Raw genomic sequence first — 72,089 nt, 5'->3', positions numbered from 1 at the left:
TTGGTGCTAGTGGTCTCTTTCCCTGACACCAGATTCCGAACAACCATACGCAGCACCTCATTATAGCTGTCACTATGACTTACTATAGATCAGATGGCATCTAATTTAAAAACTTCGATCACAATGTTGACTACTTACCTTATGTGTTAAGTACCTGCTATAGTCAAATCGCACTAATTAAACTGGACACATTGGCATTACTAAATAACATTTTTTTTAGCAACTGGTTTGTTTTGAGGAAACAGTCCTTTTACTTTAGTGTTCGAAATAAAAATTTGCAAATTTTGCTCTGAGAGACCAGCCTAACAGATGCCATTACTGGTGTTTTATTCTCTGATCAGAAGTATGGTATTTGCATTCCTACATATCAGTAGAGTTTGTCTGCTACGTAGATAATTTTCAGTGCCAGTTGCATGTGTTTTAAGGCAAGATGCTAAGGGCTGATATGTTGCATTAGTTTCTCCTATCCATCAATCCATTATGACAAGAATGAAATGCCAGGATTCCATGCTCTCCTGTCATTCTGATAGTTTCTGCCGTTCCTATCCTCGACACTGTCTGACCTATGAGTCGTGTCTCCATTCACAATGTTGCTCTCATTACCCAGTTCCTGTAACAAGTGCTGAAATGACGCTCCCCAGTTTCATATGGCACATCCAAATACCTATTTCGTCTCAGCATTTCCTGATAGCACGCCACTGGATCTCTTATGCCACCTTCGTTACAATTTGGCATCATCAATATGCTTTGCGTAACCTGGTCCTGCTTACTTTTCGACCACAATTCATTTAAATAGCTACTACAGTCTTTAATAACTTCCTGCATTTTCGCTTTAGTCTCGTCCCTCAAATGGTTACACTCAGTCTTCATTTTGAGGAGCAGTCCCCACGATGAAGGTAATGAATCTTGAAATTGAGACAGCCTTGGACTATACCCAGTTGGGTTTGCCACCTGTTTTATCCGACACAACCGTTCTTCTAACTCTCTGAGTTCGTCTTCCTCTTTCTGCCTATTTTCGTTCTTTGAATTTATCTCACTCTCCCTCTGCAATCTACCTGGTGGTGTGTCACCTTCGCTACTGCATGCTAATTGCAACTGTGCTAGTTCTTCCCTATGTTTCTTACTTATTTCTAATTGCACCTCTTTAAGTTGTAATAGTGATTGTATCTCCCCCTGGTTGGCATAAACCTCTCGCTGTGTACTGTCAGAGCCTGTCTCGTCTCTTATACTGATCTTTCCTACATCTGCACTAATCGTATTCATTCTGACCACTACCTCTTTGATTCACTCATCTGGCAACACGTCCCTACGTTCTGTAATATCACTCTCTATTGCAATTATTCGTACCTCCAAATTATTGGCTTTTTCTTTCACGGCGTCACATACTTGCTTCAAAACACCCAGATTCTTCTCCCCCTCATGTAACCGATTATTAACTGCGGGCAGACGCTCATCAATAACTGAGTGTAGCTTCCTCATTGCCCCTTTATTTCCCTTATCCAATGCCTCCATACTTTCCTTACTATCTTTATCCATCGCTTCCAATCTTTCCTTATTCTCCCTATCTCTCTCCTTATTATCTCTATCAATCGCTTCCAATCTTTCCTCATTCTCCCTACTTCTCTCCTTATTATCTCTATCCATCCTCTGTAAAAACTGCAGTAGCACATTGTCATTTGCTACTTTCGGTGCACTCACCTCGTTTGCCTGAGAAACAGTAGCTTCGCCTAGTCCCGGCTTGCCCACGTCGTCGGGAAAAGCCCCCGGTTGTGGACAAAGCCCGCCACTTAAAGGATCACCTAGCCGCGGTCCGCTGAACAATTCAGCCCCTTCCGAGTGTTTCCCGTTCTCACTCATTAGCCCGAGGTCGACACCTACTTCCTGCTGCACTGCTACGTTCATGCCAGAATCACTATTCTCCATGGTGACTACACTTTTCGACTGCGACCTAGTTACTATGGATATTACGCAAAAAAATTATACAATGATCTTCCAGCCCTGGGTGATATAGCAATTAATTACATAAAAAGATAAAAGATCCTCACCAATCCAGAAAGAAATTGCAAACAAAAAAAATTTTACTTCTTAGCGCTATCACAATATATTCCATCAAATAAAAAAATCTTAACAGCAAACCTTAACAGCAAAATGTCCCGGCAAAATATCCTGGAGGGTCGAAATTATGAGAGGCACCCACAAGCCTTGCTCATACTGTGGCATCAAGCAGTCAGGCCTGCAAGATGAGTGGTCTGCCAAGCGAGTGGATTCATTCTTATTTATCGAGTAACATGAACTCTCGTACTGACAATTAAGTTACAAATTATCCTCCTATATGAATAATACGCAACGGAAATGCACATCTGACTATCAGTAATTTACAGAACTCTGACTGTTCACTACGCACTGGCAATACCACATTTTCCTTTTTTTTTTCATTTTATGGCTTTTATCAACACGTGGCCATCGCACTGAATATGAGTGGCGCACACATTATAAATTCTGGATATCATGACAACATACAATTCGAAGGAAAAGGCCACCAATCTTCTTCTTTTCACTATCTTATTTATTCCGATAAATTCTATAACCTAAACACACAAATTCTGTAACCTACAACAATAACACATGAGAAATTCCGCCCAGTGGGCATGTCTTTACATTGTTGATTCTCTACCTTATGGTCTCGTAATTATTTAACGCTACAGTGCACTTTCCGGATAGGATGGTGGATCTTTTATTATATCTCACACTTCGACTCTCACAATCATCATCACGAAACTTTTCTCCAGACCGAGCGGTACAAAAGAAACACGCATAACCCACTACCTCTGAAACTACCTTGCTACTCTCCCATGCAAAACACACATACTTAAATTACATGACATACACAACACTACAACATGAAATACAACACATGGAATAGTCACAACGTTATCACTTTCAGCTTTCCCACTTCAATTAATATTTATCCCAGTTTCACATGACACTGCCCCACTTCGTAATTCTACTTTCCTACTATGAACTCTGGAGATATGCACGTCTTCCTGTGCAATGCAAGCCAAGTGGCGTTGCCGGATAGATGGCTGACTCACCTTGCTTCTCTGTCATAGTATTATAGTTTGAATCAAGCATCACACGGAAACATATCATACAAAGTAATATTAAGAACATATTCATTACACACACAAGTCCTCAACTGATACCATGGACGAGTACTTCTCTTTATCCTTTGTCTCATACACAGATTGAGACTCACACAGTACTCACCACGTGGAAGTACTCGCCTCTAATTTCAAGTCCTGCACACGCTATTTCTTAAATATTTCAACTTATAGTACACACGCTAGTAATTCAGCTTAACATAAGCACACGGAAGTATTTCAACTTATTACTACATATGGTTTCATTGTGACCGTTGGTCACTTCCAAAGATTACTACGATCCCATTAATATTACCTGCCTGACATTTAATTCTCCCCACAAAAGTTCCTGAAATAGAGAAATTATTATTTCAAACTACTCTTATATTCTTCACAGTGAAGAACTCAAGCGACCTGATGCAACAAATTCAAGATTTTCACATCGCAGAGAATGCAACATTTATTTCCGTAGATTTAACTAACATGTGCACTAGCATATCAGTTATTGAAACTACTGAAATTATCGAACATAATTCACACAAACATGGTAAAATGTACGCAATTCGAATAGAAGAATTTATTACTTTATTGAAATTGGCATTGTTCCATAACTATTTTAAGTTCAATAATGGACTATATATACTAGAACACGTTTTAGCAATGGGAAATTGTCTTGCTGGTACGCTATCTAATATTTTTTCACCATAGTGAGAAATATAAAAAAAATCCAGAATGGACTAATAAAATTCGGCACTACTGCATATACCTAGATGATAGGTTAATTTTATTTACAGTAACAGAAAAAGAAATAGACCTCTTCCACTTCCAATGGAGTAGCCTACACGTTTGCAATCGCACATGAACAAGATAATAAAACAAATTTCTTGAGCTCAAAATCACAATAAATGAAGCAATGCACAAGTCGAACATCTACCGAAAACAAATAATCACCTAATAAATCCTGTCATTTAAAAGTACGCAAAGGAAAATATTTTTGAATCTGTATAGCGAGACTAATAAGGTATCCATTGAATGGAGAAAAAATTACATCTGAATTAAAGACACTAAGAAGAGTAGCAAAAAATATTAGTTACAACCCCATCACGGTCAACAAAATTTATGCCAGAAAACAACACGCGAATGAAAATAAAATAAAAGACAGCATTACCTTAATGAAGACAAATTGTATCAAATACACACAATTCACTGTCACCATATCGGGGAAAAAAATTCGGATAACATCAGACTTTCACTCCAGAAAAGCAACCTAAAAATAGGCTTCAGAATACAGGATACATTGTGAACTCAAATTTGACATAACATGGAACAATCCAGTCAGTCTGCACGTTCAGGTGTTTATAAGTTAAAATGCAGTAACTGTGAAAAAATGTACACAGGAGAAAGATTAACGACCTGTTTGCTCAGTTTATATTTCGATATTGTTCAACTTTTTAATTTTTAAAATGCAGTATCAGCACACTCTCAAAGATGGCGTTTGCTGTATGTTGCCTCACACTCCTCCATTTTCCTGCATTTATTCATTTCCGTTAATCTTGTTGATGTTGCTAAAGTTCCTCATATATTCTGTAGTTACGTTGCTAATTCTTTCTTGTTATTGGTTTGTGTATCATTATCCATGTTTTAAACCTCCTGAAGTAGCCTTGTAATTTTGTTTCTTTCTTAACATAAACTGTAATGTAGGCTTCCTGTTTTGTGTTAAAGTTTTTCCTGTTTACTCCATTTATATTTATTTATTGTTCATCTTTTTACCTTTTAGATTGCATTACCACGACATTGTTAAAGATGTTATGTACCGTACGTTTCTGTTTCAGTCTAGATGTGTAACAGCTTTCCCAATGCCGTTTACAAACGTTGTAACTTCTTTGCCGACAATAATCAGTAAATGTCTGAAGATAGCCTTGTAAACCGAAAATCGGTTAACGCAGTAAAAGTAATTCTATAGCACAAATGCAAACTAGCGCTTTTCATTTATTATTAAAACGATAATGATGTACAACATTCCTGAGTGCTTTCCGTGTACCCACTTCTCAGCGTATGAGGGTACGCGGAGTATTGTTCCTTCCCCATGTGCATCTTTTCAGGGGTACATTCGGTGTTTACTTCACTTTTATGGATGAGAGTGCGTGGCCGCATCAAACAGCTCATTTAGACGAGTGGTTGGAACGAGAGGACATTTGGCGAATCCAACAGCTGACAGCCGCGCTGGTGAAGAAGTGGAATGCCCTACCACAAGAACTCCTTACCAACTTTGTGGCCAGCGTGGGAGCACAGTACATGGTGAACCCGCCTTTTGTAATGTCAGGGGATCAAAATAAATCGCGGTGACTCCAGTGTAATTGCAAAGGTCTGCAAAAAAATATTTTTTTAAAGTTGTTTGAAATTTGATAACTGACTTTTATTTACTTTTCAGTGCTGATTTCAAAAATGAAATCCATTTTTTCTATCATGTCAGGTTTTCTCACAAAAAAAGGGAGTATTTTTGGGTATAATAATAAAATTCAAGAAATTTGTCACATTTTTTCCAAAGTAATAAAATTTTATTTTATTTATAAATTATGTTCTAAACTACATTTCCAGTACACTTCCATTTCTGTTTAAACTCATAAGTCCTTATAATAATGCTTTCTCTTTCTGTCAAAGCTTCTTTTATTGCTTAGCCGGCTGTGGACTCGATGAGCATCATCTCTTTTTATCATCCAGCAGTAGTCCGATATCATGTGGATGTTCTATCTTCCTTGATATCTTCTTTTCATTTCTTTGATGTCTTGGTGGAATCTTTCGCCCTGCACTTCACTTACATCACCAAGGTTTGCAGGGAAGTAGTCAAGATGTGAGTGGAGAAAATGAATTTTAATGCTCATGTTACAGCCCAGCTTCTTAAAGTTGTCGAGCATGTCTGCGACGATTGTCTTGTTGTTTGGATCTTTTTTGTTTCCTAGGAAACCGGTAACAACTAATTTAAAAGATGTCCATGTTGCCTTTTCTTTTGTTTCCATTTTGTCCACAATGTTGGGATCTGTCATTAGTTGTCTAATGTCTGTTCTGACAAAGATTGCTTCCTTTACCTTCGCCTCGGATAAACTAGGAAACTGTCCACAATGATATCTGAAACACTCCCCTTCTCATGTCAATGCCTTAACAAATTGTTTCATCAACCCCAACTTAATGTGAAGTGGCGGAAGTAACACCTTTTTGGGATCCGCAAGGCTTTTCCTCTCAACATTTTTAACCCCTACCTGTAAGGTTTTTCTCAAGGGCCACGCTTTTTTTTATGTAGCGTTGCTTTCTGTCTCTACTGTCCCATTCACAGAGAAAGCAGGGGAACTTTGTATAGCCACTTTGTTGACCAAGCAGCATTGAAATCACTTTTAAATCACCACATAGTGTCCATTTGTGGTCTGAATAGCAAAATTAGTTTAAGGTTTTCGTAACATTCTTTTAAGTAAACCGAGTGTCAAACTGGTATAGAAGCATACTTATTGCCACTTTGTAGAAGGCTTTAAGGCTTCTTTTTGAAGAATCAATAAAAATCCTCCACTCATCAGGAGCATATTCTGTTTCTAAGCGTGCCATAAGTGCAGGAACATCACTGCAGGTCACGTTCTTGAGAGAAGAAAGATACAAACTCCTTTCCCGTCGATCGATACCAAAAAAGGATGCGCCTGTAGCCAACATATGTTTATCTTTCAATTTAGATCCTAAAACCTCTCCCGATTCTTTAGAAAGGCCTAGGTCTCTAAATCGTTCAGTTCAGATTGTGAGAATGGAATGGGATCGGTTGTGCCAGGATCGTGGCAATCTCTGCCTTCTTCATTATCTCTTTGCTAAGCCAATGGCTCGTGATCATCTGTATCATCCAAAGAATCTGGAGGAGAGGGTATTGGTACTTCAGGTCCACGAGGAACAGCGCAAATTGCTGATTGAATGTTAGGGTAAGAAATATCATTTTTGTTTTTCAAATTGAAAACTCGTACGTTGCAAGAACAAAAACAACAGTCATCACTACGATTTTTGGGCTCCCTCCAAACCACTGGTATTCCAAAACGTAAGGACTGATTTTTACATTGAAACCATTGCCTCAGTTCTTCAACACACACTGAACAAACTTTGTGTGGGGCCCAAGGCTTATCTTGATCGCCTAACTTTATACCAAAATAGGCAAAATATACTTTTTCAACAAAATCGGAAATGTTTCTTTGTTGCTTTTTAATGGTATAGTTACCACAAATGTAGCAGAAGCAATATGGCGAGTTTATACATCCTCTGGTGGCCATTGTCCATTGTCCATAAAACAACTTCACAACACAAGAAAACAGTCACTACTTTAAAGCACTAGTAACAACAACACGTGAATAGCACAGAATGAAGAGGTACTGTGAATTGAAGGACAATAGCAGAAGCTCACTGCTTGGTGATGGTGGGGAAAGGGGGAGTGCTGAAAGAGTACAGTACCGCGCGACATTGAAAATAGGTACAACATACTTCATTATTTTTGTCAGAACAACACATTTTTTTGTAAAATAACTCAATTTCAATTAATACAGCGAATCCGGATACCAGTGTGGGAAAGAATGACAATTTATTTATTTAATTGACCACATGTGCACTCCCACAAAATAAATCCCTACATCCAGTTTGGTGAGACCTGTGAAGTGAATGAATGTATGGATTATCATATACATAATTCTGATTCAATTTGTTTCGGTATGCTGGACCACTGATATAATTAGCTGTTGGTCTGACAGGGGGTATTTGGTTTATGATTTTCGGTTGGCATTGTAATTTGTGTGCAGGTGGGTTCATAATGGTGCAGCACACTTTTTTTTATCAACTAAAAGAGAGTTTTATTCAGGCTTTTGTAAATTAGGGCTTGGAATAGATAGGATGGCTCTTTTTTATGTAAGTAACATTGTTTTTGTTGAAAACAATGTCTTTTTGCTGAAAAATTCTTAGGTTTTTCATGTAATCTTTTTGGAATATGACCACTACTGTACCTGCATTGTCTAGTTTGAGTACTACAGCATTGCTTGTTTGTACTTTCTTCACAAGCTGTAAAAATATTTTCTTTTTCTTCATGGCATTGATTGTTTTTACTGTTATAATTGTGTTTTCAAATTATTATGGATATCTCTCTAGTAATGCAGTTTTGATCTGTAACGGTAAGATTACCCATATCATCTTCACATGTGCAATAATGTTTCCTGTATTAGCTTGAGCTGGTTTATTTGGTAAATTATATGCTAGACCTTTCTGTAATAAATCTATTTCATTAATATGAAATTATTATTGACATATTTTTTAATCTACCGAAAAATTTTAATTTTGTATCACATTCTACTTCTGTTCTATTGTATTTACAATTTTGTATTAAGTTTTATCTTATGTCTAAGTTTAATTTTTTGATGTTCATTTTTGTCGTATTTATTTATTGAATCCATTATTATGTCAAACATGCGAGTTTGTAGTAGTCTTCCTATTTCTAGATGTGGTAAATATAATTTCGTCTTTAATAACTCATCATTTCGATATTTGTCTTGGATCTCTTCTTTTATCCAGATCACTTCACTTTTTTGCTTCACACACCTGGCTACCTATGTCCACGTATGCTTGTTGTGCATCTAGTGACTTATACAGTGTGGTTTTCTTCCCCAGTCTCAAGTAGAGCCAAGAACTGCTTATTTGCCTTCTGCTGTCGCAATCGCCGGAAAGATCGGCAGAATCTACGGAGTTGTATTTCACTCCTGTCAACAGAAACAAAAAGTCTTCTTTGTAATATTAAAGACGATCTAGCTTTCCGAATGTCAGGTGTGTAATGTATTCCACGCGAATGAGCCGTATATCATGTGGCACATACTACTAGAATAGTTGAGGACAGGTACAAGGGACACCAGTGACAAACGTGTCTAAAACAACCAGCCAAATCAGCTGTTGCCGAGCATCGACTCGAATATAATAGTGAGATGAAGTAAGACAAGGCAAATATCGTGGTGCAAACGTCAAGTTTCAAAGAGTATTCAAAGAGTCCTTTGCATTTAAGACATTGGAATACCGCCGGCCGGGATGGCCGAGCGGTTCTAGGCGCTACAGTCTGAAACCGCACGACCGCTACGGTCGCAGGTTCGAATCCTGCCACGGGCATGGACGTGTGTGTTGTCCTTAGGTTAGTTAGGTTTAAGTAGTTCTAAGTTCTAGAGGACTGATGACCTCAGAAGTTAAGTCCCATAGTGCTGAGAGCCATTTGAACCATTGGAATACCAGATAAACGGTGAGGGAGGTTTCAATTTAAACATGACTTGGGGTCTGGCACTCGGTTTGTTAAGATCTACCAAGCCATTAAATGCACGAGAGGTGGAAAACACTGCAGTAATATGTGTTTCACAGAATAACAGTATGAGCTCTGAAAAACTAATGAGCTGCAAATGGTTGTAAGTAGCAGTGTAACATCAAGAATTTTTCACAATCAGGCAGCGAGTATGTATAGCAACACAGCTCGTAGCACCTGAAGAAGACGATTGTGTCGGTCATGGAAATACTGAACATAAAATGGGAAAAACAAATCCATTGTAGGCCGAGAACCCCAACATTAATCAATCACGCTGAGAAAACTAGTCAGATTTATATGTGTGTGTTTGCATTACGCTGTTTGTCTTGTTTTACTAATACGTAAACATTATGAAAAGATTACTCCTAATTTTCGTTGAATACTGATACAAATGTTTTAGGCATGAAAATTTTATTTCAGTTGTTAGGTGATTAGTGCTTTGTAATCACTAAGTCAGCTTATTCAAAAATCTATTGTAATAGCCAGCTGTTGTTGATCTCTACGATGTGTGGTGGAGTTGGCTTACAGAGGTTAGGAAACCAGTAGTTTACCACCCTGGGTATGGTAGTGGTGGAGCGGTGAGTGGATGCCTGGTTATCATCCGAAATTTCATCTTGAAAACAGCATTTTTAAAACGTTTATTTATTGTTCACAAAACTACAACAGTCGTGACAATGACTTGCAAAACAATGTCCACAAGGCATAAGCTGCACATAGTTGGAGAGAATGTGGAGCTGTCACCGAGTGGCTTGTCGTCACTGGCCACCCGCGATGTCACTCGACCGACGACAGCGACTCGCGAAAGACACTGACTCCAGCAGCGGATGGCACCCACACACACTGGACGCAGGCCCGTGGCTCCAGCCAGGACATGCAGCACCACACCGTGGACTCACCGTGAGGCGGCTCTCAGCAGCAGTGCCTGCGCATAGAAGCGGAGGTCGAAAGCAACGAGTTTGTCTACATGGGCGATGGTGGCTGAGCGGCTGCACGATCTCAGGCTCTAAATGTAATCTGGCCCAGTGTTGGAAGCCAGCAGTGACTGAAGACGACCCACAAGCAGCCCACTGGTTGGACGGTGTTAAGTCAGCAGGATTAGATTCAGTTGAATAGCAGGGCCGCACCTAGCAGCAGCAGAATCCAGTGGTGGCAGCTTGCAGACCCAATTGACTCGAAGCCCAGCGTGGACCTCCCATCGAAACTGGCGGCTGTCCTGCTTACTCCTGTCTAGAAATGGACTTGGCCCGTCCTTCTTTTGCCAAAGTAATGATTTTCAACATGTAAGCCTCAACACAGTCATGGCTCAGATATGAAGCGATCAGGTCAACCATTTCAGAACATCTCTGCCTTTCTGCTGCTCTGCCGATATCATGACTCTGGTCCTTCTAGTAGGCCGGACTATGTTGACCATGTTGACAATACTTGTTGTATCAGCAGGTCGCTCTTGACGCGAAGGGCTGGTCGGCCCCACACTGCACCGGTTCCTTGAAGCTCCTGCATTAACAGTGCAGAGTCTTTATTTTATTCAGCAATGCCAAGTAAGTTAGTTGTGCTGCAACACTATTGTAGTAAACATTCTCGGTTGCATGATAATAATATCCAGCACATACTTTTGAATAGAGTTCAGTCCACGTCACTAATCATGTTTATCATGAGCACTTTCATACGAAGGTAGCTTACATTACTGTCACCTAATATCTTCATGAAACGTTTTTAGAGTGTGCGTTATTACGATGACTGTGCATCTACACATCTACCTACATCTACATGGTTACTCTGCAATTCACACTTAAGTGCCTGGCAGAGGGTTCATCGAACCATTCAATACTACTTCTCTACCATTCCACTCTCGAATGGCGCGTGGGAAAAAGGAACAGCTAAATCTTTCCGTTCGAGCTCTGAATTCTCTTATTGTATTATGATGATCATTTCTCCCTACGTAGGTGGGCGTCAACAAAATATTTTCGCATTAGGAAAAGAAAGTTGGTGATTGAAATTTCGTAAACAGATCTCGCCGCAAAGAAAACCGCCTTTTTTCAGTGACTGCCACCCCAGCTCGCGTATCATATCATTGTCACTCTCACCCCTATAGCGCGATAACGCGAAACGAGCTGCCCTTCTTTGCACTTTTTCGATGTCCTCTGTCAATCCTACCTGGTAAGGATCCCATACCGCTCAGCAATATTCCAGCAGAGAACGGACAAGTCTAATGTAGGCTGTCGCATCTTCTAAGTGTTCTGCCAACAAATATTTGTAAGTGTAATTACAAATACTGGCGCAGTGGTTAGCACACTGGACTCGCATTCGGGAGGACGACGGTTCAATCCCGTCTCCGGCCATCCTGATTTAGGTTTTCCGTGATTTCCCTAAATCGTTTGAGGCAAATGCCGGGATGGTTCCTTTGAAAGGGCACGGCCGATTTCCTTCCCAATCCTTCCCTAACCCGAGCTTGCGCTCCGTCTCTAATAACCTCGTTGTCGATGGGACGTCAAACACTAACCACCACCACCACAAATACTGGGTGGTTATAATTAAGGTGCACTATTCACAGAGTTCCAGTGTGGGCTGTAATTATTGTACGGCACCAACACTTGGTAGATATGCTAACGTGCTAATGGCGAGACGATTTAAGATGAAAAAAGATTAGTTCCAGTTATGGCCTCTAGGTGCAAATCTGGCGGTGTACACTGATTGTATGACTGTATGACATCCACACCATGTGTGAAAAGTATGACTATTCAGGAGAGAGACCGTGCACTGTCAGGGAAACTGTTTTACGTGAACAGCAGCAATTATAGAAATGCACTGACAGAGTATCGCCAAATTAAAGCTCCGAGGAGAGTCTCCATGTCATTAAATGGTTTAAAGAAGATGATAATGAAATCCAAAAGCACGGGCGACCTCAACGTGACACCTGGAAGAGAGAGGCAACTTATTCTGGTGGAAGTTATTGACGAGGTTGGTGTTCCTATAACTGACGCTGCAGTGTAACGAGAATTGTCCATTCCTCGGTCAACAGTGTGAGTGTGTGGGTTTTATTTTGTCAAGTTGCGCAATGGATTGATTCAACAAGTACCCTTTGGCTCCTGCAAGAAACAATTTCCACCTCACACTACTACAGAAGTCAGACAGACGCTCCTGATGTACCAACAAGAACTGCTTAAAAAACATTCAGCAACAAACATCTTCTGGAGTCATCCGCTGTAAGAAAAAGACTCAAAAATATTCTATATTCTTATGTAACTAGTGGAATACTTGGGTACTGGGGTATTGCTAGATAGTGTAAGAAAAACATTAATCGAACGAAAAATATTATTTATTGCAAAAAAATTCTGAAAAATCAAGTGAAACTTTTTCTTATAAATTAATAAATTTACGGGTTCTTTTTGGAACAGTAGATTGCCTCTTATGTATAGGAATGCTATTATTTTACAAAGTATGGAAAGGTTCTTTTCTCCCTTTTCTTTAAGAATGTTATTTACTCAGCGGAATGGCTGAGAGCCGCACCTACACAACTTGAATAACTTTTCTAGGTACGGTCAAGGCTGTCACATGAGAAATGTAATGGAGTGTACTTTTATGGAGGACAGATGGGGCTCGCACACAATGTAGCGCACAACACCGTGAGCTGCGACAACTGCTGCATGCATCGCTCGCTGCTGACAAATAACACAACTATCTCTTTCTATCTGGATTGACCTTCACCAATCAAACTCTCACTATGCCTTGATGAAGTCAAGGACTCCTATCCGCCCCTAGTCTAACTATTGGCATGGTACAATGGTCAGATAACCAGTCCACTGTGATTCCACTCAATACTCGCTTGCAGGCGTTTAACTAGTACTCTATCCATGTTCGCACCGCACAGTAAGTGTGGGGGCCAACACAGTGAACAACGTTTAATCGCGAGCAACTCAATATAGAGTATCACTCCGATTCTCTAACGACAGAGGTGCTGTCCCAGTGAAGTACTGAGGAGAGACTTTGTTCCTCGCTGTTTGCGTACACGTACAAGGAGCGCACTCGCTCTCGTTACGTGTTCCTGCTCCAAGAGTGACAACGGCACGGCCCCTTTTTCTGGAAAAGTTGCAAGGGTATATCATCCGCTGTCTTCCCTCACTCCTCTGGCTCCTTGCGTCAGAAATATTCTGCCAATCAGCGTTGCTCTTTTAAATGGGAGAATGACGTTTCTTTTAAGTCGACCAATGCGGAAATATGTAGCATCTCCATTAGGCATATACTGTCCTTTTGTGAGAACTCCATAACTACACAGTTGGTCCATGAAAAAATGCGTCTTCTAGGCGCTCCCACACAATGTAGCGGAATTTGCTTTTAAGTCGAACACAGGGATCATTATCCCTTCACTGCGGCAAAAGCTGTCCTCTCTCTGGGCAGTTGTTCCGGCCGAAGTTGGTGAGTTGACTCACCCCTCTCAAGGGACAGGCCTCCCAGCAGGCTGGTTGCCTCTTTAGAACGAAAATTCCTGTGGCCGTCATGTAGTGTATGCCAGCCTCGACTTTCTCTACCTTGGTGCACACTTGCGATTTACTTATTAGATTTGCATATCGCTTACATGAATTCATACAAAATTGACTATACCTTATTGAGTTTGGGTTCGAATAATGCGTCTCGATGTGCAGAATACGATTGTAAGAATGGAATATGTAAGAAATGAAGGTCAGGAGACCACACCATCTTACAACAGTACAGAGAGTTTTGCAATCTGTATTACTCTTGTACCCGTAAAAGATACAGGTGATGCAGCAACTGAAACCTCGCGATCCGCAGCAACTTTCTGAACTGGTTCTTCAGTTTCTGGCACAGATCAAAGTTGATGACATGTGGCTGAGCAATACTCCATGGAATATCGAGGCACATATTACCTAAAGGGTGCAGTGAATACACAGAACTGCCTTATTTAGGGTTGTATTAAACCACGCACTTTGCATGAAGAGCCATTGCACTCGTCGTATGTTACTGGCTGGGTTCTCTTACACTTTTATTCTCGTTCCATTTTCCTTTGAAGAGAATACTCCCAGAGGGCATGTCAGGCATACCATAACGTCTGCACATTCTCAAGACCTCTTTGTGCACTTTGTGCTTACTGCTTTTGAAGTGCGCAGCTGGTTATCTCCAGAGGTTTTACTGATGCATGGCCTGCAAGATCCCCTGATCTGGCTCTGGCTCTGGGATATCTAGAAGAACGCGTTTACCGGGGATACGTTGGGTCTCTACCTGATCTGAAGGCCAGCATACAGGAACACGTTGCTCAAATTCCTCTGTGACAGCTGTGTCCCAGTGTTGATAATGTCGTAATGCGGATGCAGGATCTCGCTGACATCTCGGGTGCTTATACTGGGCAAATTGTGTCAGTGGCGGTTAATAACGATATCAACATTATGCCTTTCTCAATTTTTTTATCGCTTCTGCCCATATCCCCTTCCTAATCCATTACACATGGAAACATCTGTATACATGTTTTTTGCATTCACAGCGCCAGATTTGCACTTGGTGGCCAAAACTGAAGCTGATTGTTTTACAGCCTAAATAGATGTAAAATTACGGTTTAGGATATCTGAAAAGTTTCGCTGCCATATGATAATTACAGCCCATACTCTACCTGTGAATTATAACTACCCGGTATATGTCGGTAAAGCAGACTTATCATTTTGTGTACTTATAAGAATTAAAAAGTAAATCCCCTATTCGCAATAATGAAAAGAAAAAGGCTGATATGTGTGTTTTATTTCTTCATATATCATTCGACAGATGTCTCTCAATGCATGCAAAAGACGCGCTTGCAGTATTTCATGTTTGGGGACTATGTTATCCAATTATCAAGTGATTAAAGCTTCCATGCCATTAAGCGCCGTCAAAAGTAAAACCCTAGCAGCAAACACGCTTTGTAAAATTTGTCCTAGGACGTCTCAACACAGGAAGCACAGTAGTCTCGTCGTAAGAAGGCCAGAGAAACCAAATAATGAAAACTGCGATCTCAGAGTGCAACAACGGCTCTAACAAGGCTGAGCACCGAGTAGAACTGAGCTTGGACGGCAGATACGGATACGTCGTTCCATGCAGCTTAAAATTAATGTGAGTGATGCAGTGCCACTCTTTGGGCAACCAGTGACCAGATGTTCACAGTCAGTGAGGTACTTAGAGAACATGGTGGCTAGGGCAACAGTTGAACACCTTCTTTATCGAGGGAGGTGAAGACCGCACGGAAAAAATGCTGTCTTGCATTAACTTGTTGAAAGATAACATACGACATGCAGCGCAACCAACGGACTAAATGCATCTGAAATGTAACAGCTGCTCTCCAAATTACCGGCAATGCGAAGCGGACGTGATCGCGCTGTTCACGTAATGACACCTTATACCATCCACCAGTATGACGAAGATGAATGCAGTCTCACAATGTTGGTTCTCCTCCGAGCCCTCACACAATGGTACGTCGATGATGACGCTGCACGCAGAACTATGACTCGTCTAGAAAGATGTGCTGCCGCTCCTGTGCCCAGTGGTAAGGCGACACTGATTTGCACGCTACTATGCTACCAGCACTGCGCGTGCGCAGCGCACTTTTGCACGGCTTGTTGGTGAAAACAAACATATATGAAGGTAGTATTTGTTCCCGAAAGAACAGATATCATTGATGAGCGTGCAGCTTCTCTAGAATGACACGATAATTAAATCGACACCCTAGCTGCAAACAGGCGTTGATATACATCGTTGGGGACATGTTGAAAATGTGTGCCCCGAGCGAGACTCGAACCCGGGATCTCCTGCTTACATGGCAGACGCTCTACCCATCTGAGCCACCGAGAACACAGAGAATTGTGCGTCTGAAGGGACTTATCCCTTGTGCGCTCCCCGTGCCACGAATAATGAGTGTGATGGGCAAACATCTATTAGGCGCACTACGAATTTCGTGGTGTCGTGGTGTGGACATGTTGGGAATGTGGGTCTCACGGGGAGCGTGCAAGTGATAAGTCCCTGCAGGCGCACTATCACCTGTGCCCTCGTTGGCTCAGATGGGTCGAGCGTCTGCCATGTAAGCAGGAGACCCCGTGTTCGAGTCCCAGTCGGGGCACACATTTTCAACATGTCCCCAATGATGTATATCAACGCCTGTCTGCAGCTAGGGTGTCGATTTAATCATCATTTCATTGAAAAGAAACACTTTCGGCTTGTTCCAGCTTTACCGACACGAGTTACACTAGTCTTCAGGTTAGATGTGTCAGTAGAGTGTAAACAAATTGACATACAAAGTGGGGAACGGAGGAACTTGTTCGCCTATTGAATATCTGTGCCAGCAGTAAATGTCTGTAGGATTTAAATGATATCGACTACAAAAACTAGCGGCGCCGCGTTACTGCGCATGAGACCGTCATATGCCATTTGAGCATGGACGGGTTGAAACAGTCTGAGCTATAAGGTAAAATTCATTTACTTACGAGTTCATGTTTAAAAGTACATGTATAAATGAATTAAGAAAACTACAGGACTGCAAAACATCTGGCTGTGGAACAGTTATTTCTACAGACCTAAAATCCCCTGGTTTCAGTTGGTCGATTCTTTTTGAAGAAAAATTGTTAACAGGAGGAAAAGTTATACAGCTGAAAAGCCGAATTCTATGTTCAGTGTTCGATGTCACACTGAACAGACATTAGTTGAAAAACAGGGGGATAATGTGGTGTATTGGAATGCTGAATAATACCAACCTGCTTCCAGACAAAAATATATTGCATTTACATACTGAACGCCCCTCGTAATTGATTATGGAATGAGACTATTAATCCACATAACAAATAGTCATTTAATGTTGTTTTCTGGATGTACAGTATCGAGACAGTTTAGTTAATAGTGACCTAATCACAACACACTTGATTGAGAAGTAGCGGCTCCGGTCTCGGAAACTGACATACGACCGGGAGAGCGGTGTGCTGACCAAATGGCCCTCCATATCCACATCTAGTGACTCCTGTGGGCTGAGGATGACACGGCGGCCGGTACCTTTGGGCCTTCATGGTCTGTTCGGGAGGAGAGTTCAAGCACAACACAGTATCAAACGATTGATCATTACAGAGTTGTTAATATTACTTGAACAATTCTCGCGTGTGTGGACCTGGCTAATGGCGGGAGAGACAAAGGAAACGTAAAGGCATTAGACTCCACTAGATTAGTCTCGTATCTCGTATAGTCAGAGAATACCAGAAACAAATCTACAGATCTTCATATTATGACTACCAGGCGGTTAATCGTGCATTAAAAGGAAGCGTTTGTAAGGGCAGCACATGTAGAAAAAGAATAAAGATTCGCGAAACTAATCTGCAATCCATTTATTAAGTAAAACAAATAATTTACTGCTATTATCCAAATTCACCAAGTGAAGAGTTCATCTATAAGAGTGAGCAAAGCCTAATTAAGCCTGCTTACCACTAAGTAGTGGGGGTCGCCTCTGACGTTAGCGTGGCCGCCCATCTGGACGCACGATATTCTAAGTCCAGCTATGGCCATGAGAAGGCGCCTCACACCAAAGTCTTTTGCCTGCGGTTCTCGTGCCCGATTTCGAACTCTTTTCCGAACCTAAAATCCAAATGCGTGTTTCCATGTACTGTTTGACTTCTGCTTTGGCTCTGCCTAGGAAATGCATGTGTTCATTCGCTGGTCAATGGCGTAGAAAGAATTATTGCTGCACCAACTGAATAACTAAGAGTTTGCCGTTTATCTTCCCTGCACGTTAATATTTAGCGTCCATACGACAGGGTGGAGACAAGCAGAAATCCTGACATTCCGTCCTAGAAAACTCAGATGGAAAATTACCAGGTAAGACCTGAGAGAGAAAGACCATAATGAATGAGAGAGCTTGTTTATGACACCCAAAGTCGGGCGCCAAGTTGGCGTAGGAATTCGATCTTGTCTTACAAAATTCCTGGTGTCGGAACTACACAGAGAGTTTCTCTTTCCATTATCTGAGTCGAGACCCATCTGCATCCAAATGTACAACTCGTGGCTGTTGTTACCGATGGCGTCCCATGGACCGCCCCAGAGAGCACTGCTTACAGAGCGTTCGGTGGGCCGGAGACGTGATCCCTTGGCTGACGCGTCATCATTCCTTCGCAAGACCTCGTCCAGCCGCATCCAGCCTCAGAGCTGAGGCTAGGAGCCAACATTCACGAAGTTTAAAAACTGAAAATCCAATAAAAACATCAACAAGGACTGCTGATACTCTGTGTAGATACGAACTCAATGTATATTTACGAAAGGCATTCAAGAAGTAATGCAACACATTTTCTTTCTGAAAGCAGGTTGGTTTTATTCAGGATTACAGTACACCACGGTATTCCCCACTCTCATGGCTACAAAACCCCATTTTTCAACATAACCTGCGTTCAGTGCGACAGCCTAAGCTACCTTACTGGGAGAGCCTATATGCTTGCGTGGTACCATTCTTCTGGTTGACGTCGGAGCCAATGTCTTGCAGAATCAAAAACCTCCGCATCATCCACGTACTGCTTACTGCAGAGTGCATCCTTCATTGGGCCAGACAGATGCAAGTCGGAAGGAGCGAGAACCCGGGTGCACGGTGGATGAGGAAAAACAGGCTAATAACATGTTATGAGCTCCTCTGGGGTGTAGAGATTTACGTGAGTCTTTGGCTTGTCATGAGAAAGGAGAAGTTCGTTTGCATTTTTTGTGACGACGAACATGCTGAAGTCGTTTCTCGAATTTCCTGAGGGTAGCACAATACACTTCAGAGTTGATCGGTGCACGATGAGGGACGACAGCGATCAGAGTAACCCCTTCAGATTCCCAGAAGACCGCCGCAGAAACTTTAGAAGCTGAGGGGGCTGCTTCAAACTTTTCCTTCGGAGGAGATGTAGGGTTGCACCACTCCATTGATTGCTGTTTCGTTTCCGGTTCAGAAGGAACAGTACTGGAGAATAAGAGCCATAGCCACTGTCTCCACAAGCGAGTCGAGCAAACATAGCTGACATGGTAAGGACATTTCCCATGGAAGGCAAAATTCTGCGTCCGAGTCCCAATCCAGCACGCAGTTACAATTTGCCAGATAGTTTCAAAGTGCAGAGTGAAAACTGATTCTGAAAGCAGACCTGTAAGCTGTGGCTGAGGCACTGCTCCTCAGTATGCTTCCTTCTGGGGCACATAGCATTCATAGCGACTGATGATGAAGTCCCATACTCCGTGACAGAGCGTAGGGGAACGATGCGGGAGACCCGCACCGCCGTATTGGGCAAGGTTCTAGTGGAGGTGGTTTGCCATTGCCTTCCTCCGACCGTTATAGGGATGAATGATGATGACGACACAACAACACCCAGTCATCTCGAGGCAGGTGAAAATCCCTGACCCTGCCGGGAATCGAACCCGGGAAGCGAGAACGCTACCGCGGGACCATAAGCTGTGGACTCATAGTGACTAGCATAGTTTAATAAATCAGCGGTAGGGCAACACCACCGTGACTATGTACAGCCTATCTTGTTCCAGGAAACCTGTGCGCTGGCGAAAGAGTCGTGGACGCGCCAACGAAAAATTCGAGAAACGATATACATTATTAAGCAATCAGGCAACATCAGCAGAGAGGTCGGCTGAAAATTTCAGGCGTCTTGGTTGCCGGTTATCCCAGTCCAACGGACCGCGAGCGGTCGCGGTGCAGAAGCCTCACCGGGCACGGACGAGACAGCCTAAGCAAACAGCTGTAGGGGAACTGTCAGTGTATTTCCGCGCACACCAGGGGGAAAACGTGCCGACCGGGAGCCAAGCGCTGCTTTGCAGACTGTCACCAATTGCTGACAAGCCAGCTAGCTCAACTACTTTCCTATCCGCTTCCTTTCGCCATGAGTAACCTGTTACATTCTAAAGCCAATGACAATTCACAAATATGGACTACTGACACCGATCGTCTGTAATAAACAAAGGCACCTTTACTGCACCAAACACCAGTGTTATCCTGAGGAAGGCCGTTGTAGTGCGGTCGAAATGTTGGCTTTGCAGTTTATAATTAAAGTATTTAATACGAAAACGCAATACCAAACCGAAAACAATTTTAATAATCATGACACCGACCACAGAAGCTATGTGGTTAACTTCTGACTACCGACAGAAGTAAAGTTGTGAGGGTGGGTCTGAGCCCTGACTTAATAGCTCAGTTCCTAAGAACATTAAGAATGGAAAGCAAGAATCTGTGTCCGAGTACGGTCCGGCACAGTCTTAATCTGCCAGGAAGTTTCATGCGATTCACTATCTGGGATAAGTAACTACACTACTGGCCATTAAAATTGCTACACCAAGAAGAAATGCAGGTCATAAACGGGTATTCATTGGACAAATATATTATACTAGAACGGACATGTGATTACATTTTCACGCAATTTGGGTGCATAGATCCTGAGAAATCAGTACCCAGAACAACCACCTCTGGCCGTAATAACGGCCTTGATACGCCTGGGCATTGAGTCAAACAGAGCTTGGATGGCGTGTACAGGTACAGCTGCCCATGCAGCTTCAACACGGTACCACAGTTCATCAAGAGTAGTGACTGGCGTATTGTGACGAGCCATTTGCTCGGCCACCATTGATCATACGTTTTCAATTGGTGAGAGATCTGGAGAATGTGCTGGCCAGGGCAGCAGTCGAACATTTTCTGCATCCAGAAAGGCCCGTACAGGACCTGCAACATGCGGTCGTGCATTATCCTGCTGAAATGTAGGGTTTCACAGGGATCGAATGAAGGGTAGAGCCACGGGTCGTAACACATCTGAAATGTAACGTCCACTGTTCAAAGTGACGTCAATGCGAACAAGAGGTGACCGAGACGTGTAACCAATGACATCCCACACCATCACGCTGGGTGATACGTCAGTATGGCGATGACGAATTCACGCTTCCAATGTGCGTTCACCGCGATGTCGCCAAACACGGATGCGACCAACATGATGCTGTAAACAGAACCTGGATTCATCCGATAAAATGACTTTGCCTTGCGTGCACCCAGGTTCGTCGTTGAGTACACCATCGCAGGCGCTCCTGTCTGTGATGCAACGCCAAGGGTAACCGCAGCCATGGTCTCCGAGCCGATAGTCCTTGCTGCTGCAAACGTCGTCGAACTGCTCGTGCAATGGTTGTTGCCTTGTAAACGTCCCCATCTGTTGACCCAGGCATCGAGACGTGGCTGCACGATCCGTTACAGCCATGCGGATAAGACGCCTGTAATCTCGACTGCTAGTGATACGAGGCCGTTGCGATCCAGCACGGCGTTCCGTATTACCCTCCTGAACCCACCGATTCCATATTCTGCTAACAGTCATTGGATCTCGACCAACGCGAGCAGCAATGTTGCGATACGATAAACCGCAATCGCGATAGGCTACAATCCGACCTTTATCAAAGTCGGAAATGTGATGGAACGCATTTCTCCTCCTTACACGAGGCATCACAACAACGTTTCACCAGGCAACGCCAGTCAACTGCTGTTTATGTATGAGAAATCGGTTGGAAACTTTCCTTATGTCAGCACGTTGTAGCTGTCGCCACCGGCGCCAACGTTGTGTGAATGCTCTGAAAAGCTAATCATTTGCATATCACAGCATCTTCTTCCTGTCGGTTAAATTTCGCGTCTGTAGCACGTCATCTTCGTGGTGTAGCAATTTTAAAGGCCAGCAGTATAGCTGGGCAACACGGTCTAACCAGCCTGCAAAGACGTAAGTGAAACACTGAGATGCTTCGGTCACTCGGTCCATCTTCTGTACGTTGCAGAGGCGACTGCGAGCAGGTAACGCGGATTAGCGTGCCGGCCCGGCTTTGAAGTTGGAGCACGCCAGCTATCGCGGGAATGTAGATGTGCGCGCCGAGTACCGGCCTTGGTAGCGGCTGTTTGCGTCTCTAATCTACAGTCGCAGCCTACGAGAAGGCCGGGGGTCCTTGTCCTCAATAACTGCTGTAATCTTACTCGTACATGTCAACACGATCATCAGCTTGCTGCCAGCACACCACTGCATAGAATTCTGGATTCTGGATTTGTCACTATTGGAATGAATGCTATTCCTTACATCTGTTTAACAGACCCGGGATTTCGACCATTCCTCTTGCTGAGAGGATGGGTGGCGTTTAAGTTTCGTCGACAGTGGAATGATAAACTCAGTGACTCGTTTCGATGAAAATGTTGCAGAATTTCGGCTGTGATCCAATTGAAAGAACCATTCGCAACTTGCCAGATGTGGTTTAAAAAATCAAGGAAAACTCAACTAACAATAATGAGACGAAATTTTGAGTGCCGAATTCGAGCACCGTGGCCTTACCACAGCGTCTTATAATTCAGTTTAACGAGCTAGACTATGAGAAATAGACTCAGAAGGTTGCTTAATCAAGGATGTTATCATCGACAGCGTAAAAACTGCTTATCTGATTTTTCAGACGAAAATCTGATAGAGAGATGGTCTCACACTCATTTTTGGAACTAAATCAGTTTACTACTAGGGTCATTCCATAAGTCAATGCAAATATAGTATATCATGCGAACCTGTGGCATCACTGCAATCGTAGTAATACATTCGAAATCTCGCGGCAAACATTATCGAAATCAACCGACAGATTGAGAGCTCAAGCGAGGATAGTTCGGTACCAGCGCCTGAAACTTTTAGTGAGAGATTGTCCATGCTACAAGATGGATCCTCCCTCAACCACCGGAATCACCTGACCTAGGTCCATGCGAATTCGATCTCATTCCACAACTGACGAAACCACTGAGTAGGATGCGCTTTGCAAACAGCGCGAATGTCTTCACAGTGTTTCGGCGACAGGTGGAACACATTCAAAGCAATGCCAATGTCGATCAACGCCTTTCCCATCGCTGCAACACTGCATGTTGTGCACTGCGGGCTATATTCAAGCACAGTAGTTGAATCGGATTCATTGTTGTTCCATAAATAGTGGTGCACAATAAATAGTGTTCCAGTGCGTGTGTTTGCTTTAAACCTTTAACGTGACCTCCTGTACTGGAACCCTATTTTATGCTGTCACTCAGGTACGCACTGCTATACCGATTCAGTGCACATCGAGGAATTCTCATATTATCGCATTGTCATAATATATACCATAGGTGCCATGATTTATTGAATGCCCCTCGTATAACGTCCATCAGGAATCCCTTAACAACACACGACCTTACACAACGTCCGATGGAAATTTTACGCCATTCTTTATATCATAATCAGTCCTCTTGTCTCCGTCTCCAATTAAAACTGTGCCTGATCTTCAGTTTTCGAAATATCTCCCCCATTGAAAACATCTGGTCAACAGCTGTCGAACAATAGAATGGCACCATTCACCAGCCACAGGTAACTCTGGCACAGAGTTGAAGCAGCGTGGAATGACGTACACGTACCAGTCATCGAAGCTCAGTTCGACTCGATGACTAGCCAGGTTAGTACTATTATTGCTGGCAGAGGTTGCAGCTCTGTGTATTATACCACCTACAAATTAAATCACGTCTTCTTCTTCCTACATTCTATAAGCACAATAAGTGAAATTCAGTTGACGTCCTTCCTCTTCTACATCTACATCTACATGATTATTCTGCAATCCACAACTAGGTGCCTCGCAGAGGGTTCATCAAACCATCAAGGTATTTCTCTACCGTTCTACCCTCGAACGGCACACGAAAAACGAATACTCACATATTTCCGTGCTTGCTCTGATTTTATTATCACGATCATCTCTTCCTGTGTAGGTGGGCGCCAACCAAATATTTTCATATTCGGAGGACAAAGTTGGTGAGTCAAAGTCAGAAGATCCTGTCGCAAGGCAAACGCCTTTGCATTAATTATTGCTACTCCAATTCGGGTATCATATCACTGACACTCTCTACCCTACTTCGCGGTAATACAAAACGAGCTGCTCTTCTTTGGACTTTTTAACTGTCCTCCTTCACTCCTGTCTGTCGTTCGTCCCATACCGCGCACCAATACCACAGAAGAGGAAAGACAAGCATAGCATAGGCAGTCTTTTTAGTCGAGCTGTTGCCCTTTATAAGTGTTCTGCCAATAAATTGCAGTCTTTAGTTCGCTTATCCCACAACATTATCTGTGAGGTCGTTCCAATTTGAATCATTCGTAATTATAACCTTTAAGCATTTATTTGAATTTACAGCCTTCAGATATGTGTGATTTATCGAAATTTATGGGATTCCTTTACTCATGTGGACGACCTCACATTTTTCATGATTTAGAGTCAATTGCCACTTTTCCCATCATACAGATATCTGAAATGATAATTAAATCAAGACCTTAAGCTGTTGATAGGCGTTGATATACATCAACGGGGTCAGTTGAAAATGTGTGCCCCGACCGGGACTCGAACACGGGATCTGCTGCTTTCATGGCAGACACTCTATCCATCTGAGCCACCGAGGGCACAGAGGTTAGTGCGACTGCAGAGTTTTATCCCTTGCACGCTCCCCGTGAGGCCCACATTCCCAACTTAATGTCCACACACTACATTCGTAGTGCCCCTGCCCATTACACTCATTACTCGCGGCAGACAATCTTACCGAGTCCCGTAAGAGTTCGGGCAATGCGTGTGCATCCAGCACAGAAGAAGAAGGTCAATGGCCGGTTAGCCTTAACTATATGAAGATGGTATCTGTTCTTTCGGACATGTCCGAAAGAACAGATATCATCTTCATACACAGATATCTTGTCTAAATCATTTTGCAGTCGGTTTTAATTATCTGATGACTTTACCCTAAGATGTCAGGTGTCGTGGGATACCCCCGAACATGGTGCCGGACCTCCTTTTTCCCGGCCTAGTGCAGCAACACGGGGTAGCATGGACTCAGCACGTCACTGTTTGTCTCCTGCAAAAATATTGAGTCATGCTGAACCTTCAGCCGTCCATAATTGTGAAAGTTCTGCCGGTGCACGATTTTGTGCATGACCTGACCTCATTACTTTGTCCCATAAATGTTCGATGGGATTCATGTCGGCCGATCTGGGTAGGCAAATCATTCCTTCATATTGTCCAGAAAGTTCTTCAAACCAGTCAGCTGTGGCCTAGTAACATGTTTGGCAACATAAAGTCCATGAATGACTGCAAATATAGCCCAACATAGTCGTTTTCAGTCAGTGATCGGTTCGGTTGGACCAGAGGACCCAGTCCATCAAAAGTGAACACAACCAACACCATTACAGAGCCACCACAAGCCTGCACAGTGCCTTCTTGTCAACTTGGGTCTATTGCCCCGAAGGGTCTGGGACGTACTCGAACCCTACCGACCCGGCCGAAATGGCCGAGCGGTTCTTGGCGCTTCAGTCTGGAACCGCTCAACCGCTACAGTCGCAGGTTCGAATCCTGCCTCGGGCATCGATGTGTGTGATGTCCTTAGGTTAGTTAGGTTTAAGTAGTTCTACGTTCTAGGAGACTGATGACCTCAGATGTTAAGTCCCATAGTGCTCACAGCCATTTGAACCATTTTTTTAACCCTACCATGACCTCTTGCCAACTGAAATTAGGACTCATCTCACCAGACCACAGTTTTCCAGTCTTCTAGGGCCCAACCGATATCGTCACGAGTCCAGGAGAGGCGCTGCAGGCGACGTCGTGCTGTTAACAAAGGCACTCGCCTCGGTCGTCTCCTGTCACAGCCCATTAAAGCAAAATTTAGCCGCACTGTTCTAACCGATACGTTCGTCGTACTTCCCACATCGATCTCCCTGCGGTAGTTTCACGCAGTGTTGCTTGTCTGTTAGCACAGACAACTCTACGCACACGCCGCTGCTTTAGGTCGTTAAGCGCTGGCCGTTGGTCACTGCGTGGTGAGAGGTGCGTGAAATCTGGTATTCTCGGCCCACTCTCGACAATGTGGATCTCGGAATATTGAATTCCCTGACGGTTTCCGACATGCAATTTCCCATGCGTCTAGCTCCAACTTCCATTCCACGTTCACAGTCTGTTAAATTCCGTCGTGCACCCATAATCACGTCGGAAACTTTTTCACACGAATCACCTGAGTACAATTGACAGCTCCGCAAATGTACTGCCCTTTCATGCAGTATCTTGTGTACGCTATAGTACCGCCTTCTGTATATGTGATTATTGCTATCCCATGACTTTTGATACCTTAGGGTACAAGACGGCAAATGACAGCATCATCTGCAAACAGTCTAAGAGGGGTGCTCTGATTCTCTTCTAAATCGTTTATATAGATCAGGAACAGCAGAGACCCTGTAACCCTTCCGTGGGAAGGCCAAATTTTACGTGTGCTTTACTCGATGACATTCCGTCAGTTACTCCGAACTGTGACTTTTCTGACAGGAAATCACGGAAACAATCGCACAACTGAGACGGACCCTGTACGCATGCAATTTGATTAGAAGTCGCTTGTGAGGAACGGTGTCAAAAGCCGTCTGGAAAACTAAAAACGTGGAATCAGTTTGCCATTCCCTGTCGATAGCTCTCACTGCTTAGGGAGAGAAAAGACTAGTTCTGTTTCAGAACGATATTTTCTGAATCTGCGTTGACTTTTTGTTAATGAATCGTTTTCTTCTAGATAATTCATAAAGTTCGAACACAGTATACGTTCCAAAATCCTACTGCAGATCGACGTTGGTGATACAAGTCTGCAATTCAGCGGATTCCTTCTATTTCGTTTCTTGAGCGTTGTTGTGAGATGAGCAACTTTCTGTTCTTTTCCCGGCCGCAGCGATGCTGGAGATTTGATGTTTTACCGGGTTCCTGATGTTCACGGTACCCTCGTGAAATGCTCGTACGGCAAAATCCCCACAACATCGCTACCTCGGAGATGCTGTGTCCCATCGCTCGAGGGCCGACTACAACACCACGTTCAAACGCACTTAAATCTCGATAACCTGCCATTGTAGCAGCAGTAACCTATCTAACAGATGCGCCAGATACAGGCGTTACATTAGATTAGATTAGATTACAGCAGCGCAGTATTCTGCCTCTTTACATATGTCTGTACTTGAATACGCATGGCTATGCCACTTTCTTAAGCGCTTCAGTGTAAAAGGAACGATAGTGGTGTGCCCAGTGCTGTAAGCTGGGGTACGCCTCTAATACTATCAAGACTGCAGCCGACTGGTCTCCAACAGCCAAGTCACGTGATGAAGAATGTTGTCACGTATCCTCACTTCAAAATTAATCCAGAAAATTTATGCACACGTTGACGATTGGTGACGACGGATATGTCTTCCATAACCACGATTCGAACTGGCTAGATTGCGATGTGCCGCTATAGCAAAAGAACGTCCTGGCGACATCAGCAGCGTAGACTGATAATCTGCACGTGACTGTGTTGGAGTTGGATGCTGTTAACATCCGCCGCAGGGGGAGCTCTCAGCTGCAGCCGCCAGTTCCTCTTCTTTTAATCGGGCTTGCATCGCCCTGTCTTCACGAGCAAATGGAGTGTTTGTTGCACGGATCGCGGTGCGTACAGGAAGAACTTGTCCAGGACAACTTCCATTCTTATTCTTCTCCAGAGATAAAAACTTGGAGCGAGTTTAAACCATAAGCTTATCTTGGCTCCAGTCTAAGTTCACGCTTCTTGTGGTTGCCGGTAGGAGTCCTCCTGGTGCAGCTAGACCAGTGGTGTCCACCCCGCGGCCCGCGGGTCGCTTTTGGCCTAAAGTAAGTATCAATGTGGCCCAAGAGGTGAGCATCTGCCATGCGATCGTTAAAGAAAATCCTTAAAATTCCTTTTGCGTAAAGTTGTGATCAATCGAATATATTCAGTTCGAAACTCCCGCCCCACGATGCTATTCTCTCATTGGTTCGTCGTGTTTATCTATATTTTTTTCTCTCTCTGCGTTTATTGTTAACGTTAAGTATGTTACGTGCGGCCCAAAAATACTCGTCTTCGATATTGTAGTGCCTGTCTTATTCCGATTACGATGCAAAGTTCCTTTGGACATGCATGCATGCACTTTCAAGTACGACGTCTAACTTGTACGGGAATATACCTAATGGATGTACGAGCACAGGTTGTAGTGCCTGTGTTATTCTGATTACCATGCAAAGTTCTTTTGGACATGCATGCATGCACTTCCAAGTACGGCGTCTAACTTGACGGGAATATACATAATGGATGTACGAGCACAGGTCGTAGACGCACGGTTGATGGGATATGGAAGTCTGGGTGTGGCCGTGAGTAGTGTTCGGATAGCCAAATGGCTGCCGGCACGGTAGCTCAGCATGCTCGGTCAGAGTGCCGGTTGGCCTTTGTAATAAAAAACTGAGTGGAAGGATCAACCACCGAACTTGAACAGGATGTCTTGCGACATCCGCAACGACCACAGGTAAGCTAAAATTTTGGAAACCCCTGAACTCGTTCAAGACCCAAAGTCCGTCCAGTTGAGATGGCGAGAAAACAGCAACAAAAGATGTTTTGCGTTCTCCGTTTCGGCGTGCGGAATTCACCTACAGCCGTGCGCCGTGATTTTCCACCGGCATCTCCTGCAGCTGAAAACATTCGACGATGTCACCAGCAGTCTCAAGACGCTTTGTGGCCTACATAGCTGTGATTGTGGACAGGAACAAACCACAAGCCAAATGCTCCAGTGCCTTTTGTGCCCTACATCCTGCACGAAGATTGATCTCCTGCAAGCCACTCCAAGCGCCTTGGAGGTTGCAAAGTACTGGGTACATGTAATATAAATACAATTTGTGTATATATATGTACATATTTATTGATGTGTATGGCTACAGTAGTTCTGTATGTTTCTGATTCGAGAATAAATAAGTGGTAATACAGTAACGAGCAACGTGGAGGTACTCGTTCATAATTCTGGTGGGTGTAAGAAGTTATATCACCAAACTTTCATGGGCGCAAGAAGCAGAAACATTGGCACACAGAGTGTTAAGAAAGGTTATGGATTACATTCCAAATATCTTAGACACTTCTCTTTTACGCAAATCTGTCCGCGGCATGGGTTCTCGATTGTCCAGAGGAGTAGGCTGTGTTGCAGCTCTCTACTTTCGTTTCACTCCGTTTGCTTTCATTCTGTATTCACCGACAACAGCACAAACGCAACATAATACTCTTCACGCTTACCCACAAAATATTACCCATTAACTACTTCAGCATTAAGATAGATGGGGATAATGATACCACAAGACTGTATCTTAAAAAATTTTGTCAGATGATTTGTCAAAGGTAGGTATTCTACGATCAATTTGTAACTTTGACTGTGAAAATTATCTTCATTTTGCTGTCCCACGTCTGGATTTTTCACAAAATAAGATCTCATATTTTAAAGATTTAAATAATCGTAACAAAATTATAAAAATGAAATATCAATCCATATGTATTTAATTATCGTTTTATCGTTTTAGGCATATACTAAAAATAACACAAATAGCTTTTAGAAACGTTATGAATGCCCTTTACGTTTAACATTCCAACTCCGGTACTTGTGTTTCCTTCATTGAAGATGCATCTCTACTGACTCTCTTCAACATCTAACAGTAGTTCACTATCATATTTTCATTACATTCTCCTTGGTACTTACTCTCCACCACCTGAAAGGCCTGATGGAAGCGCTCCTTGCTCTATACTATAATGTCCCAGATTTTCTGGTTCAAATGGTTCAAATGGCTCTGAACACTATGGGACTCAACTGCTGAGGTCATTAGTCCCCTAGAACTTAGAACTAGTTAAACCTAACTAACCTAAGGACATCACACAGATCCATGCCCGAGGCAGGATTCGAACCTGCGACCGTAGCAGTCGCGCGGTTCCAGAATATAGCGCCTAGAACCGCTCGGCCACCCCGGCCGGCGATGGGGAATGCAATTTTAGCCACCATGAATATTATCAAAGACATGTGTCATTCACAGTATGTAACGAAAACAAATGCTATAATAATAGATTGTGTTCATTGATATACCTCTATCCAAAAGGTTTCTAGTTGTGTAAGTGTCGTTTATCTCTGGTACTAACAGCAAACTACAATTTCGTTTCCTGTAATACATCCCTCGGCAGTTGTGACGCCCCCTTCTTATTTTCGCGAGCAGCTTTCCACGAATGTGTCTCTATCTAAAACTCCTCATTATATTAACGAGTCTCTAAATGCCAATTAATTTCATATCTCCTGTTCATCGTTGCTTGTTGGGTAGTAAATTGGCGTCCGCAGATATTTATACAGGGGGAGGAGGCAAGAATCCAAAATTGCCATTTTTTTTAATAAATTGCTCGCTTCGAGACCTGTCATGCCACAAGACTATAATTTAATAGATAATGCTTAAATAAGCTAAACAAGAGGTTTAGCGGAAGCACGGGAAATGACTTCTAGATGTATGTGAGGATTTTGTAATGAATATAAACTCTTTATTCCAGATACAGGTCAGGGGGTGCGTGCTACTTCTTGCCTCCCAACCCCCACTGCGGACGCCTACAGACCCTTCGCAATGTCTAAGCCTTTCCTCTTCTTCTTCCTTTCCTCTTTGCTTATAATCACACAATGGTGTTCCAGCTGCTTAATTTCCCTTTCGGTCTCTACCCCTGTTTCATGTACATCTACATCTACATATACGTCCATACTCCGCAAGCCACCTGACGGTGTGTGGCGGAGGGTACCTTGAATACCTCTATCGGTTCTCCCTTCTATTCCAGTCTCGTATTGTTCGTGGAAAGAAGGATTGTCGGTATGCTTCTGTGTGGGCTCTAATCTCTCTGATTTTATCCTCATGGTCTCTTCGCGAGATATACGTAGGAGGGAGTAATATACTGCTTGACTCCTCGGTGAAGGTATGTTCTCGAAACTTCAACAAAAGCCCGTACCGAGCTACTGAGCGTCTCTCCTGCAGAGTCTTCCACTGGAGATTATCTATCATCTCCGTAACGCTTTCGCGATTACTAAATGATCCTGTAACGAGGCGCGCTGCTCTTCGTTCGATCTTCTCTATCTCTTCTATCAACCCTATGTGGTACGGATCCCACACTGCTGAGCAGTATTCAAGCAGTGGGCGAACAAGTGTACTGTAACCTACTTCCTTTGTTTTCGGATTGCATTTCCTTAGGATTCTTCCAATGAATCTCTGTCTGGCATCTGCGTTACCGACGATCAACTTTATATGATCATTCCATTTTAAATCACTCCTAATGCGCACTCCCGGATAATTTATGGAATTAACTGCTTCCAGTTGCTGATCTGCTATATTGTAGCTAAATGATAAGGGATCTATCTTTCTATGTATTCGCAGCACATTACACTTGTCTACATTGAGATTCAATTGCTATTCCCTGCACCATGCGTCAATTCGCTGCAGATCCTCCTGCATTTCAGTACAATTTTTCATTGTTACAACCTCTAGATATATCACAGCATCATCCGCAAAAAGCCTCAGTGAACTTCCGATGTCATCCACAAGGTCATTTATGTATATTGTGAATAGCAACGGTCCTACGAGACTCCCCTGTGGCACACCTGAAATCACTCTTCCTTCGGAAGACTTCTCTCCATCGAGAATGACATGCTGCGTTCTGTTATCTAGGAACTCTTCAATCCAATTACACAATTGGTCTGATAGTCCATATGCTCTTACTTTGTTTATTGAACGACTGTGGGGAACTGTATCGGACGCCTTGGGGAAGTCAAGAAACACGGCATCTACTTGGGAACCCGTGCCTATGGCCCTCTGAGTCTCGTGAACGAATAGCGCGAGCTGGGTTTCACACGATCGTCGTTTTCGGAACCCATGCTGATTCCTACAGAGTAGATTTCTAGTCCCCAGAAAAGTCATTATACTCGAACATAATACGTGTTCCAAAATTCTACAATTGATAGGCGTTAGAGATATAGGTCTATGTACATGTACAAGATGCGATCTTTCTCAAACCTTTTAAAGAGAGTTACTCTGTGGGTGAGAGGTTAGTGTCAGATTACAAATCTAAAAATCTGGGGTTCAATCATTAGTCGCACCTAGGAATATTTTTGTCATTTATCAAATTTCTGGCCTTTGGCAATGATTTGTTACTGTGTAGCGTAGTTCGTAGTGCATGTTAAACTGTAGTTCCCCTATAACTGGCTGGGTGAAACAGATCGTAGGAAATCAGAGGACTAGCGCCTCCAACAGGACACCTAATAGTAAAGAATCAACTTTACCTTGGGGGTGACAACAATGCTGCAGTGATTGGTGGACGGGCGTCCTTCGTTTTGTAGGTTTACTTCGCAACCAGTCCTTCCGAGCCTTCACGATGCCATCGCAATCACAACGGCCGCTCCTCGCTCGCCAGCCGCGGCGGGCGAGCTGTGGAAATTTCCGGCCACCGCAGCGGCGAATGGGAAACGCCAGCGTTCGGCGTGGCCGCCATCTGCAGCGGAGACCTCGGCTCACCTCGCTTCAGCTCGGACGCTCGTTTCCCCGTGGGGCCGCCCCATTACGGCACTGCACACAGGAAGTACGAGCGGCATTCTAAACGTAAAGAACGTTTGTTATTTTTTATTGGAGGCTGGCTGTACCCGGCCCCACTTTGCTCTGGCTCAGTCGGTTAAATGGAAAAGACAGATAGGAGAAAGGACACGTTTCTGATATACAGGACCGGGCCAAATATCTCACAAAATACGCCTCAAACGAAAAAACTACAAAGTTCGAAACTTGTCTAACTTGAAGGGGGAAACCAGATGGTGCTATGGTTGGCCCGCTACATGGCGCTGCCATAGGTCAAACGGATATCAACTGCGTTTTTTAAAATAGGAACCCCATTTTTATTACATATTCGTGTAGTACGTAAAGAAGTATGAATGTTTTACTTGGACCACTTTTTTCGCTTTGTGATAGATGCCGCTGTAATAGTAACAAACAAATGGCTCACAATTTTAGACGAACAGCAGGTAACAGGTAGGATTTTTAAATTAAAATACAGAACTTAGGTACGATTGAACATTTTATTTCGGTTGTTCCAATGTGCTACATGTACCTTTGTGAACCTATCATTTCTGAGAAGGCATGTCGTTACAGCGTGATTACCTGTAAATACCACATTAATGCAATAAATGCTCAAAATGATGTCCGTCAACCTCAATGCATTTGGCAATACATTTAATGACATTTCTCTCAACAGCGAGTAGTTTGCCTTCTGTAATGTTCGCACCTGCATTGAAAATGCGCTGACGCATGTCGTCAGGCGTTGTCGGTGGATCTCGATGGCAAATATCCTTCAACTTTCCCCACAGAAAGAAATCCGGAGACGTCAGATCCGGTGAACGTGCGGGCCATGGTATGGTGCTGCGACGACCAATCCACCTGTCATGAAATATGCTATTCAATACCGCGACAACCGCTCGCGAGCTATGTGCCGCACATCCATCATGTTGGAAGTACATCACCATTTTGTCATGCAGTGAAACATCTTGTAGTAACATCGCTGGAACATTACGTAGGAAAACAGCATACATTGCACCATTTAGACTGCCATTAATAAAATGGGGACCAATTATCCTTCTTCCCATAATGCCGCACCATACATTAACCCGCCAAGGTCGCTGATGTTCCACTTCTCGCAGCCATCGTGGATTTTCCATTGCCCAATAGTGTATATTATGCCGGTTTATGTTACCGCTGTTGGTGAATGACGCTTCGTCGATAAATAGAACGCGTGCAAAAAAATCTGTCATCATCCCGTAATTTCTTTTGTGCTCAGTGGCAGAACTGTACACGACGTTCAAAGTCGTCGCCATGGAATTCCTGGTGCATAGAAATATGGAATGAACGGAATGGACAGTGTCTTGAAAGGAGGATATAAGATGAACATCAACAAAAGCAAAACAAGGATAATGGAATGTAGTCGAATTAAATCGGGTGGTGCTGAGGGAATTAGATTAGCGAATGAGAGACTTAAAGTAGTAAAGGAGTTTTGCTATTTTGGGAGCAAAACAACAGATGATGGTCGAAGTAGAGAGGATATAAAATGTAGACTGGCAATGGCAAGGAAAGCATTTCTGAAGAAGAGAAATTTGTTAACATCGAGTATAGGTTTAAGTGTCAGGAAGTTGTTTCTGAAAGTATTTGTATGGAGAGTAGCCATGTATGGAAGTGAAACATGGACGATAAATAGTTTGGACAAGAAGAGAATAGAAGCTTTCGAAATGTGGTGCTACAGAAGAATGCTGAAGATTAGATGGGTAGATCATATAACTAATGAGGAAGTATTGAATAGGATTGGGGAGAAGAGAAGTTTGTGGCACAACTTGACTAGAAGAAGGGATCGGTTGGTAGGACATGTTCTGAGGCATCAAGGGATCACCAGTTTAGTATTGGAGGGCAGCATGGAGGGTAAAAATCGTAGAGGGAGACCAAGAGATGAATACACTAAACAGATTCAGAAGGATGTAGGTTGCAGTAGGTACTGGGAGGTGAAAAAGCTTGCACAGGATAGAGTAGCATGGAGAGCTGCATCAAACCAGTCTCTGGACTGAAGACCACAACGACAACAACAGAAATATGGTACGGGTGCAATCGATGTTCATGTAGCATTCTCAACACCGACGTTTTTAAGAGTCCCGATTCTCGCGCATTTGTCTGCTACTGATGTGCTTATCATCCGCGACAGCAGCTAAAACACCTACTTGGGCATCATTATTTGTTGCAGGTCGTGCTTGACGTTTCACATGTGGCTGAACATTTCCTGTTTCCTTAAATAACGGAACTATCCGGCGAACGGTCAGGATACTTGGATTATGTCGACCAGTATAGCGAGCAGCATACATAGCACACGCCCGTTGGGCATTTTGATCACAATAGCCATACATCAACACGATATCGACCTTTTCTGCAATTGGTAAACGGTCCATTTTAACACGGGTAATGTATCACGAACCAAATACCGTCCGCACTGACGGAATGTTACGTGATACCACGTACTTATACTTTTGTGACTATTAGAGCGCCATCTATTACAAAGCGAAAAAAGTGATCCAACTAAAACATTAATATTTCTTTATGTACTACATGAATATATAACAAAAAATTGGGGTTCCTATTTTTAAAAAATGTTGTTGATATCCGTTTGACCTGACAGCGCCATCTAGCGGGCCAACCATAACGCCATGTGGTTTCCCCCCTCAAGCTAGACGAGTTTCGTTCTTTGTAGTTTTTTCGTTTGATGCTTATTTCGTGAGATATCTGGCGCGGTCACTATCAATGGACCACACTGTGTATGGGCATTGGATATACGTCCCGATCTCCTCCTCACCCCTGACTCTGTCCATCTCATCCCCCCCCCCCTCTTTGTCCATATCCTTCTCCTTCTGCCTCTCTCTGTCCATCACATCCTCCTGCTCTCTCTGTCCATCTTCCCCTTCACGTTTTCTATGTCCATTTCCTTACTTCCCTATGTCCGTCTCTTCTGCCCCTCCCCTCTCTTGCCTTGAGCCTTGTTTATTGTTATTACGTGTTCAGAATCAATGAAAAACCAGTAAGCCACAAATGCAGCTTTCCTGTTTGATAACAACGTTTCGTTATTTTTTACATATTAAAAAGTATATAGTCTATATGTTTCTAAACGTTTATTTCAGTAACGTGTAAAAATCTGAAGCAAATCGGAAACTTATGTTTTGAGAGTTTTGGTTGCAGTGTTTTCCCTTTATACACTCCTGGAAATGGGAAAAAGAACACATTGACACCGGTGTGTCAGACCCACCATACTTGCTCCGGACACTGCGAGAGGGCTGTACAAGCAATGATCACACTCACGGCACAGCGGACACACCAGGAACCACGGTGTTGGCCGTCGAACGGCGCTAGCTGCGCAGCATTTGTGCACCGCCGCCGTCAGTGTCAGCCAGTTTGCCGTGGCATACGGAGCTCCATCGCAGTCTTTAACACTGGTAGCATGCCGCGACAGCGTGGACGTGAACCGTATGTGCAGTTGACGGACTTTGAGCGAGGGCGTATAGTGGGCATGCGGGAGGCCGGGTGGACGTACCGCCGAATTGCTCAACACGTGGGGCGTGAGGTCTCCACAGTACATCGATGTTGTCGCCAGTGGTCGGCGGAAGGTGCACGTGCCCGTCGACCTGGGACCGGACCGCAGCGACGCACGGATGCACGCCAAGACCGTAGGATCCTACGCAGTGCCGTAGGGGACCGCACCGCCACTTCCCAGCAAATTAGGGACACTGTTGCTCCTGGGGTATCGGCGAGGACCATTCGCAACCGTCTCCATGAAGCTGGGCTACGGTCTCGCACACCGTTAGGCCGTCTTCCGCTCACGCCCCAACATCGTGCAGCCCGCCTCCAGTGGTGTCGCGACAGGCGTGAATGGAGGGACGAATGGAGACGTGTCGTCTTCAGCGATGAGAGTCGCTTCTGCCTTGGTGCCAATGATGGTCGTATGCGTGTTTGGCGCCGTGCAGGTGAGCGCCACAATCAGGACTGCATACGACCGAGGCACACAGGGCCAACACCCGGCATCATGGTGTGGGGAGCGATCTCCTACACTGGCCGTACACCACTGGTGATCGTCGAGGGGACACTGAATAGTGCACGGTACATCCAAACCGTCATCGAACCCATCGTTCTACCATTCCTAGACCGGCAAGGGAACTTGCTGTTCCAACAGGACAATGCACGTCCGCATGTATCCCGTGCCACCCTACGTGCTCTAGAAGGTGTAAGTCAACTACCCTGGCCAGCAAGATCTCCGGATCTGTCCCCCATTGAGCATGTTTGGGACTGGATGAAGCGTCGTCTCACGCGGTCTGCACGTCCAGCACGAACGCTGGTCCAACTGAGGCGCCAGGTGGAAATGGCATGGCAAGCCGTTCCACAGGACTACATCCAGCATCTCTACGATCGTCTCCATGGGAGAATAGCAGCCTGCATTGCTGCGAAAGGTGGATATACACTGTACTAGTGCCGACATTGTGCATGCTCTGTTGCCTGTGTCTATGTGCCTGTGGTTCTGTCAGTGTGATCATGTGATGTATCTGACCCCAGGAATGTGTCAATAAAGTTTCCCCTTCCTGGGACAATGAATTCACGGTGTTCTTATTTCAATTTCCAGGAGTGTATATTACATATATATCTTAATGTATTATGATAGATATGACAGATATCCAGCGATCACAAGCCCCGCAGACCACGCGCTGCTTCCACAAACTGCCTCCATTCCTTCCTGTTTTGTGCCGGCTCCTCCAGGTGCCTTCAATCCCCAGGGCTGCTAGGTCCTTCGCCAGGTCATCCATCCAGCGCTGCCTTGGTCGTCCAATGGAACGTTAGGTGTTTGGTTTCTCCTCTAGTGCTAAGTACTACACGTATTAAAAATATACGTACATTAAGGAATTAGGTACCTAAAGCACGCTCATATTAGCATTCAACTTTGTATCAAAATTTCGAAGCACCTTCTCGAGATTCACAATGTTGAACAAAAGAGCATTTACATTTTTATCTATATAGATAATAAAAGAAAACTTCTTTCACAACATATTTTGATATCTTAGACGTTAAAATTTAAAAATTTGCTGTAGTGCTCCACGAGCTTTCCTACGGCTTCTGCATATTCAGTAGTCGCCAAGTTGTTGAACCAGTGAGCAGCGTCCTTTTTTAATTCGTTCGTTGTTATTTCCGTAGTGCTTTCTTCTCGAAAAATCCTTCATTTAGGAAAAAATGACTGTAACCACTCGGAGTCTGGGCAATAAAGCGGATGCTCTAAAATTTCCCCTCATACTGGCTAAGCATATCTCTCGTCGAAGCAGCAGAATTCGAATAAGGGATACCATGAGAAGTATAATACCTCTGCGTACCAACCCACATCGGTTTTTTTTTTTTTTTTCACTGCGCAGCTTAGTCGGTGATGGATCTGATAGTATATCGCTGCATTTATGTTTGAGTAGGGTGCGCTTTGGACCCCAAAACACTATGGTCATAACCTATTTTGTGACCAGAATTTTATTTATATTTATACAGCTGCAGTTTCCGGCGTTGCTTTAAATCGATGGGCATATTTGAATCGCTGTGTCTCAACGGAATACGACGAATGAATACGTCTTCATCTGTATGAAAAAGTGATTAATTGCGCCAACAGCTGTTACATTTTGCGATAAGTGTCTCATTTTGTTTTTTGGAAAATTCGTCTTCTGTTCTTTACACTCAGTTTCACTGTTTCAAGTAGGGCTGTGTTTGAGCACGACTCGAACTGTTCGAACAATTTACCTCACAGTTTGGAAAATCTCGGGTTCTGTTCGATCTTTTGATCGGCCTGCGACCTAGTGACTTTTGTTGCTACTATATCACGACCTGTCTTAGCGTTTGTTTGGCACAGTAGATTTTAATAACGAAAATAACTTTGACACACGGACTAAAATATCTTCTAGGGTACATGTCACATGTAACAACGGCAGATAATCAATAAATAAGAGTTTTCAATCATGTTTCTGTCAAATTCTCGAGCTTTCGTTCGCCTCGCGTGACGTCTGAAGTTACTATATCAAAGATGGGTATTGCTGCTGTAGTTTATTCCAGCATTAGGAATTACGGTCTGTTTACCAAGAGATATGTCGTTTATTAGACATTTAATTTTTCGTTAATTTTCTGCGTTCTTTCATCTGAGTGTAGAAATTTGAAATAAATCGGTCACGAACTATGAAGTAAACCGTTCAAGTACTTTTCGAGATATTTGGTAACAATATTTCTCCTTCATATCTTTATATATGTATATTTAATATTGTGTATATTAAAAAATATGTAACCTGTGTCAGCCCAAACGTTCATTAGGATATCATATAGAAATTTGAAGCAAATCGACCAAGAACTTTTAGAGATTTTTGGCAACAACCCTTCCCCATATACGAGGTGCGACAATAAAGTAATGAGACTGATTTTCTTTGCAAGATGTGGCAACCCTGCAGGCTTGCGTAGGCACAATACATTTTACCTTGGTCTATAAGCTGCTTCTGGTTCAAGCAGCACATCGATGCAACTGCTCAGTCGTGAGTTGTACTGTAATAAGTTAACACGTGTTTGTGTCTCTCGTCACGGAAATAGAACCGCATAATATTTCGCAACGGTATGCCACTTCTTTTTGCGTTAAATTGGGTGAAAACGCGACGACAACTTATGGCAAGCTTCAGAAGGCATTTGGAGAGGAGGTTATGTCAAGAGTTCAAGTTTTTCGTTGGCATAAGATGTTTAGTGAAGGCAGAACGAATGTTGAAGATGAAGACCGCAGTGGACGACCATCAACCTCACAGACAGATGTAAACTTGGCAAGGGTGCGTGAACTCGTACGATCTGATCGAAGATTATCAGTGAAAATGATTGCAGAAGAACTGAACATCAATCGAGAAACGGTTCATCTAATAATAACTGAAGATCTTGGTATGGGAAAGATTTGGGCAAAAATGGTCCCCAAAAATCTCACATCACAACAGCGAGAAACACGGAAAAATGGTGCTCAAAGGGATCACCCAGACCAAAAAAAGATCGCATGTCAAAGTCAAAAGTGAAATGCATGCTTGTGTGCTTCTTTGATCCCAAGGGAATTGTTCATGAAGAGTGGGTGCCTCCTGGACAAACAGTTAACCAATATTACTACAAAGAAATTTTAGAAAGACTTCGTAAAAGATTTCTTGGTGTCTGTGCCAACATTGCTGATAATTGGATTCTGCATCATGATAATGTGCCATCCCATACTGCTCTGTCAGTACAGCAATTTTTAACCTCAAAACAAATTTCAGTACTATCACAGCCACCTTATTCACCAGATATCGCTCCATGTGACTTTTTTCTATTTCCAAGAGTCAAAACGACGGTCAAGGGACACCATTTTCAAACAACACAAGATGTCCAAAAAGCTGTGACGAGAGTCTTGGAGGATATTACAGTAGACGAGTTCCATAAATGTTACCATCAATGACAGAAGCGCTGGGAAAAGTATGTGCAGTCAGAAGGGAATTACTTTGAAGTAGACAACACTAAACTTGACTAAAACGGTAAGCAACTTTTTTTTTCACATCAGTCTCATTTCTTTATTGTCGCACCCGTATGTGTCAAGTCAGATTACGAAATCTTATGTAGGCAGTCATCTTCCTCTTATCTTGAAGTATATATATTTGAGAGGGTGGGAGCTTCTTAGGGATAGCGAATGATGCTATTTTACTGACTGGCGCTTTGTTTCTGGACTTTTATGCGAAACATAGGTCTCACCACTAGTGATAATCTGGCTGAAAAACTCCTCGCTAGCCTTGTCGTATCGACTGAGAAAAGCCAGTGCAGCGCCATTCTGTGTTTTTTCTGTGTTCATTAGCCGGGGAACACCTAGCACTCACTTTTCTATAGCCTAAATCACTATTAACAATCTGATAAAGAACTGATTGTGAAGTTTCAGAAAAGCACAAACTCAGTCTGTCCCCTATAGTGAAACATTTACTCCGTTTAAGTTATCTTTCAACGCTTGATTGAGTTCGCCAGTAGCAAATGAAGACAGGCCAGATCGTCCTGCATCAGGAACGTGGAATGCCATATAACATCAAGCAACATTTTCCAACTGAATTTTCACTCAGAAAATAACAATAAACTTCAGTTACCCGTGCGTAAATTTCGATATGGACGGACTTTTTTGCATTCAAAGGGTATAAATCAATAATAGGTAGTCTTAAGTCTAAGCACAATATGTCAAGAGGCATTAAACATTGTTACATCTGTTATCAAAAGAAATATACTCCAAATGTAGCTTAAAGTCTAGATGTTACACAATGACAGTCTAGGTGAGGCAGCTCAAATTTTGGAGCTTCATAGAAAATAAGCGAACAGCTGAAAGTTCCTGTTTTGTATACCCCATTGTTTTATTACGTTTTTATGAAAATATTGTAATTTGTTTTAAATCTTAACAAGCAGTCTTCTAACATGAATCATACGGCGGTGAACTGTATTACTCGATGCATCATAGCATATCTGCAATCTAGGCCTTGAATTACATTTTGATTGTACCATACAGAAGCATAAGGCTACTTTTGATTGTAATTCACATCTAATGGTTCCAGTGTGTCACTTATGTTATTATTGTTATTACTTCTTGGTTTAGTATTAGTGACCACTTGTAATGCTTGTTATACTTGGCACTTGGACCTCCGGTTACAGCAGTATTTAACTTCAGCTGTTTGCTTCTTTTATAAGGAGTTGCCTTAGTCGGTACACATTACCTATGTAACACTTAGACGTTAAGCTTAATGTTGATTAGGGTCTATATATCCGTCTACGTCTTCTGGATATTGATATTCGAGTATGACTGACTTCGTGAGTACGTATTACAAAAAAACCTAAAAAATGTTTATTGTTCATCTTTCAACATATATGTTGACATGTAACGTATGTGCTTTTGTTTGATGATTATTACACAGCAAACACCTAGGAATAAGCTGCCATGATTACATTAATCAAGATCGGTCTTTGGAATCATCTTTCATGAAACTAACGGTTCAACTGTAGACTTAAATTTTAGCACTCTATTTACTGGTTTGTAATTAAATCCAGTCATAATGCTGATTGCAACTGGCACCTAGACCTCCGGTTACAGTATAACTTCGCTTCATTATCAGCGTTCTGATCATTGGTACCGCACATACTGTCCTGTATCTTAAAATATTGTACTGCTTTCCATTTGTGACCATATATTATTTCATCCTCTTTCTCGGTTTTGTATTACTTAACGAACACCTTACGTTCAGTATATGGTCACTACAGATTTGTAGAAATTTAACATAGTTCCTTGCATTTAATAGAAAGTTTGTTGCAATTCCTTATCTTATTATAGAGTAAGGACTGCATAAAAATTCGTTGGTTATTAGCGCCATATGATAGTTAGGTTTCCCGTGTACCAGTGGCACTACATAGTGGCCAGTCCTCTGACAGTCATGGTATAGGTACTCCGTTGTTTCTGCAGCTAGCACTGCGAGTGATGCGCCTTGTTTACATCCACACATGGATTATGTAACCAGTGTCAACAGCCTTTATTAAAACACAAGTGCGGCAATATGAGCAGTATATAGACTTTAAGCTATATATATACACTGCTCATATTCCCACACTTGTATTTTAATAAAGGCTATTGACACTGGTTACATAGTCCATCTATCATATAGATGGCTAACGTTGTAAATTATGTAACCACACGACGTTCTACTTTCGTAAGATCATAGCTATGTACCACATACCGGATATACTTTTGTATGTCTATTTTTGTCACGATTTGTTATATTTTTCAGTATTTATGTGACAACAAGAGCGATTCAACTCAAAAGATTATAATGATGTGTAATCCGTGGTAGCTGATACACATTGAATTAAGTAGTAGTTTTTAGGTTTATGAATACTATAAGGGACATTTAAATATTAAATGTATATTGCTAGTGTTCACTTCTTTCATGCAAGTTTCTGTATTTTAGACCGAAATACTAGTTGATAATAAAGAAATTTTTGCTATCTTGACTTTAAATTCTTATCCACACATTTTAACATAACAGATCGCCTGTTTCCCTATTTGAGAAGGTCATGTAAGAGTGTAAATAGAAAAAATATGGTATGCAGCGTTTCATTCGCATCAGCGCTGTACCGGACTTTAACTCTGGCGATTTCCGCCAGCCAATTTTTGTGCTGAGAAAGAGAGAGGAGGATTAATCACGAACATTTAATAGGACAAAAACAGATGGAGCTCTGCAAGGCGAAAGAGTAACAGCACTAAGAAGCTCGAACGGCATTCTTGTACGCTACTGGAGTCAATGAAGGCTTCGAAAAACTATTAAACGGTAAGATCATACTGTTAAAACAAATTTTGGGTTAAGAAAAAGTCAGTATGCTGAGAAACTGCAGAACGAGAAGAGAAACACAAAAATAATGTAGTAGAAGTGAAAGGTGTACGTCAGCGACGAAAAGTGAATTTATACAATACGAATACTGTCAAAGTGTAGGGAGAAAAATGAGCAATACTCCGAAATAAAAATATCCGCAGTAAATGAAGAAAAAGTTTGTGCAATAATATTCTGGCAGCAACCCTGTACGGACATTGAGGAATAGTGTAGGAACTGGAACCATTTGATGCAGGTTTCAAGAAAAGCGTTAAAACTTCAGTGGACTGATTGGCGTGCAGAGTGTAGGGGCATCAGAAGAAATAGGAAACGAAAAAAGTCAATTGATAACATGAAAAACATATACGACTACAATGATGGCAAATATGGTAAGTTATCACGGACTTGCTAATTTGCCAGTTGGCAGCGTTATGGCAAAAAAAATTATCAGGACACACAGTAGACTGCAATATGAACCATACATCGTTCAGAACCTTGACTGCAGCAGTACACAGGGTAGATGAGACTGACGAAGGGTACAGGAAGACGAACGAAAGAGGCGTCAGACTAGCCAGCGTTGTTGATCAAATGAGGGTTATACTAAGCAGATGAAAGTTACATCAGAACGCCATTGATCCGCCAAATATACACGGCCCAGTCGTATTAATGTGACCACCGCCTATGTTCGACGTCGATGTGCAAAAACCACTCACAGACGGCCGATGGCAGCACTGGCAGTGGAGGGTACATATAGCTCGCCGGGGGGACACGGACAACAGTGGAGTCATTGTCGTAAATAGGAAACGGAGCTATTTATCTGACGTCGAAGAGGGCGTGATCATTGGCTTTAGGGCCGAGGCTGCAAGCATTTCCGAAACGGCTAAGTTTGTGAACTGTTCACGTGCCGCCACGGTTAAACTGCATTGCAAAATGGCCCTGTCCAAAACTAGCGCCGAGGCAAATGCAGTGCCATAGATGACACAGGTGAAAAACGGCTGCAGAAATGTGTATGGGCGAACAGACGTGCAATGTTGAGCAACTGACGGCCCGGATGAACTACGGGGATACACCAATGCTCACTGCTGCTGATCAGCGACGAAGCCTAGATTTGTACACTAGCTCCGTAACTGGACGCCCACTGAATAGCGACAGGCGACCTTTCCAGATGAGTCACGTTTTATACTCCAATGGACATAAAGTAGAAACTCGTCAAGAATCATCAGAAGGTTCCAAGTCAGAGGAGGGAGCGTATGGTCTTGGGAATGTTTTCGTGGCACTCTCTTTGTGAGCTCGTCGTTCTGGAAGGCACAGTAGGTCGACACAAGTATGCATCCGTCTTTGGGGGACCATGCCCACCTCTATACGCACTTTATTTTTCCTTGGCACGATCGCATCTACCAGCAGAACAACGCAACTTGTCACACACCTCGCAGTGCACGTGCGTAGTTCGAAGAGCACAAGGATGAGTTTTCCGTACTCCCCTGGCTACCACATTCCCTGGATTGAAACCCAGTCGAGATCTGTGCGACCACTTCCATCTGACTGTTCGCGCCATATAACCTCAACCGAGAAACCTGACGCAGCTGACGATGGCTCTGTAGTCGGTATGGGCCACATCCCTGTCGGTATCCTTCAGACCCTCACCCTCTCTCTTCCTGAACCTCCCGCAGAGGTCCAAGCTGCAAAAGATGGTTGTTCAGGCTTCTGATATGTGGTCACATTAATATGTCTGTACAGTGTACATGTTCTGTGCCATAGCGCCTTAGACATCAGACGCCGATGTCATTACGCACAACTCTAAGTAGTTTGGTTTGTTGTGAGCTTCGCTCCTGTGGAACGGACGCCGCAGGAGATCCGACAAGGCACGCCTCGGTTAGAGATCGCAAGTTCAGTCTTTAGTAAGGTTCATTTAAAAGTACTCATCATGTGCATCAGGAGGCCGACAGAAAATTAGTGTCAGAGAGGTGTAACGATCGCCCTTCTATGGGATGTATATATTCCATTGTCCGCCCCGATAGCTGAGTGGTCAGCGGAACGGATTGCCGTCCTCCGAGCAAAGGTTCGATTCCCGGCTGGGTCGGGGATTTTCTCCGCTCAGGGACTGCGTGTTTTGTTGTCTTCATCCCCATCCGGCGCGTAGGTCGCCCAATGTGGCGTCGAATGTAATAAAACCTACACCAAGACGGCCGGACCTGCCCCGTACGGGGCCTCCTGGCCAATGACGCCAAACGCTCATTTCCACATATTTCATTTCTCAAAATGGACATCGTCAACATACAAGAAACGTTCAAAAGAATCCATGAAGCTGAACAATGAACACCAAACGAACGGCGTGCCACAGTGATCACAAAGGTGCGCACCATGAAGATCGAAAGTGAATTCCGTGCAGGATGTTCAGCTAGGTAACCACTCTTAAAGAATGCTTATAGAATCATATTGGTGTAATGGGGTAATGAGAACTGATGGAATGTGACGGCTTTCACTCGAATGCGAAACAGTCTGTCGTGGATCTTATCGAGAAACTGGCTATCCTGTAAGGCGTCGCTGCAGGTTTTATAAGCACGGAAAAAAAACATCCTGAGGCTGAATTTGTCCGGTGGTTTCAGGCGGTATGAGCTGAAATGTCACACTTTTGCAGGGATAGTTTACCCTAAAGAAATATGATTTTTTATACGCAGATCAGGATCAACAAAAAATGTTATTTTGACCAGCTATTGGCCAAAGCAGTGCACATACCATAGTTGTAATTTACTTATGCCTATTTCCCGCTCTTGCCTGCTGTGACGCAAACATTCCCTAATGCCCTTGCGAGATCACGCACACGAGAAAGAATAGTAGGGGACAGAGCACACATTCTCGCAGCACAATAGATAACTTTTCAACAAGTTTACCATCCAGATTAAGAGTCAGTATGACTGAATAGGAATGCGTGAAGGCGCTGATGTTAGTCGGTCTTGTTACAACTCTCTTGGTACCTATACTTTTCATTGTTCCTTTCATACGCTTTTCCTCTTCAAATTCCGATTGGTCGGAGCTGAGAACAAAATCCTTACTGAACGATGGGATAAGTTTGTCGATCTCATCTACATACTTTCGGGCCGATTTCGCAGTTTACTGTGCATCGTCAAGTTGACGCTTTGACTGAAATTTCATTATCTTATTCTTCCAATTCTGTAACACTGTTTGAATCTATGCACCCGTCCACTGCTTCCCTTGAAATCACTGTAAACTATGTCGCACGCAATCTGATGTGCTTATCGTACTAGGTCACTATCAAGCACATCCTGTAAATTCTATCGAGCATCCTTGAAAAACGCAAACACCAGTTTCTGTAACAAGTGCCCCTTGTCGTCCCTTGAATATCCGTAGCTTTTCTTATACACTACACGGTCATATTGCTACGGACTTATTCGAAATTTGTTCATAATCGTTTTTTACTATGCTGCGGATGATCTGCCGTGCATGTAATTATGCTTAATACCTGCTCCTTGGACAACGATTGATCGTTACTACGTTTCACTGGAGATGGGGTTTGTGGTTCCCTGCCCGACAAGGATGATGATATACATGGCTCGACACCTGTTCCAGTATCACTCTCACTTGTTTAGGACGTATCGTCATCGTTGTACTTCTCATGTACATTGACAGACACAGTGGAGCGTATACGATACCACACATACCACTGACTCATCTTAAGCATTTCATCTGCCACTTCTTTCTCACTCTGCGAAATTTCCGTGGGTTCCTTTCAGCTTCAGCAACTTTTGTTGTGGGTATAATATAGTGTTTGCTTTGTTTATCGTTTCCTCCTGTCGGAGGTTCGAGTCCCCCCTCGGGCATGTGTGTGTGTGTGTGTGTGTGTGTGTTGTCCTTACTGTAAGTTAGCTTAAGTAGTGCGTAAGCTTAGGGACCGATGACCTCAGCAGTTTGGTCCCATAAGACCTTACCACAAATTTCCAATTGTTTATCGTTGCCATTGCCCTGTTTTGTATCAACACCATTACCAATATTGGGAGTTACTTGTCGACTGAGTAGTTCAACTACGTTCCATAGCCCCATGCAGTGCTCACCGTTGGATACCCCCAAGATCGCCCCTGTTCCAATTATCAGCCAATATTGTGGATCCATGGTAGACCATACGTCAGACGTCGATGCCGTAAACATCACTAGCGACCTCGCATTCAAGTGGTCTCTTGAGAGTTCCAGGACTCTGCTGTCAGACCAGCAAGTGGCGTGAACAGCGTTCTGGCCAGGCCACCAGGCAGTGTACAAGAAGGTCGTTGATGTACCGAACCGTCGGCCGGAGTGGCCGAGCCCTTCTAGGAGCTACAGTCTGTAACCGCGCGACCGCTGCGGTCCTCCTGCCTCGGGCATAGATGTGTGTGATGTCCTTAGGTTAATTAGGTTTAAGTAGTTCTAAGTTCTAGGGGACTGATGACCTCAGAAGTTAAGTCCCATAGTGCTCAGAGCCATTTGAACCATTCTGTACCGAACCTCTCCTTGCATCTGCACCATCATGTGCCTAAAACTGGCCCGCATATATCCTACGATGAGGCAATTATTTAGGCCTAGCACGCCATGTCCATCGCAGTTAGCAACCGACAGGAAGACTTAAGCATTGCCTCGCTATGGACACCGCCACTATCTTCCAGAACAGTACGCCGCCTTTTCCGTCTGAGCTCAAAACGTTATCAGTGACGTGCTAGCTGAACTTACGATTTCACCGACGAGATAGCGCCAAGACTTAATTTTGTGCTTAGATCCTTGTGTAATTAGAAATTGTCTATACTGTTTGATCATCGGAACTTCTTCTGTAAAATAATACTGTAAGGTATTTTGAAAGCGTTTGCTTGCGTCTGTTAAGCTAAATTGCAGACTTCGTTCATTTTCAATCCAGGAACTTGTTTTATGTTGAACTTTAACTTTATTCATTCTTCACGAGTTTGCTCACCTTTATAGAGTGTTGTGTTCTCAGTTGTCAATTGACTATTTTCACATCTCGAAGAACTTAATTACTTTTTGATTCAGGAAATTTAATTTCGTTGCCCTTGGAGAACTATTGTTTATTATTCACTCATGGAAGAACTTCGTTTAATTTCGGACTTAAAGGAGCTTTACTGCCATAATGCACTGATGACTTTCTTAAAGTTGTGCTCAAGAAATAAACTTGTTACATTGTCTGTAGTGGACATCTTGAAACGTCCCCTTAGAAAGTTATGAATGTCAGTGCTGGAAAAACTCTAACGTTACTTGATACAGAAGCAGCTGAGTAAAACTCCACGTCCTGAGACAGTTTTCTCTTTACTTATTCTGATCATCCCTAAACAGACACACAATATTTTTAGCGCAACGCAATCTGACTTTCAATAATCCCTACAAAAGAATGGCCCTCGCTAACAATAACCTATACTTTTCATAAATCACTTACCTCACAAAAATCTTCGTTACTCGAATTACTGCAATACAGCCAGTTAAATAAAAGATTCTAACTACTGAAGGCACTAACTACTGATAAACATAGTTATCAAATGAAAGATTTCGATATAGAACAAACAATGTATTTATTGTAATAGCGTTCAAGAGTCATATATATATATATATATAATTTTGTCACATCCAATTAAACAAATTTCCTTTTTCTGACGGGCACACGTCCAGATCGTCCGCTCAACACTCTGGCATCTCTCTCCCCACATCCACCACTACTGGGAGCTCACCTCTTCGGCGCTGTTCCCATCCAACTGCCCAACACTGCAATAGCGAATATTCCAACAGTGACAACCAGCCACAGATTGCACACAACACACTCAGCGATTTTTATACAGAGCGCTACGTGGCGTTACCAACATAAAAACTTATACAGCCTACTTAAAATCTCAGTGGAATTGGATATATAATCCTTTTTTGCATTGCCTCTGTAGTCCCTGCATTAAAGTCCTTCCCGTGTCTGCTTCTTTTCCTCATTTCAGGAGGTGACCATACTCACACTGTCTGAGGCACTGTATCGCCGTTCATACTTCTAATCAGCCCATACCATTTTGTTTCCTTTGCGTTAACTATCCTAATGTTTAATCTACCTTCGTCGTTCGTTTGACACCACCATGCCTTACCGCAATATTTGAGGAAGAAATTACATAACCACAAACAGATAATTAATAGATTAATAGAAAAAAAGGCTGAATACTGAAGACCTGTAAAAGATCTGTACTGAAGAGCCAAAGAAACTGGTGCACCTGTCCAGTATCGTGTAGGACACCCGCGGGCACACAGAAGTGCCACAAGACGACGTGGCATGGACTCGACCAATGTATGAAGTAGTGCTGAAAGGAACTGACACCATGAATCCTGCAGGGATGTCCATAAATCCGTAAGAGTACGAGGGGGTGGAGATTTTATCTGAACAGCAAGTTGCAAAGCATCCCAGATATGCTCAATAATGTTCATGTCTGTGGAGTTTGGCGGCCAGCGAAAGTGTTTAAAGGCAGAAGATAGTTCCTGGAGCCGCTCTGGACGTGTGTAGGGTCGCATTGTTCTGTTGGTATTGCCAAGTCGGTTGAAAAGCACACTGGGCATGAATGGATGCAGGTGATCAGACAGGATGCTTACGTATGTGTCACCTGTCAGAGTCGTATCTAGATGTATCAGGGGTCCCATATCACTCCAACTGCTCACGTCCCACACCATTACATAGCCTCCACCAGCTTGAACAGTCCTGTGCTGACATACAGGGTACATGGATTCATGAGGTTGTCTCCATAACCCGTACACGTCCATCCGTTCGGAACAATTTGAAACGAGACTCGTCCGATCAGGCAAATGTTTCCAGTCATCAACAGTCCAATGTCGGCGTTGAGGGTCCAGGAGAGGCTTAAAGCTTTGTGTCGTGCAGTCATTAAGGGTACAAGATTGAGCCTTCGGCTCCGAAATCCCATGTCGATGATGTTTCGTTGAATGGTTCGCACGCTGACACTTGCTGACGACCCAGCATTGAAATCTGCAGCAATTTGCGGAAGGGTTGCGCTTCTCTCACGTTGAAACCATTCTCTTTAGTCGTCGTTGGTCCCGTTTTTGCTGGATCCTGCCTCAGCTATGTCGGAGATCTGATGCTTTGCTGTATTCCTGATATTCGCGGTACACTCGTGAAATGTTCGTACGGAAAAATCCCCATTTCATCGCTATCTGGAAGATGCTGTGTCCCATCGCTCGTGCGCCGACTATAACACCACTTTCAAACTCACTTATATCTTGATAACCTGCCATTGTAGCAGCAGTAACCGATCTAACAACGGCGCCAGACACTTGTCTTATACAGGCGTTGCCGGCCGCGGGGCCGTATTCTGCCTGTTTACGTATCTCTGTACTTGAATACGCATGCCTGTACCAGTTTCTTTCGCGCTTCAGTGTATCTAACAAGTAGAGTTGGTCGTCTGGCGTGAGGTCAGTCGCTTGACGGCGCGTTTCGGAGCGGGCACGCCCGTTGCCGGCGCGCCGTAAGGCACGGAAGCTCGCACTGGGGCGTATCGCTTCCAGTCGGGCGTGCCGCGGCAGTCCTCACTCGGGGAAGTGATGTGTCTCTCATAGCCTCTCCCTCCCAAGTGGCTCTTTCCGCCTTCCCGTGGTGCCAGATGTTAAGCTCGGCATTTTGCCTTGCGACAAAAGGGAGAGCTGCGACCCAATTCAATGCGAAAGCGAAGGGTGCGTGGCACAGGGGGAGCTGTGTCGAGGGACCGGACATCTGTCCCTTTCTGTTCACAGGGTACAGACCAGCAGGTGCTCTGCATGCCGGCGACCTCGTTTGTCGGCGTGGGATCGCGCGGTGCGAGTCGGCAAGGGTGCTTCGCCGCACCTCTGGGTAACCGGGGCGTGTTCTGCCAAACCCAGGAGGTGATAACACCGCCTGGGCCAGGTTAGATGGGTCCAGACCGCCGAACGACTGGGTGACCGACCCACCACCTGAGTAGGAGTGGGTCCTTGGCCGAGGGGTGGAAGCTCGGGCTAGTGTGCGGCGAAGGGCGAGACATGCATCCGCCTCTCCGGAGTGCGGGGTGCACTTGCCGAGGAGCGTCGCGTGAAATCGTCGACGACGGGGCCATCGAGGGGGACCAGTGCGCTGGCAACAGCGCGCTGAACCCAGCAGTTCGAGGATGACCCTGGCCTTGGGGCGAGGCCGGTGGGCGAGCTGCATTAGTCCCCCCCACGCCAGAGGAGCCGGTCTGGGGCAAGAGACGGGCTCCCAACCTTTTTCACTCGTCAAATCAATCATGGCCGAACAAGAGACGAGTGATTCGAGTGTTCTTTCGAGGTGTTCGACACTTACTGTTCCCACCTCTGAAGAGGGCCTGGGGCAGAACGCAGAAAACGTAACTGAATGGCATACTAGAATAAACCAACTGCTAGATTCTAGTATAAAAAATGGTAAAATAAGCAACACAGCAGTACTCTCTATCAAAAAGGAATTCGCTGCCTGGGCTATCGCTAGTGCGAAGCTCGAGGGGCGACTAGAGGAACTAGAAAAAGGGAATGAACGACTGCGAAAACAGCCCACCAAAACGTGGGCAGGGGTGGTCGCACAAGCGGCCACAAAAACACAAACAACCAAAGAGACCACTGAAAAGGTGTCCAAAAGGCCTGACACGGCAGTCTTCCTAAGACCCCTGCCAGGCCAGGACATCAAAAAGGTACAAGAACTTTTCACAACCACTGTAAATCCGGAAGCAGACAAGATAAAAATAAACAAGGTAAAGGCAACAAAAAATGTTGTAATAGTAGATGTTGCCACTGAAGAAGACAGGGACAAGATATTTAATCACGACAAACTCAAAAAGGTCATTAAGTGTGAACCGCCCAAGAAGCAGAATCCCTTGGTGATCCTGTATGACGTGCCCACCACAATAAATGAGAATGATATTTATGAAACAATAAATCAACAGAATTTTGAGGACATGAGTCTGGATAATTTCAAAAAAGAATTCAAACTGCGCTTCAGAACTGGACCCAGAGAGCGCGATGTAGTGCATCATGTAGCTGAAGTCTTGGAGAGTATGTGGCGTAAGCTCACCACTATGGGCAGAATATACGATAAACGTAAGGGACTACCTCATAGTTCCCCGGTGCCACAACTGTGGAGACCTTGACCATGTTCACAAACACTTTGAGCGAAAGCCAGCTTGCTCCAGGTGCGGCGCTGAAGGTCATACTAGGAAAACTTGTGGCAAAACAGGGATATGTATCCCTTGTACAAGAAGAGGAAAAAGGAATTGTAATGCCACAGGAAGAAACTTCCCCACATACAGGGCACTAGAACAAAGACTTATTTTGAGGACTGATTATGGCTGAGTCCATATCAGGCAACAGGAAGCCTAAAAGAAAGTCTCCGAGTAAAAGGGTAAGGGATGCACTAAGGGCCAGCAGATTTAGGGAGTTCTTACAAGGAGCCACCAAAACGCAGACCAGAAAAGTAGACACAAAAGATGCTGGCGTACAAACGGACCCCTGCGGTCAGATTAGTGCTCCCTCTCCACTAAACCGGGGACTAAGGTCACTTGAAGAGCCAGAACGACCAAAAGGGCGACCTGTGGCAAAACAACAAGTGGAGACATCAGAGAAACAAAAATTACAAGTTAACGCAATAAGCAGTACATCATCCGCTATAAACCCTCTCACACAAAAAGGTTTGGGCGTAGATCCCAACATGGTTTACCCCGACCTAGAACACGCATTACAACTAGCACGCCTGGAGAAGCCGGCGGTCCTCACCACAGCCCTGAGGCATGTGGTACGTGTTGGTCATGAATACGGCAGAGACGTCACCTTCTCGGTAATGGAGGCTGTTGACAGAATACAGCTGAAGACAATGAATCTCCCCACTGACTTCGGAGCCCTGCGTGACCTAGTCAAAACGTTTTTGAAAGGAGAAATGAGAAATTCGATCTTGACGAACTTTACAGTCAGTCTGTCATCACAAACGGAAGATCTTGACGAACTTTACAGTCAGTCTGTCATCACAAACGGAAGACTAGCTCACGATTTCAGCAAGAATTGGCCTGAATCACACATTAGAACATATTAAGCACGTGACCCATTTAAACGTAGGACAGATTAACTCACACAATAGTAAATTAGTCATGCAGGGACTCCGCAGGGTCATGGAGGAGAGGAGTCTGGATGTGCTCTGTCTGCAGGAACCATACTCCCTGGCTGGGCGAATCCCATTCGCAGCAGCTAATTGGCAAGTCGTTCACAGCGGAGCGGAACCCAGAGCAGCTATAATGATCATCAATAAAGCGATAAGAGCCACAGTCCTCTCTCAGTTCTGCGACGATCACTGCAACGTCGTGGAACTACAAACACCAGCCAGAGTACTGTACATCATCAATATGTACTTCCAGTACGGCCGGGCAATAGGTGAATTCTTAGATAAACTTACACAAATAACCACGGCATTGCGGGGATGTCGATGTGTCATTACTGCAGACATAAATGCCAAGTCCCCCCTGTGGTTCAGCGGCACATGAGATGACCGAGGAGAAAAAGCTGAGGAGATAATCATGGCGTTACATTTAATGGTCGCCAACAAGCAAGGAAATCCACCCACCTATGCAGGAGGTGGGGGCGAGGGCACAAACATTGACGTCACATTGGTCACACCCAATCTCGCCACCAGAGTAACCAATTGGATGGTCTGGAATCAAGTAACAACCAGTGATCACAACCTTATTACATTCTCATTGGGAGACGAGGAGTGCCGCTGGGACATGGGGTGGGAGACACAGTTAAACTACAACAGGGCTGACTGGGACCACCTGTCAAGGGAATGTGAAATACCGATATTGCCAGATGGTGATGAAAATGTTGAAGGATATGCTGAGGAACTGGTGCAAGCAGTTGTTAGGGCAGTAAAAGCTGCCGTACCAACCAGGAGGAGAGCCATAGCGGCCCCTCCGTCACCATGGTCTACCTAACTTCGACAGATGCGCCAGTCTGTAAGGAAGGTGAGGAGGTACTACCAGCGGAGTGTCGTCTGGGAGGAGAAGCAACACTGGTTGCAAAGATACAGAGAGGCAAAGGAGCACTTCCAACAGGAGCTTAAGGCAGTAAGGCTACAGAGCTGGGAGAAATATGTACGAACACAACTAGCTACGGACCCATGGGGCGTATCGTACAAGTTAGTATGGGAAAAGATTAGGTCACCCATGGTACTGTCCACCATCAGGGCAGGATGACGGAAACCTGGCAGGAAACTGCTGAGGTCCTACTCCATGTCCTGCTGCCTGACGATGGCGAGAATGATGACTCTGAGGCACAGCAACAGATTCGGAGACAAGATCAAGAGGAGTACCAGAACAACAATATGGTATATCCCTTCTCCGAAGAAGAAGTAGCCGCTCAGATAAATGTCCTCAAAAGAGGCAAGGCTCCTGGCCCGGACGGCATCACTGCGGAGGTGGTGCAATTCCTAGCCCCCCAGCTGGTGGCACCTCTCACAAAGTTATACAACGAGTGCTTGAGGCTCTGGAAATTGCCCCAAACCTGGAAAAAGGCCACAGTAGTAATAATCAAGAAAAGCCTGGCTAAAGATCCACAAGAAGCTAAGTCCTACAGGCCCATCTGTTTACTAGACACACTGGGGAAACTTTTTGAGAGGTTGCTGGCAGACAGACTGGCAGCACATCGAGTTTTGTGGGGGATGAGTGACAGACAGTTTGGCTCCAGGGCCGGGAGATCGGCGTCTGACGCCATCGCCCTGGCTGCAGAGGTCTGTGCCTTTACCCTGCACAAATACGTGGTCGGCATCATGGTGGACATCAGTGGCGCCTTTGACAACCTGTGGTGGCCCTCGCTCTTCTCCCGCTTGCGAGAGAAGGAGTGCCCGGGGTCGCTATATGGCTGTCTCAGGAGCTGTTGTGAGAATAGGGAGGTTTGGCTATCGTCCCGTAGTGGGAGAATAAGTAAGAAGATCACCAAGGGGTGTCCACAGAGATCTGTCCTGGGGCTACTCTTTTGGGATATTAACATGGAACCCCTCTTGGGCAACCTACAGAACAGCGACGATGTGCTAGAGAGCATAGCCTACGCGGACGACCTCCTCCTACTGATTGGTGGCCGTAGCCACAAAGACTTAGAGCCAAAAATTGAGAGGGCTATTTCAATCTTGACTACATGGTGCGACATGACCAAAATGAAGATTTCACACACTAAGTCTACGTACTACTCCTAAAAGGACAACTAGTTAGGAATCCGACAGTAAGAATAGATGGCTCACCAGTTTTTCGACGCCATGATGCGCGATACTTGGGCGTAATCGTAGATGCGAGGTGGACTTATGCATCACATATTGACACCGTCACAGAGAGATCGTTAGAAACACTAAACAATTTAATAGCGATTGGTCACAAGCGATTCCACCAGAATTAATCAAACCTAATCACAATAGCATGCTGACATCAATTGTAGGATATGGGTCAGGAGTCTGGCCCACAGACTCACGAGGGTTGTGCCTGCCATGGCTGTGAGAAGAGTGCAGCGGAACATGCTTCTCAGATCAGTAGAGGCATACAGAACAACACCGGGAGGAGCGCTAACAGTGCTACTGGGGCTCTGTCCACTTGATATAAAAATCAGAGAGCAAGCAACATGGTACTGGGTTAAAAAGGGAAACAGGAATAAAATAGTCGATCTAATGGGGATTCATGTGGGAAATAAAATGGAAATTAAACGCAGGGGGGAAGAACTTTGGCAAGAACAATGGGACAATGAAGAAATCGGTCGCAGAACATACAAACTGCTGCCCAACATCAGGGAAAGACTGCAATTAAAACACTTTACACCGTCACGAGGACTGCTGCACTTCTTCACAGATCATGGACCCTACCCGGCACACTTATGCCGGTTCGGGAAACGGGTTACACCAGCATGTGACTGTGGGGTCACACCAGGCACCCCAGAACACGTGGTGTATGAGTGCCACCTCTTCGACGACGTAGCGGCGCAATTACGTCATCAGCTACCCAACTACGACACATATCACCTGCTCAGACATGAGGACCATTTCTCAATCCTGAATAAATTGGCGAATGAGATATCACTTAAAGTGATAAAGGAATATCTTAGGAACAACGACTAAGATGTCATCACACCAAATCTGACTCCGCGCACCTGTCCTGTTCCACCGGGACGTGGACTTGGCCAGCCGCCTCACGGCTGGAATCCGCCACGTCTGGGATTAGGGGGAGCGTGCACCCAACTACCGATCCAGACACTCACCGATTTCGACACTAGGTTAAGTTAGGTTAGATGTAGGATAAGCTAGGATAACAACATTAGTATAGTACTGCAGCAATCAACAACTCCGGCTAGCCCGGTGCCAGGGGCACATTCACCGGGATTAGCTCAGTGAACAGGGCCACTAACACAGGTTTATACAACGCTGGCACATCTGTAACGCTGCAGGTAGACATAGATTAGCATAAGTAGAATAAAATAACATAGAAAGACATAACAGTAGTGCCCATAGTGAGACCAAAAGACAACTAACATAGAGTAAGCTGTAGTAGTAACACCACATTGTATCAACTAGGACCCACTAATTGCATAAGGTGGTGGGTTGTTATGTATCATATATTGAAGAATAAAGAATTAAAAAAAAAAAAAGTAGAGTTGGTCTGGCGTGAGGTCGGTCGCTTGGCGGCGCGTTCGGCGCGGGCCCGCCCGTTGCCGGCGCGCCGTAAGGCACGGAATCTCGCACTGGGGCGTATTGCTTCTAGTCGGGCGTGCCGCGGCAGTCCTCACAAGGGGAAGTGATGCGTCTCTCATAGCCTCTCCTTCCCAAGTGGCTCTTTCCGCCTTCCCGTGGTGCCAGACGTTAAGCTCGGCATTTTGCCTTGCGACAAAAGGGAGAGCTGCGACCCAACCCGATGCGAAAGCGAAGGGTGCGTGGCACAGGGGGAGCTGTGTCGAGGGACCGAACACCAGTCCCTTCTGTTTGCAGGGCACAGACCAGCAGGTGCTCTGCATGCCGGCGACTTCGTTTGTCGGCGTGGGATCGTGGCGCGAGTCGGCAAGGGTGCTTCGCCGCGCCCCTGGGTAACCGGGGCGTGTTCTGCCAAACCCAGGAGGTGGTGACATCGCCTGGGCCAGGTTAGATGGGTCCAGACCGCCGAACGACTGGGTGACCGACCCACCACCTGAGTAGGAGTGGGTCCTTAGCCAAGTGGTGGAAACTCAGGCAAGTAGGCGGCGAAGGACGAGAGGTGCATCCTCCTCTCCGGAGTGCAGGGTGCACTTGCCGAGGAGCGTCGCGTGAAATCGTCGACGACGGAGCCATCGAGGGGGAACAGTGCGCTGGCAACGACGCATTGAACCCGGCAGCTCGGGAGTGCCCTTGACCTAGGGGTGAGGTCGGTGGGCGAGCTGCAGCAGTCCCCCACCATGCCAGAGGAGCCGGTCCGGGGCAAGAGACGGGCTCCCACATCTTTTTATCACTCGTTACCTATGATGGCTGAAAACGAAGCGAGTGATTCGAGTGCGCCTTTACGGGCATCTACGATGTCTGCTCCCTCTCCACAGGACGGGACGGGACAGGCAGAGGATGAAGGTGTCATACAGAGACAAGCTAGGATTACCATGCTCTTAGAGCAAAATGTTAAAAACGGGAAAATTATTCAAGCGACTCTAAATACAATGAAGAATGAGCTATCGGCCTGGGCCATAGCTCATGCAAGATTTGAAGGTCGCGTTATGGAGTTAGAAAAAGAAAATGAAAGGCTAAGGAAGTAACCTACTAAGAATTGGGCGGCTGTGGTTGCACAGGCGCCAACAAAACAAATCTCAACCAAAGACACTATTGAAAGAGCCGTAAAACGGTCAGACACTGCAGTCTTCTTGAGGACCCTGCCTGGCAAAGATACTAATGTTAAAAGAATATAAGAGCTGTTAACAACAACAATTGACCCAGTTAAGGAAAAATTAAGATTAAGAGAGTTAAGCCCAGCAGAAACTCTGTAATTGTGGAAGTTGCTAGTGAGGAGGTCCAAGAGAAACTATTAAATAATCGAAAACTAAATTCAGTTGTGAAATGTGAACCACTCAGAAAGAGAAACCCACTAATAATACTATATGATGTACCTACAGTAATGACGAATGAGGAGCTACACGAGACAATTAGAACACAAAATTTCGATGACTTGGACGAACAGGAATTTAAAAACTCAAAACAGGGTTGAAATTCAAAACAGGGCCTCGAGATCGTGATGTGGTACATCACGTGGCCGCGGTATCTGCGCAATTGTGGAAAAGAATAAGATCAATGGGCAGACTATATGTAGGCTTTCACGCCATTAACACCAGAGATTATATCGTGGTACCTCGTTGCCATAATTGTGGCGACCTGGACCACATTCTGAGGCACTGCACCAGGGGGTCGGCTTGCTCCAGGTGCGGCGAGAGTGGACACAACCGTAAAGAATGTAAAGCAACAGGGGTCTGCATTCCGTGTAAAAATCGTGGGAAGAAATCCTGTGGTGCCACGGGACGGAACTGCCTCACTTACCGGATGCTAGAACAACGCCTCATTTCTAGAATTGATTATGGCTGAGCAGGGCTCAGTTAACAGGATGCTTAAACGCAAGTCCCTGAGTAAAAGAAGGGGGGATGCTGTGAGGGCCAATAGATTTAGAGAATTTTTAAGGTCGCTTTCGGGCACCATAAAAATTACGACAGTAGAGAAAGAAATTCAAACAGATCCCTTTATGGTGGACAGATGCATGGAAACTGATTTCCCGAAAAAGAACACAGCTCCCCCTTCCCCAAACCGGGGAGAAAGGCCGAATAAAGATCTACAACGGCAGAAGCATCCTGTGGTGGTGGCGGCCTCCCTGGCCCCTACCCACGAACCTAAACAAGCCCGCATCTCGTGGTCGTGCGGTAGCGTTCTCGCTTCCCACGCCCGGGTTCCCGGGTTCGATTCCCGGCGGGGTCAGGGATTTTCTCTGCCTCGTGATGGCTGGGTGTTGTGTGATGTCCTTAGGTTAGTTAGGTTTAAGTAGTTCTAAGTTCTAGGGGACTGATGACCATAGATGTTAAGTCCCATAGTGCTCAAAGCCATCCATCCACGAACCTAAACATACTGAACGACAGCCACTCCAAGAAAGTACAGTTACTAGCACCAGTGCAAACCCAACCGTGGCAGATACCCCAGTAATCAGGCTACCGCCTGTAGACCCGGTTAGAGTGTATCCCAACATTTAATTTACAATGCAACTGGTAAGATTGGAGCAGCCGGCTATCCTGACCACTGCCTTACGACATGTGGTCCGGGTAGGACATGAGAATGGAAGAAAGGTCACCTTCTCGGTAACGGAGGCTGTAGATAGGATACAACTAAAGTCAGTGAACCTTCCCACCGACTTCGGAGCCCTGCGAGACTTACTCAAGAAAGTGTTTGAGAGACGTGGGGAGAAATTTTACTTAGACGACATCTACATTCAATCAGTCCTAGCTCACAGTCGAATCGCCTTTGATTGGAGTAAGACTTGGCCTGACGATAGAATGCATACTTACTTCCCATAATGACTAAACTAACTGTTGGACAACTTAACACACATAACAGCAGACTTGTGATGCAGGAGCTTCGAAGGGAGGTGGAGGAGAGGAGGCTTGACGTACTCTGCTTACAGGAGCCATACTCTCAAGCTGGGAAACTTTCATTTGCAGCCACTACATGGCAAACAGCTAGTAGTGGGGACGCCCCCAAAGCGGCAATTGTCGTTACAAACCAGTCTCTACATGTAACAACACTCGCACAATTTTCCACCAGTCACTGCAACGTGGTGGAGATACAGGCTCCCATGGTAATTATAACCTTCATAAATATGTATTTCCAATATGGAGACAATATAGAACAACATCTGGATCACCTAACAAGAGTAGCCACGGCGTTGCGGGGACGCAAACTGGCTATAACAGCCGACATAAATGCAAAATCCCCCCTATGGTACAGTGGCACAAGAGATGAAAATGGCGAAAAAGTGGAGGATATGATTATGGCTTTACAACTTGTAGTTGCAAATAGACCTGGCAACCTATGCGGCGGGAGGGGGCCTCGGCACCAATATAGATGTAACGCTAGTTACACCAAATACTGCCAACATCATCCAGAACTGGAAAGTTAAAGAGAACGCTACAACAAGTGACCATAATCTTATTAAGTTTAGCCTAGGAAACAGAGTGTGCCACTGGGCCATGGGGTGGGAGTTGCAACTGAACTTCAAGAGAACTGACTGGGAGAGACTAGCGAGAGAGTGCGACATTCCTCCATTGCCAGAAGGTGACGCACAACAGGACCTGGACATAGACAAGCGGGCCAAAGAACTGGTGGGCGCAGTTACCAGAGCGGTAAAGGCAGCTGTTCCAACCAGGAGGAGGGCCATGGCGGCCTCCCCGTCATCATGGTCAGCTGAACTTGAGGAAATGCGTCAGTGTGTCAGAAGGCTGAGGAGGCACTACCAGAGGAGTGTCGTCTGGTGGCAAAAGCAAAGATGGTTACTGCAATACCGGGAGGCAAAAGAGAAATTTCAAAAAGAACTAAAAGAAGTCAGAATACGCAGTTGGGAAAGATTTGTACTGGACCAGTTGGCCTTGGACCCATGGGGAGTACCCTACAAATTAGTTAGGGAAAAGATCCGATCCCCAATGATGCTATCAACGGTCAGGCACGGGGATGGGATGACGGATTCCTGACAGGAGACTGCCGAGGTTCTTCTCCGGTCCCTACTGCCTGATGACGATGAGGCCAGCGACACGGAAGGCCAGTCCCAGCTACGAAATGAAGATCCAGACAGAATAGCTATTGCCAGGGCAGTCTACCCCTTCTCTGAAGAAGAGGTGGCTGGCCACATCAAAGCACTAAAAACAGGGAAAGCCCCCGGCCCAGACGGCATTGTGGCGGAGGTGGTGCAGTTCCTGGCACCCCAACTGGTGGCGCTACTAACCCAGCTATACAATGAGTGCCGAAGACAGGAAAAATTCCCGAAAATCTGGAAAGAGGCAAATGTTGTGATTATCAAAAAGGGACCTGACAAGGACCCAGCGGATGTCAAGTCCAATAGACCGATCTGCCTACCGGACATCCTTGGGAAATTACTCTAGAAATTGCTAGCTGACAGACTGACTGCACACCGAGTGCTGTGCAGGATGAGTGGCAGGCAGTTCGGCTTCAGGCCGGGGCGATCGGCAACCGATGCGATCGCTCCGGCGGCTGAGGTCTGCGTCTCTACTCCGTACAAGTACGTTGTTGGCATCATGGTTGACATCAGTGGCGCCTTTGACAACCTGTGGTGGCCTTCGCTCTTCTCCTGCTTGCGGGAGAAGGAGTGTCCAGGGTCGCTATATGGTTGCCTGAGGAGCTGTTGTGAAGGGCGGGAGGTCTGGCTATCATCCCCTAGCGGCAGAGTAGGAAAAACTATAACTAAGGGATGTCCCCAGGGTTCCGTCTTAGGTCCCCTGTTCTGGGACATCCATATGGAACCACTTTTAGATAGTTTGCAGCAGAGTGAAGAAGTGCTAGAGGTGATAGCCTGCGCAGATGACCTCCTTCTGCTGGTCGGCGGCCGGAGCCGCGAGGACATCGAGCCAAAAATAGACAGAGCAATGCTGTGGTGTACAAATACTAAGATGACGATCTCACCAACAAAATCGACGTACTTATTACTGAAGGGACAGTTAGTAAGGAACCCTACAGTCAGAATCGGAGGCTCATCAGTTATAAGACGACAAGAGACTCGCTACTTGGGCGTCATCGTCGATGAAAGGTGGAACTTTGGAAGGCACATTGAGTCCGTAACCCAAAAAGCACTACAAGTACTTAACAACCATACTTCCATAGGCCACAATCGATTCCACCTTCCACCGCACCTAATCAAGCTGTATCACAATGGTATATTAACGTCAATAATGGGTTACGGATCGGGAGTCTGGGCACATAGGCTCACGAGGGTGGTGCCTGCCATGGCAGTGAGAAGAATATAGAGAAACATACTGTTAAGATCTATAGGGGCGTAAAGAACATCCCCAGGAAGTGCACTATTAATAATAATGGGGCTCTGTCCTTTAGATATAAAAATACGGGAGCAAGCAGCATGGTATTGGATTAAGAAGGGGAACAACACGAAAATAGAGAATATCCTGGGAGCACTGGTGAGGGACAAGGGAGAAATACGCAGAACGGGTGAGGACTTATGGCAGCAGTCTTGGGAAACGGATGAAACTGGCAGAAGAACCTTTGGGTTCCTGCCAAATGTAAAAGAAAGGTTAGGGATGAAGTACTTCGAGCCAACGCGGGGTCTAATACACTTTCTCACTGGTCATGGGCCCTACCCGACATACTTGTGTAGGTTTGGGAAAAAGGCTACACCCGAGTGTGACTTTGGCGCATCGGTGGGTACTCCCGACCATGTGGTTTACGAGTGCCCTCTTTTCGATGATGTAGCAGTGACACTAAGACAACAGCTTCCACATAACAATACATATGACCTATTAAGACATGAAGAGACTTTTGAAACTCTAAATAGTCTGGCAAACGAGGTATCACGGGAAGTACTGACAGCATACTTGAGGGACTTTCACGACTAAAGACAAATACTGAACGTGTCCAATTACCCTGATCCTATACCGCCTGTGCGTGGACAGGTCGACTTTTCAGTTGCAATCCGCCACGTGCAGGACTAGGGGGACCAGGGTACACTGATCTAGACCAAAAGTACCGGAATTGACGTAGGTTAGTACAGTAGTTGTAGCTTTAGATATAGATATTAAGTTAGGAACCTGCAGCGACAAACAATCTTGACTTGTCCAGTGTCAGGGGCACGCTCATCGGGATTAGCTCGATGAGCAGGGCCTAAAGTAGTAGGTCTATATCTACGCTGACACTCCTGTAACGCTGCAGGCAGTTAGGAGTTAACAAGTAGGTAAGAAAACTAACAATTAGCAAGTAGTATAGATTAATAGCTGTAGTCTGCCTATTACCCTGTATTGCATCCTGTCTGTAGCTCACAATAATAAACATAGTACCACTGTAATAACAACAAAAGTAGCTGCTGAATATATAACATTGTAGTATTATTATGACCCACTAATCATTAAGGTGGTGGGTTCCTTTTGTATAAATATTATAGATGTTGTCAATAAAGATTTTTTTTTTTTTTTAAAGTAGAGTTCCCGCTGGATGTTGGTATTCTTGTAATGCGTTTCTTCTTTGAGGACCAAATGGCAGCGTCTCATTTAACGACACGTCTACACGAAAGTCATTAGGTTTAATACACAAAGTGACTTATACTAGGAGGAATTGGTCGAGGCTGTTTTGAAGAAACTATCCCCTCATGCGCACGCAGTGATTTTTACGAAACTGCAGAAAACAGAAGTCTCGACAACGAGGCAGGCGTTTGAATTCCGCTTCGCCCGAGTATTCGTTCAATGCCTTACACACTACATCACGTAATTTCACTTAAGAATCTCTCCTCATATTTTTCATTCCGCATTTTCCATTTTCTCCTTTGTTTTCCCCCAAGAAGTTTACAATGTTGTGTTTTCCTATGGCAACCAAGTGTATGCATGCCAAACTTATGCAATATATAAATATGAAACATATAAAAGTCTTTTCTGTGAAAAATTTACTTTTTTGCTTTCAGAATAGAGACATAAGGAATTTCGCGTTTAGCAGCATTCAATATACACGACATTTATGGAATTGATAAACCTTGTTGTTGAACAAAATTCCCACATCGAAAATGTTGTAGCATAACAGATTCAAAGAAACGGAACAAACATCTGACCAACTTTTCATCTGATTACACATCTTTCATCAGCGGGTAGTCCCTTCTAGAATCCTCTGAACCTCGTTATATTTTTGATCTTTCTCATACTGAATATCCTATGCGGATGAGTACAATGGGTATGAAGCACTGACTTACTTTGGCATGGTCAGGGTGAAGAATCTTACATCCATCTAACATATAAAACACAAATAAATATGACCACATTGGAAATACAGCTCGACTGCACTGAAATAGGAGCAAGATCTTACAGTGAGATAAGGTTGTCCAATATGCTGAAAACGTTCGTCACTGACTGCCTTTCAATTGTCAGAATCAGAGTTCTCGCATTTTAAGTCGATGAAATTCGAAATGTTGCGACTTTCTCGAAGACTTTGTTCTCATTACCGCGTGGGTTGAATGTAAGACTTCGGCGACCGGTTGGAGGGGCGGTGCCGAACAGGCGGAGAGAATAACAAGGGCCAAGCGTGCCTCGAGAACTTTCTCTCACACAGAGCGCCAGGTCCCCTGCTCCACGTATATAATGTTGGGTCATTCCTCAGCGCCATGGATCTACCGTGGTTCTGCCATGAAAAGGTGAGAAATTCGGCAAAAGCTGAAACTTTTCACGCAGTCTGGAACTCTGAATTCGCTTTCTGCACTCTCTCATGCCCTAAAACTGATGTCTCGGGCTGCGATTGTGGGAGGCCGTAACTTTTAAATAGGAAATTTTAAGTTTAATTTCATTTCAAACTAGCAAGGAAAAAGGAAAGGTTTGTGATACTAAGGAAGAGAAAACTCATTTACTCGTTATGTTTGTTCATTTAACTCTTGATTTATTTATTCAATATGCTCTAAGAACAGACTGCATGATATGAAGTATCAGTGAGGCTGTAAACTAGCAACACCATTCAAGGACCGTAGCCAAATGCCTCTGTAAGAGAGGAAAAATAATTAAAAAAAAAAACAATAAAAAGATCTGTACATGAGTGATGGTGAAATAGCCATAGCCGAGGAAGGCAAAACTGGACAAAGAAGTACAGGTATAAGTAAAAGAAGGAGGGCGTTTAAAAAGAAAGGTATGATTACTGTCGCTTTCTTTCGTGGAAATGACTGAAACAGTGTCTACTCACCATCGTAAGGTCAGATGAGAAGCTGCCTGATGCAATAAGCTGCTAATTTGACTCACAAGTCGGCGAAGTGGCGTCATACAGAAAGGCGTGTACGAGGCTGTGAAACACACGACGTTTTATTTATTTAACACGTCAGAGCGACTCCAGCTACTTCGGACGACGTCACACGCCGGTTGGCGTCCACAATACCGATCCTGTTCTCCAGCTCCATCTCTCCATCCTATGATGAGTCTCAGACCTCACTTCAGTCGTTCATCATCTAGCATTCTGTTATACACGTTATTCCAGCTTTATTGGCGCTGAGATGACTGTCACATGCGAAATGACACTACGCCTTATCGCGTTTTAGCGCGTCTGTTGCAGACGTTGGGTTAGAACTGTTTCAGACAATTCGACCATGGTTGTCAAAGTTGATAGCGACTTTTGTTGTCTTCTTGCTAGGTCTGACAAGCGAATGAGGTATCTAGAGTGTGAGATAGATAACTTGATGATGCTGTGTCGATACCATGCCAGTTATCGGCGCTGTTCCTTCAGAAATCTTTCCACAAACTCTACGGGTTATTGAAGTTTGTCACAGAGTCGACAGCTTCTGGGTGGTACTAGTAAGAAACCAAATCCGTGATTACGTCACGTTTTGTGTCTTCTCATGCCTCAAAACAGGTGATTACACTAAATATCAATATGCCGCTATAATATTTTATCCCACATATATTCACTTCCTGCCTGAGAATCTTCAACGAAAATGTCCACGCAAGACTCATTTCACAGACTGCCCTCGCAAACGACGAGGAGATCCACAGTTTCTTACAGAAATCAGATGTCAACCAGATGCCCTTTCCCGCTTCTCAAAATCTGAAGTTTTCCCCACAGCACGTCACTGTAAGAAATGGTAGAACTCAACCTTAGAAAATGCTGGTGTGAGAGTTGTTCATAGTTTGGTGCAATGAACTCTTGTAGTCAAAAAAGACATTTATCGGATCCAGATAACTTGTGGAATTTGAACAGGAATGTGAAATACCATTTGCAATCGAAGTCTTTTACGATGTCTGGCAATAGAAACAGTGAGGGTCGATGCTTGTTGTGCAGTTACTCGTCGGAATTGACTAGGCTCACGGGTTGTTCGGAAGAGTTGGAATTTCGTTTTATCTGACGTCCTTCATTTGCATGTTAAATTATTTCCGCTTCTGTTATTTTTCGTGCCATCGTCGTCCCACAAAATTCTTGGTGCTGCGTACAACGACAGAACTTGCAAGTCCATCATGGCTGAATCACCGAATGTTGTAGCGAACGCAGCGAAATAGCTCCTGACTAATGGGTGAAAACGTAAAGTTAAAATTTATGAGACGAAGAACAATAAACCAAAGGAGAATGAATGCCCTTATATATCGAGCAGAAAAGGTCCTGGTCCTGGGAAAATGCCACCTGATGGGGTGAATTGTACGAGCACAACGTTGCAACAGGCTACTTACAATGACAAAGATTTTCTCGTGATACACGTAGCCACAAGTTACATGTATTAAATATTTTCAGAGTCCTAATACAGCGGTGTAACTCTGTCTAAACTGGTGAATTACGACACTCTTTTGTAAATATGACTCTCCTTCTATCCTTTGTCATTTGTATTTTGCTTTCTTTCCTGCTTAGAATATAAGCATACTTGTAATTGCGCTTAAGAAGTTGGGTAATAACAATAGTAATCTTTACTTTTTTGTTCATGTTTCATTTAAGGAACACTGTTGTAGCCTTTTATCACTAATGATAAAAAATGCCTCTAAGCACTATGGGACTTAACATCTGAGATCATCAGTCCCCTAGACTTAGAACTACTTAAACCTAACTAACCTAAGGACATCACACACATCCATGCCCAAGGAAGGATTTGAACCTGCGATCGTAGCAGCAGCGCAGTTATAGACTGAAGCGCCTAGAACCGCTCGGTCACACCTGCCGGCCTCTAATGTATTTCAGTGTAATTGAAGTTGGAAGGAGATCAGTTTGGTGACGTGTCTATTTGCGAGCCCTTACGTGGAGATCTGCACACCACAGGAAATTCGAACTTTTGCAATTAAATTTACTATGCGAAGTCCTATCAATGTTATTCAGTGGAATGCAAACTTGTCTGCTTGTCAACAACGATCTGGAACTTGACAACCAGCAAAGCAAGTAACAAAATTAATTAAAACAGACTGCTCGCAGTAGAAGCAGTAATAAATCGATATTACTAGGTTCAGTTACGATTTTCACATTTAATTGCTGCGGTGGTCACTGAGACACATCTCGACTTCCAAACAATTAAGACCCGAAAGAATGCTACTTCAGTAATTTTCTCAGTTCTTAAAAAAGATACAAACATTGAAGCTCTCTTTTATCGGATGAGCTACATAGAGCATAGTTTCTTACCATGTTGTGGAGATTTTGCCTTTACAGAGAGGAACAAAAAATCATTTCGTGTATATTATGATTGGACTCGATTGCTGCCAACGCCAAGAACAAAACATTCCTTGCCTTCATGGTGGAATCAGAAGATTTCATGAATCTTGGCGCACTACACCAGAGCACATAGGCATGTTCAAAATAACTAAGTACGAGTACCTAAAAATTTCATCTGATGATCCAACTGGGGAGAAAAAAGTCATAAAATCTTGGATCCGTGGGTTCCTCAAAGCAGTGCAAAGAAGCTGAGAGGGGTTGCGAAAAGAAATCTACTATTAGCTGACATTTCAGTTTTTGCTAACCAAAATCGCTTGGAACAAAGAGTTCTTGACATGTCAGTATATGACCGCCGAAAAACTGAATTTCTAACAGTAACAAATAAGTGAATAGTGGATTTGCACGTCGGTTTGGCGAAACCTTTTGACTTAGGACTGCAAGTGTAATGCTGAATGTACCGGGTGATCAAAAAGTCAGTATTAATTTGAAAACTGAATAAATCACGGAATAATGTAGATAGAGAGGTACAAATTGACACATGTGCTTGGAATGACATGGGGTTTTATTAGAACCAAAAAAATTCAAAAGTTAAAAAAATGTCCGACACATGGCGCTTTATCTGATCAGAACAGCAATAATTAGAATAACAAAGTAAGACAAAGCGAAGATGATGTTCTTTACAGGAAATGCTCAATATGTCCACCATCATTCCTCAGCAATAGCTGTAGTCGAGGAATAATGTTATGAACAGCACTGTAAAGCATGTCCGGAGTTATGGTGAGGCATTGGCATCGGATGTTGTCTTTCAGCATTCCTACAGATGTCGATCGATCACGATACACTTGCGACTTCAGGTAACCCCAAAGCCAATAATCGCACGGACTGAGGTCTGGGGACCTGGGAGGCCAAGCATGATGAAAGTGGGGGCTGAGCACACGATCATCACCAAACGACGCGCGCAAGAGATCTTTCACATGGCCAGCAATATGGGGTGGAGCGCCATCCTGCATAAACATCGTACGTTCCAGCAGGTGTTCATCAGCCAGGCTGGGTATGATGCGATTCTGTAACATATCGGTGTACCTCTCACCCGTCACGGTAGCAGTTACAAAACCAAAATCACGCATTTCCTCGAAGAAAAAAGGCCCGATACGGTAGATGTGGTAAATCCAACCCATACCGTGACTTTCTCGCCCTGCAATGGAGTTTCCACGACAGTTCTAGGATTTTCGGTAGCCCAAATTCTGCAGTTGTGGGCGTTGACAGACCCTCGGAGCGTGAAATGGGCTTCGTCTGTCCACAAGACGTTACTCAACCAATCGTCATCTTCCGCCATCTTTTGAAACGCCCACACCGCAAATGCCCTCCGCTTCACTAAATCGCCAGGTAACAGTTCATGATGCCGATAGATTTTGTAGGGATAGCATCGGAGGGTACGCCTCAGCGCCAACCATACAGTAGTGTATGGAATACCGGTGCGACGTGCGACTGCACGAGCGCTGACTTCCCCGTGCATAGACGAACCCGCTACAGTCTCCATTTCTTCCTGAACTGTCTCAGCAGCATTACGCCTTGTGCTCGGTCGGCCACTACGGGGTCTATAGAAACAACCCGTGGTTTCGAACTTCGAAATCATTCTCGCCACAGCTGCATTTGTCAACGGACCTTTACCCGTTCGAATCCCCTTCATATGGCGATAGGATCGTAACGCTGAACCAGCACATTCCCCATTCTGATAATACAGCTTTACTAAAAGCGCCTTTTCAGGTAACGTCAACATGCTGCGACTGCTGCGACTCTCTCTCTTTTTTTTTTTTTTTTTTTTTTTTTGCTTTATTGTAATTTTAGCACCTCAAACAGGCGGGCTGATTCTCTCTCTCATTACAGCTCCTTTTATACACGATTGTCATGCGCAGTCACTGACGTTTTGCTGTCCAGCGCCATCTGTTGGACATTTTGTGAACAGTGTTTTTTTCGGTTCTAATAAAATCCCTTGTCATTCCAAGCATGTGTGTTAATTTTACCACTCTACCTACATTATTCCGTGGTTTATTAAGTTTTCAAATTTATATTGACTTTTTGATCACCCGCTACATGTTTAGCATAATGGAAACAGAAATGTTGTTAAGCTTAGTTACAATATCTTCTGCTGCGTTTGAAACTGTCTTGTTTTTGTATTTTTCGAAAATTAACTTTCTACGCGGTTAGACAAAAATATGGAAACACCAAAAACGGAACACATTACCATGCCTAACGGGGTGTAGGAAACCTGTTGGCATTCAAAACAGCTTCCAATCGTCTCGGAATGGCTAAATACGGGTCCTGTATGGTTTCCTGCAAAATAGTGCAAGTTCAGTAACCATGATGTAGGTGTATAGCGACCACGTACCCTCCTCTCCAAAGTAGACCACAAAGGCTCAGTTGCATCGAGAGCTGGTGGCTGTGGTGGTCAGGGAAGATGCGACAACAGCGCTCACAGAACCAGCTCTGGATGATGCGAGCTGTGTGATCAGGGCACCCCTCGTCTCGGAACAAACACTGTACCATGGAATGGATCTAATCAGCCGACATGGTCATGTAAAGGGCCGCACTACGAAAGCTACGAGAAGATCCTCACACGGTGGCCTTACCAGCAGATAAGGGAAACGCTACAGTGCTGTTGCCACGTGAGGTTTATAATCGGAAGATTTACAACTTGCTGAGTGAACCAATGTATCGGAAGATTGACTAAGACCCCACAGCAAAAGTAGAAAGGAAAACATCAGCCCTGCTGAATTCGTCTTCTATTCCGCAAGTAGAGGCGAAGAGACTGAGAACTCATATTTCTGTGCCACCCAGGCTATACGGTCTTCCGAAGATCCATAAAAAAGACGTTCCGTTACGGCCGATCGTCAGTAATATCGACGCTCCCACGTATGATCTGGCGATACATCTCGCCTCTCTACTGAGACCTTTTGTGGGGAAGTGCGCGCATCATGTTCGCAACTCGGCTGACTTTATCAATAGACTGAAGTCACTTCAACTTAGTAAAACTGAGTTACTGGTCAGATTCGATTTCACCTCACTTTTCACTAAGGTTCCTCTTATGGATTCTTTGTCGCTCATCATGAATGAGTTCACAGCCGACATAACAGCACTTTTCCATTACGTCCTTTCCTTAACATACTCTTTATTTAACAACGAGTATTTTGAGCAGACTGACGGCGTTGCCATGGGTAGTCCTCTCTCGCCTTTGGAGTTTTCTGGTGATATGTAGATGACGTTTATGTATTGTGACTCCATGGTGAAGAAGAACTGTCACGGTTCTTGCAACATCTGAATGCAATCCACAAGAACATCCAGTTTACGATGGAAGTAGAGAAGGATGGTTGCGTGCCGTTTTGGGACGTCTTGGTTACTAAGAGAGTGGATGGGTCATTAGGGTATTCTGTCTACCGTGAGCCAACACATACGGACCTTTAACCTGCGAGCGTCGAGTTGTCATCATCCTGCACAAACTACCGGCGTCCTTGGAACGTTGGTGCACCGGGCTCATGTTGTTTCTGATGGAGACTGCCTTACAAAGGAGCTGGAATATTTAGTGTCGGTGTTCAGAGGGAATGGTTACTCTCCACATCAGATTAGAACAGCGATAACAAGGAAGAAACGTGATCACCCACAACATCGAGAAGATAAGGAGCTATTCAAGTCCAGAGCGTTCCTTCAATACGTCGCCAAACTTTCATCTAGAACAGGCAGGATACTAAGCAAACATCAAGTTAGTCTTCCGGCCACCGGGGAAGATTAGTGCCCTTCTCGGTTCAGTAAAGGACGATCTGGGTCTGAGGAAGGCCGGGATCTATAAAATTCCTTGCCATGGTGGCAAATACGAGGGGCGTTCAGAAAGTAAGCTCCGATCGGTCGCGAAATGGAAACGACTATGAAAATCCGATAAAGCTTTGCACAGATGTGTTGGGTAGTGTCTCTAGTATAACCCTAGTTAGCATCACGTCGCTCTTCTCATTTCTGAGCTCGCAGTGTGTGCGTAAAGATGTCTAGAAAATAGTGTCTGCCGCCAAGTACGAGGGCCTGGTGAGAAATTTCGCCTGAAGCTATGCAGCTAACATTACATAACTGTCGTGCTGTTTCGTCTTCACGACAATTCTCAGCCGCATTCTGCAGGGGCAATGAAGATGCTCCTGCATCGTTTTCAAATGTAAATGTTAGATTACCCACAATACAGTCCGCAATTGTCTCCCCCTGAGTTTCATCTCTGGTCACATGAACTGCTGTCTTTGAAGACAACATTTTGACACAGACAACGAGGTGTAGGCCAGCGTGGAGAATTGGCGGAAACCACTGGCGGCTGCCTTCTATGATGAGGCTATTGAAAAGTTGGTACAACGCTATGACAAAAGTCTAAGTCAGAACGGCGACTACGTAGA

Source organism: Schistocerca piceifrons, chromosome 1 (genome assembly GCF_021461385.2).
Source record: "Schistocerca piceifrons isolate TAMUIC-IGC-003096 chromosome 1, iqSchPice1.1, whole genome shotgun sequence".
Taxonomy (NCBI): Eukaryota; Metazoa; Arthropoda; class Insecta; order Orthoptera; family Acrididae; genus Schistocerca; species Schistocerca piceifrons.
Note: the sequence above shows the minus strand (reverse complement) of the source record.